This window comes from Argopecten irradians, chromosome 4 (genome assembly GCF_041381155.1).
Source record: "Argopecten irradians isolate NY chromosome 4, Ai_NY, whole genome shotgun sequence".
Classification (NCBI taxonomy): domain Eukaryota; kingdom Metazoa; phylum Mollusca; class Bivalvia; order Pectinida; family Pectinidae; genus Argopecten; species Argopecten irradians.
In genome coordinates this window covers 38,510,978-38,583,066 of record NC_091137.1, presented here as the reverse complement: position 1 = coordinate 38,583,066, position 72,089 = coordinate 38,510,978, and the positions used below count along the sequence as shown (strand labels likewise).

The window sequence follows — 72,089 nt, the reverse complement described above, 5'->3', positions numbered from 1 at the left end:
TCTATAGAGCCATCAAAGTAACAAACCCATGACATTAGGTAACACATTCCGTCAAGGACAACAACTTAATTTTGATACATTTACGTTACAAATAAACAAGTTTGTGATTAAGATGAATTGATCTGATGTGGAAATTTTAAAAATGATTTTGAACTAAACAGCTACAATAGTTAATAATGCTGCCACAACGCCCAGCTTCTACCAGTATTTTGTTGCTGTGCTTTCAAATTTATATTACATGGGCGAGCAAGTAGCGACAAATTGCAAAACACCTCTTTTCAAAATATCTGTCATGAAATCAATGCCACAATTAGGCATTTCAATCCTCCACGACAAGTGGCTGGCTCCCATGTTGACAATTTAAAGGCAGGGCCAAAGGAATGTACCAATCAATCAATACTACATGTGTTATTCATGGCTTCACCCACTGAAATATTCCAATGTCAAAATCCAGGAACTTCTCATGATCACACACCCAAGTATTCCGGTGTCAAAAACAATGGCTTCCCATACTCTAGTCTATCAGCATCACATCTTTAAGCAAATCTTTTGGCATCAACAACAAGAAAACTCCACACCCAAGGTTCTGATGTAAGGCTCCAACACCATCCACTGTTAACACTTTTAACAGTCAAAATGAACTCGGGAAGAAAAGAAACTGGGATATCAGCTAGGTCATTTGTTTATTTTAGCATTGGCTGCTCCAAAGAAACAGGAGACAAAGTAAAAAGCCAAAAGAACAACTCAAAAGAATATAAAGATATTTCTGCAGTCAAATGTTGGTCCGTTACTATACCTCCTCATTAGTTGTTGTCCCAATATTGCGGTGCCACACAAAAGAATCAGCCATTATTTGAGGCCTTCATATTAAAGTACAAGAACTCTTTTTTTGGAGGGGTGGACCAATTAAAATTGAATTTTTATCTGTATGTTTGATATGTAATGCTGACTGAAACCTTATAAACATCCAGGAATGGTGGGAATAAGTGAAATAGGCTGACAGTAAAGAGCACTGGATGTGTACAAGATCAATAAAGACTGAACTATGTGGAGGGATGAAGATACATGAGCACAGTGCCAGGAAATAAGGCAACAGAAAGGAAAGTCCCCAACCTAGGGTATGGAGTAAGGGTGGGGTGTGAGGATAGTGTCAAATATGGCACCAACCTGGAGTATGGTGATGGGGTGGGGTGTGAGATAGTGTCAATATGGCACCAACCTGGAGTATGATGATGGGGTGGGGTGTGAGGATAGTGTTGCTATGGCACCAACCTGGAGTATGGAGTGGGGGTGGGGTGTGAGGATAGTATTGATATGGCACCAACCTGGAGTATGGAGTGGAGGTGGTGGGTGAGGATAGTGTTGATATGGCACCAACCTGGAGTATGGAGTGGTGTTGGGGTGTGAGGATACTGTCGCTATTGCACCAACCTAGAGTATGGAGTGGGGTTGGGGTGTTAGGATACTGTCCAAATGGTACCAACCTGGAGTATGGAGTGGGGGTTGGGTGTGAGGATACTGTCGATATGGCACCAACCTGGAGTATGGAGTGGAGGTGGGGTGTGAGGATACTGTCCAAATGGCACCAACCTGGAGTATGGAGTGGGGGTTGGGTGTGAGGATACTGTCGATATGGCACCAACCTGGAGTATGGAGTGGGGGTGGGGTGTGAGGATACTGTCGAAATGGCACCAACCTGGAGTATTGAGTGGGGGTGGGGTGTGAGGATACTGTCAATATGGCACCAACCTGGAGTATGGAGTGGGGGTTGGGTGTGAGGATACTGTCGATATGGCACCAACCTGGAGTATGGAGTGGAGGTGGGGGGTGAGGATAGTGTTACTATGGCACCAACCTGGAGTATGGAGTGGAGGTGGGGGGTGAGGATAGTGTTGATATGGCACCAACCTGGAGTATGGAGTGGAGGTGGGGGATGAGGATAGTGTCTATATGGCACCAACCTGGAGTATGGAGTGGGGTTGGGGTGTGAGGATAGTGTTGCTATGGCACCAACCTGGAGTATGGAGTGGAGGTGGGGGGTGAGGATAGTGTTGATATGGCACCAACATGGAGTATGGAGTGGAGGTGGGGGATGAGGATAGTGTCTATATGGCACCAACCTGGAGTATGGAGTGGGGTTGGGGTGTGAGGATAGTGGTGTGTTTGATATGTAATGCTGACTGAAACCTTATAAACATCCAGGAATGGTGGGAATAAGTGAAATAGGCTGACAGTAAAGAGCACTGGATGTGTACAAGATCAATAAAGACTGAACTATGTGGAGGGATGAAGATACATGAGCACAGTGCCAGGAAATAAGGCAACAGAAAGGAAAGTCCCCAACCTAGGGTATGGAGTAAGGGTGGGGTGTGAGATAGTGTCAATATGGCACCAACCTGGAGTATGGTGATGGGGTGGGGTGTGAGATAGTGTCAATATGGCACCAACCTGGAGTATGGTGAATGGGGGTGGGGTGTGAGGATAGTATTGATATGGCACCAACCTGGAGTATGGAGTGGGGGTGGGGTGTGAGGATAGTGTTGATATGGCACCAACCTGGAGTATGGAGTGGAGGTGGGGTGTGAGGATAGTGTTACTATGGCACCAACCTGGAGTATGGAGTGGAGGTGGGGTGTGAGGATAGTGTTGATATGGCACCAACCTGGAGTATGGAGTGGGGTTGGGGTGTTAGGATACTGTCCAAATGGTACCAACCTGGAGTATGGAGTGGGGGTTGGGTGTGAGGATGCTGTCGATATGGCACCAACCTGGAGTATGGAGTGGAGGTGGGGTGTGAGGATAGTGTCAATATGTCACCAACCTGGAGTATGAAGTGGGGGTTGGGTGTGAGGATACTGTCGATATGGCACCAACCTGCAGTATGGAGTGGGGTTGGGGTGTTAGGATACTGTCGAAATGGCACCAACCTGGAGTATGGAGTGGGGTTGAGTGTGAGGATACTGTCAATATGGCACCAACCTGGAGTATGGAGTGGAGGTGGGGTGTGAGGATACTGTCGATATGGCACCGACCTGGAGTATGGAGTGGAGGTGGGGGGTGAGCATAGTGTTACTATGGCACCAACCTGGAGTATGGAGTGGAGGTGGGGGGTGAGGATAGTGTTGATATGGCACCAACATGGAGTATGGAGTGGAGGTGGGGGATGAGGATAGTGTCTATATGGCACCAACCTGGAGTATGGAGTGGGGGTGGGGTGTGAGGATAGTGTTACTATGGCACCAACCTGGAGTATGGAGTGGAGGTGGGGGGTGAGGATAGTGTTGATATGGCACCAACATGGAGTATGGAGTGGAGGTGGGGGATGAGGATAGTGTCTATATGGCACCAACCTGGAGTATGGAGTGGGGTTGGGGTGTGAGGATAGTGTTGCTATGGCACCAACCTGGAGTATGGAGTGGACGTGGGGGCGAGGATAGTGTTGATATGTCACCAACCTGGAGTATGGAGTAGGGGTGGGGTGTGAGGATAGTGTCATTATGGCACCAACCTGGAGTATGGAGTAGGGGTGGGGTGTGAGGATAGTGTCATTATGGCACCAACCTGGAGTATGGAGTTAGGGTGAGGTGTGCAGAAAAGTCAGAGCACCCAGAGAAAATCACCCAACCACAGTCAGAAACTGGTATCACCCCACATGGGATTCAAACACATGATTCAGAGATGGAGGACTTGTGGTGATGTGGTGAGACACCTTAAGCACTCGACCACCATGGCCCTGAACAAGTCAAACATCATCGATGGAATACAATTGATCACACCTGGGGGTATATTCTATAAGTTAAGAATTCAAATTATATTAAACTTTTATGGAAAGTATAGAAGTAACCTTTCAACTCAAATCCTGGGGGATTGGTACCTTCAAAGGGCTGTAATCTACATTCCTGAAATCACGAAAAGATGTAGAGATCACTTGCTTAGTAATTCAGATTTATTCCTGGAAATAGTCTCCCACAGAAAAACAGTTTCATCAAATTAAATTCTCTCCCTATGGCTGTAAAAGAAATTAAGTTTACATTATAAGACAGCAGTAATGTATGGAGATCTGTAATGGTTAAACTAAGCAATGCAAGACAACCACATGGGAAAAGTGGAAAGAATAATAAATATTAACAGATACTTTACAGAGAAATATCAACCTTAGGAAAAATGGCTTCAGTCAAGTTCAGTTTGGAAACTTCTAACTTTTTTTTTCACAACATACATATAATAATCAATAATGGATTCAGATCAACTGCAAATTTTATCATTCGCAAATTCTGATCATGCAATGTTATCATTAATTAAAAGTATATATGTACTTAAGTTAAAACACACTACGGCTCGTTCTAATTCAACTGAACCTTTATAATGAAGGACGGAGGGATACTCAATATTAATTATTCATTTTTTGAAACATGAGCTGATCAATCATTCCAATCAGCAGTATCAATGGTAGAAAATTTACTCCACAAGAAAAATTGATGATCCTGTTGCTGATTTAATTTACATCAAACAAAGCGAAGCTCCACAGGGTGCTAGCATACCGTAGGCCATCAAAAAGACAAACAGTCCCCCCTGGGAAATACACAGATGGTATTGAACACAAATTGACAAACATCAGATTCAGACTTTTAAGTGATTTTCTTTCCTACTTTCCAAGCATTCCATCACACATCTTTGTCGAAAAGATGGGGAAAGAAAACAGAGTTTTGATAAAAAAAAATAACAAAAGTCAGGAACAGAAAAAAAACAATATCGACAAAAGAAAGACACAAAAAAAAGACCAACATCAACCAGGCCTAATCATCCATTCTAAAAATTAAACCATAATTTATATATACATTTATAGAAAAGATGCTGATGGCAACCCTAACAAGTCAACCAATTTTCCCTACTATAAACACACATGTGCCTGTCTGGTCTGAATTCTCCCTGACAGATTTCCTTCCCCCACAAAGGGTACTGTAACGAGCTTGTGTGGTTAGAGCACTGCTAACAGTAGTCAGCTTCAATGTTATTGATCTGAGACGGGAGTAAAAGCCTAATAAAACATGTAATATTTTTGTATGCATCAAAGTCGGGGGTGGTGTTAGAGACATTGGTAGGATATGGTATATAGGAACAAAAAACGTCTGTAAAACATATTCGGCAGGCAACCCTTTCTCCATATGAGATTGGGATGCAACAAGGCTCTATGAGAGATTCTTCAATACAAATGTAACTCTACAATATATATGCCTTCTATTTCATGGAGAGGCCTATTTTATGGGGACCACAACAAATACATTAGATTTTATTTATTTGTTAGTGCTTTGAGTATTAAGATCAAGTCAGAATCTCCTTATAGTAGTTTCATGGTCGCTCTTTCCCACATGTCAACCACATAAGCATAGACTTGACCATTTCTTAGTTCAAAGCATTGAACAGACTACGGTTTTCCATTTAGACAAGCAACTATGACAGTTGAAAAATGTGAGAAAGATTGGGAAACTAGAGAAAGAGCAATTAGAATTGATATAGGCTATAGTTAATTAATGTTAAAGCAGTTTAGATGACCAGGACCACACATAGGGTCATTAGGACTCAAAGGGGTCAGGAGTGTGAAAAAGTGTCTGTGAGATGTCTATGGACAATAGTGGGAGGATGCCAGGTTCATTTAGAATAATTCAGTGTACATGTAATCTTGGTCCTGAGACAGGACAGTAGGGTCATCAAAAGACTTGTAAAGTGAAATGTAGCCACACCTCCTAAAGATGTAATTAACCAATAGAATTTGAGAATTTAGATAGATAGATTAATGACAGATATAATATGTAATGGATAATTTCCAAAAACCTGTCCATTATTAGATAGAATGGATAGTACCGAGCCTGCAGGGCGAGAGGATGGATAGTACCGAGCCCGCAGGGCTGTGATAATACAATCCATTCTCTCTAATAATGAACAGTTTGAGGAATTTATCCTACTTAAAACCCATCATACGGCCACTACTCACCACCTTGCGTACCCTGTTTGAGAAATGGGACATCCAATTTCATGAATTGCACAGGTGTTCATTCACCTGTGACAAATAATGGACAGTGTTGGGATGCATGCACAATCATTTAGTTTTACACCTTTGGAGGTACAACAGTGTTTTTGAACATATCGGATAGTGATATTACCTTACCCGGTCGTCATTTAGGGATGTACGCAGCTGTGATTCAGATGACATAACGTTCTAACTGGAGTAATTGTTTGCCTGTTTGAAGTGACCTATTTATTCACACTAGGACAGGTGCATTGTCTAACTTTACATCAAATTAATACATACAAGCAAGGTGAGTTTTCCCTACAATTTAAACATAACTGTTTTTCCTAAAAAAATCGACCATACGCATGTTATAGATATGATAAAACAAATCCATATCTGATTGCTATGATAGCATTGCACTGGTATACTGTGAAACCTGTCTAATCCGCACCATGTGGGAGCAACTGTTCAGGGTGTTCAGGGTGTAGGAAAGTCAGATATTGTTGTATACTATTGTTTGTAGAGAAAGCAGGTGTCAGATTAGACAGGTTTCGCTCTTAAGTGTATTATGTTTAACCATAATCATCAGATTATATGTTATAAGGATTGTGAGATATCTGAGCTAAAAGACTGCATATTATCCCAACTCGGTCAAGATCTAAAATTCCTATTCCTCGTCAGTTACAAGTTTTAAAAATATGTAACAACTAATAATGCAAGACTCTAATTATGTTTTTTTTTTTTTATTTTCAGAACAGTAACAGCTAGGAAGGGGAAGTAATAATTTCAATGGAGGAGTGAACATAAATGTAAAATTTTGGATAGTCAAATAAACATGTTTGGTTTTCCTTACAGCAGCGTTTTTTTTTCCTTTGTTCAAAATAGACTGTCCATTATTCTGGGGAATAATGGACAGTGGCCCTATAATAATGGACAGTGAGTTACATAATTGACTCAGAGGTGTCCATTATGTAATATAATGGTCATATACAACAAAGGAAACTTTACTAGCTGGGTTTTAAGAATAGGAAAGATTTAGACAGAGATAGAAGGTGATCAGAGAGAACATGTTGACAGGGGGAGAAGGTGGTCAGTGAGAACAGGTCAGGGAGAAGAGAGCAGAACATCAGGTCAGAATGACAGAGTGACAGAGACAATGGATAGTAAGATATAATTCCCCAGGTAGTGGTGATGATGAAGGAAGTAAACAAACGAGTATGGAGTTGAAGTATGAGATAACACCTGAACTGTAATAATGATATACCAACAAAAAGAAGAATAAAACTATTAGAACTGGATTTACAGACTCAGTGTCTTCCTCCCCAGTACAACAAATATATAATATCCATACAACCAAGATGACCATGATAATGCCAAGAACCGATCCGGTCATACAACCTTCCTAAGAATCAAACCTCAAACCATTGACAAGTAGAAGAGCAGGGGGGGGGGGGGGGGGGGGGGGGGGGGGGGGGGGGGGGGGGGGGAGTGTCAGTGGCGAGTAGACTTAAGGGGTATGGTATGCTGGGATTAAATCTACAGATCTAAGTGTTTGGAATTGACATTTGTATGCTGGGATTAATGTCAATGTGCAAGATAAGGTAACAGTTATAGTTTGGGATATATAACACACACAGAGTATATGGCAGTGAATATATTTTTATGCATAGTTACAACATTCTTCTTTTTCCTAATAAAGACTGGCCCATCATACCTATTCCAGAAGTGTGAATCAGTGATGGAATGATTAAGAGTGCTGTTCTATTTATAAACTGTATCAGCTGATATGTAACTGATCAATAGGTTCCAGCCCACCTGTTTGTTCAGGTGAGTACGTAATTAATATGGCGGTGGTATCAGTGATATATATAGATGCTGCTGGCAAAATCTAAACTTCATCATGTCGTTACTAAATAAAGTGAAAAGAAATGTTCACATCTAATGCTGCCGAGTACATGTACACAGGGGCTTGTAACTTGGGTTTTACAGACATCAGGAAGCTGGGTTAAGCCCTTGTCGTCCAGCAGCCATTATTGTGTGTATTCATCATAGCAACATATAATTGGTTCAAAGACATTCTTAAATTTTTTAGAATTGTTTAGATGGTTTTGTTGTACCTGTTGCTACCCATAACAACTGACATTAATGCTGCATTGATACAGAACATTAAGTATTGTTTTAGGAAGGCTAAGAGGCCAAGAGGCCCAATGGGCCATCAATTACTTGATTAAGGTTTTTGTGCAAGTGTTTAATGTTATTTTCCTAAACTACTGAATTAATTCTTGCATATATACAGAAATTAAAGCATCGCTTTGTAAAAGAACAGTAATTCTAAGGGAGAAACCAAGGACTTTGAGAATTTTTAGTGACCTGATAAGCCAATTGCATCACTAAAAGCACTGAATTGATATCTATAACCCCAACTAAATTTATCCATATTCAAATTTCATCTGAAAAATTCCTTTGGAGAATTTCTAAGTTAATGAATTTTGATGAAGATGGCCCCTGATAAAACAAGAATTCCACGGAAGTGCATGTGTCGCCTGCACAGCATCACAAAAAATAGTTATTTACAGTTGAAAATAATTGTTAATAATCCCATTATGCTTTCACCAAACTTTGCTAAAATATACATTAACATCCCTTATGAAAGGTTCTTCATTTGGTTTCTTTCCAATGAAGATAATTACGCCATAATCAATTAGTAAAGAATTCTTAAAATAGAACGGGTTGATTTGCATAGTTAAAAATACCTCGTGTATACGTATATGTTCGATACCCGGATATAGTAAACAAAAAACAATCGTGGCCCAGAGAGAGGGCAGTTTTGAGCAAACGGTGAGCAATACAATGTTCTTTAATTGTTTTAGCATATGATACATATTAGATTTCACAGATTATAAATGTGTCCTGTCAAAGGTTACATATAGTTTATATAAAGCTCAATACAAAATACGTATTAATCGAAAAATAGTGGATATAAATAGTGAAATGCATACATGGGGCACCATATGGGGTATTTTATCGTACATATATAAACACGTGGCCGTGTCAATTTTGGTGATGATCGGTTGATTTTCTTTCCTCTCCCGTGTAATAATTTGAGATAAATGCAGTATTAATCCAAAACTTATATATAGATAAATAAATACCATGATGCTACTATATATAATCTATTCATAATTTGAGAGTAAGGAGAACCCAGTATATCTAAATACTTAGAACATACGTAAAGAGGTGGACTAATAGCTTACTATATATTCTTTGGGTATTTTATAACGATATTCGTCTATGATAGTACATGCATGTACATATAGATGAAAGATCACTGGAATCGACGCTAGTCGAGATACATCAATCTGTATGTTGAGACATGTCTGTATTATATTACTTTGCTTATGATCAACACGGTTACTATATATAGTTATTTGTAAATATATGTATACATATCGTATATTACATCTATATACGTATATATCTATTCTCAGTATTCATGTACCCAACAGATATGTTAGGATCAAGTCTTAATTGACATATATATACCGTTGCTATTACCTCCTTTATTTTTTTTATCAATAATACATGTAAACATTTTCTGGTATATATTCCAACCGGGGAGGCTATATACCGATACCTGTCGAGATTTCATTTCTGTATAATTAACTGATTAAATGTTTTTCGATAACGTTTCGTGTATTTGGAAAAGGATCATTATATACATCAAGCAGTGATTACCAGGTGCATGAGTCTTAATTATCGTATCGGCATTTTTAAATATAGGCCTACAATTTTATGTACACGGAGCGAATTAAACTAATCAAAGACTCGCATTTATATTAGTACAAACGTCAGTATTAGAGTGAACTAAGGGGACATAAATATTATCAGACTATTGGAGTTTCATCACTAAAAAGACACAACATATATTATTTTGACCCTTGATACTACCTGGTGGACTATCATTTGCCGTCGGTACGTAATTCTTACATGTACGTAGTAAAAAGGAAAAGGGAATTGAAACTGAAATTTCTCTAATTTCACGAGTGTGCATTCCATTTTACGCTGAACGTGAATTATGTTTATTAGCATTCAGCCCATTTGTTTTTATAGGAAAAGTTCGATTTATGGAGCAAGTCTAAAAGTTTATGCGCTCAATAAATATGTGAGAAAAAATAAGTTCGTGATGCCTAGGACTTTACCAGATCTTATTTAAACGGATATTTTCCCCATTTTCTCTTCTTTTAATGAAGGACTGATCCAGGTTTTCTTTAGCTTTTTTGGTATACTTTTCAACCAGATCTTCTTCGCTTGATGAACTGTATAGAAATCATTAACGGACTGTTTTTATACTCCATTTTTTAATTAGTACTATTCAATCAAACCAAACTATTCTACATTTTGTACATGCATTCCTTTTGCTGTCCCGTGCATGCAATGGATTATGAGATAAAAATGAATCACATTGGCGTACATATGTGGTTCATGCACTGGTGTTTGGCTCTATAGACATTTTTTCTCTCTTTATATATTGACACAGTATTACATATACATTTGTACATGTATATATAGAAAAAAAAAGTCTATAGAGCCAAACACCTGTGGTTCATATCTTTACATTTACATGTAGCATAAACATATGTGTATATGTTTATACATGTAGTAATTACAAAGTTCATAATAATGATCTTATGCTACAATGTGGATTGTACTGAGTTAGTAATTCATGATCATGATCACTTGTCATTGATATATCCGATAATGCCGATATCGTCGTTGACCCTGTTGTCTCAAACACTGGTCAAAGTTTCATGTACATGCTCGCGATTGGTCTTCGATGGAGTAGAACATGTACATGTAGGCTTTCCAGACTTCGTATGTATGTATACATCGCTGTATTATTATAAAAAGAAACAAATGGTAATATTTATATAGCAGGTAACGACATGGTGTGTTTGTGTTTACTTTCAATTGTTTACGAGTTTGGCGAGTCATCCCGTGGGAGGCCTCATCAGGTAACACAAATGTACGTGTGTTCGGTATCGATGTACATAAACGTGTGTTTGGTTTCGATGTACATTTCAATAAAGCTAGATTAGACCCTATAGGCATCTGTAAAATCTTTATTACAAAATACATAAGATAAGCAAATACCATTGTAATTATAATTTTGTTCCATTCAAGAACAAACACATTTTGAATAGTTTTAGCCTAGTTTTATATAGAAACTACATGTAAATACATGCATGTACAACATGTATTTTTTTGTAGGTCCACGCGTGGAATTGCGTGCGTGGGATCGTAACGTGCAGTCGATCGCGATCGAGCAATGCAACTTGACCGCTAAATTATCGTTGTTTGAATGAACGACGGTGCTCGTGGTGAAGAACGGACCCATGTGTGTCCGCTGACACGTATTTGGCGAGTCTTCAGTGCGTTCGCCATGCACGATGTTGGAGTTTGTTAGGGAAATTCCACTTTTTTGTGCCTACGCATGCGTACTAGATTGTTTTGGCTCTGGGGCGGAGCTACGGATTTCCCCCTCTCCGAAGAGGGGTTTTCTATTGTTTTTCAAAAACATGGAAATGTTGGGCATTTTTTTATTAGCGGATATTTTCATAAGGGTATATGCTCTACTATTCAGCAAAATTTGGTACTTTATGACGATATTTTTTTCACCCCAAAACATAATGGGGCTTTAATAATTTAGGTGAAGAAATCAAGTTCCATAACTCTTGCAAATATTGATGGATTTTGAGAAGTATCAAACCCATCTAAGATCTCATTGATATAAAGAAATATACCAAATTTGGTTGAAATGGGACAATAAATACTAATGTTTTCAAGTGGAAGCCATGTTTCGACTATTTTTAAGGTCCCGTAACTCTTGCAAATATTGACAGATTTTGACCAGTATCAAACCCATCTAAGATCTCATTAATATAAAGCAACATACCAAATTTGGTTGAAATTGGACAATAAATATTTAAGTTCTCGAGCGGAAACCATGGATTTTTCTGTTTTGATGATTTTAAAGTCCCGCAACTCTTGAAAATATTGACGGATTTTGACCACTATTGAGCTCATCCAAGATCTCATTGATAGAAAACAATTTATGAAATTTGGTTGAAATTGGACGATAAATATTTAAGTTATCGAGCGGAAACCATTGATTTTTCTGTTTTGACGATTTTAAAGCTCTGTAACTCTTGCAAATATTGACAGATTTTGACCATTATCGAACTCATCCGAGAACTTATTAATATAAAAGATCCGAGATCTCATTGAAATAAAGCTATATACCGAATTTGGTTGAAATCAGACAATAAATACTTCAGTTATCGCACGGAAACCTTTTCCCGGACGCCGACGCCAACGACACCGACGACGCCGACGCCGAAATAGTGATACCTAAGTGTCGCCCTTGTATTGCAGGCGACACAAAAACATGTAGACATTTCTCAGTAGCTGGTATCAGGACAGAAATGCCAAGCCTCCACAGAAATCACGTCTTTTGGTGACAAGCCTACCGTCACAGAACAACAAATCCTGACGAAATAAGTCGGTCTGAAAGCCTGACATATTTGAAGAACTATAACCGTCTATTGCAGAACATCTGATGAGGATTTAATCATGAAAGTCTCATATGGAGGATAATATTCATTCCCTGAGAGCTCCACAATTATCACCTCTGTTAGTTTGGGTAAAATTTACACGAAAAACCCATTATCAGCCATTTTCCTTCGAACGTGGGGAATGTTGGACTACCAGAATTATCATGGATTTATCATCCAGTATTGTGTAACATTTGTGTATATTATAAGGTAGAGAAACAACATCATCTGAGCTGGCAAAATGTCAGCGAAATGAGCCAAAAGTCTCCACAGAAATCACAACAACCACTCCTGAATCACAGATACGAAACTGAAAGGACACAACATACCATCATTTATATGTTTCGAAAAAAAAATAATGTCTCGCTTTGAATTTGATATTGCATTATGGTTCAGTTTTATTACCTAGTATGTATATATATAATATATATCAAGTAAAACAAAATGTATACATAAGTTTTACTAGTAATAATGGTTTGCACAAACATTCTTTGTTCCATTAGTAGTAATAGGCACCAATTGTAGCTGCAAAGACGACACCATTATCTGCCAAAAAGTCTTTTGAGCTACAATATTGCAGCTAGGTATTAAGGTGTTTAAAATGCCACATTTATTATTCGCCCTTCGGTTCTTCTGTCTTCATCCCGATATGACCGAAACCACAGAAATAGTTGTTTAAGCTGACCATGAAAACAACATTCAAACAGTTTGAGATACCTGGATACCACCACATTTGCCGACCCCGCAAGCATGATAACGCACGTTAGGTTAGTATTTATAAGATGTCAGAAACAAGTAAAATCCAATAATTATCTTGGGTATCATATATTTACTTTATTAATTCATTGAAGAACGAGCGTGAAAAAATACATTCATGATTCTATGTCGACTCTAGATACAACTTTTTATCAGTGCGCAATGTAAACAAAGTAGATAATCAATATACAGTTAAATTTGAGCTTGCCTTTACATCCTAATGGACTTCAAGTAGTGGACTATGTCCAGTTAAGTTACTTTTACCCAGTAATTTGTACATATCTTGTCTCATCAATAGAAACAGTTGCTTTTTAGTTTTATCCTATAGTTATACGGCCATAACTTGATGAAAATTTTTACATGTTATTTTTTCTTCAGTAATATTTAGAAAACCACAATGAATATGCTTAGACAAAAATGTATAATGCCTTATAAACATTAGTTACCACAATGAACTTTTACTCTGTACAAGGTGCTGGTCTCATGCTTAATGTATGTTTAGATTAAAGGGACAATTCAGTTTAAGAGAACATTAAAATTTGTATATATATCAAATAAAACCAGTTCTAATGGAAATGAGATCAGTCGGTTTTACTGTGATATGCCTGAAAAGCCCATGATGGTGACATGCGTGTGAAATGGTCAAACTTGCTCGCTGTCCGCCATTACACACTGTGGTCGGGCTTCTTGTATGCCGAACCCTGTCCCTTGCTCGTAAAGTAATGCAACCTTTGGCTAGAACTGCTCAAATCGCTCTGACAGTAGTGTGTTTACCTTATTAGGTGAATTGTCTTGCCTAAAAATCATTTTATCACCTTCTCATTGGTTATGTAGGTCATTTGTTTAACGTGCGTGACTTTGGCTCGGGTATGGATACAGCGTACATATTGTACCTGCTTAATCGTATTGATCAACGATTTGCTATTTCAATGATATTAATTAAAATACTTAACGATGTCGTGGAATTTGTCAATGTTTTACGTTATATGTTTCATAAGAAATATAGAACAATACATTTATGATATATTTTGCTTCTTGGTTAGGTAAAAGAATTTGCCTGAGTGAATTGTCATATGAAAATCACGTTGTTGATCACTCGCTTCACTGCACTAGTAGACGTAAAATTGTTTTGGCATTACTGTCAAACTTCATTTTCAAAATGCTTTTAACCTTTGTTGGTGAACAACATAACCAGGTTTTCTTAATTAGTCAGTATTGAAGTTACTACACATATGTTTATAACTTTAGAATTTATCTGATTTCATTTTCAGACATTAATAAGATTTAATGAATACAGTTACGGAATGTCTATGGTCTAATATTTAAACCAGACAAATAATCCCTATTTTAAACATATAGTTCTAGATTGCAGACCACTATAGACTGAAACTGATTTTGATTCATATATTAAATTTTTGAGATTTATTGATTGCATTGTCATTTTAGGCCATATATAAATGTTATATCTAAATCAAGGAAAAGTTGAAGATTAGTGATGACATTTAAATTATGGTGAGTGTCAGAATTCATGTTGTCGAAATATTTTAATTGTTGATCATTTTAATAGTGTTTTTCACGTGCACACACACATACATGTATATATATATATAATGCAATAATTATCATATACAGATTGAATGTGTTTACTGTCATCCAGGAAATAATATTACACAGTGCACTTCACATCGTTACTAAGCTAGGTATACCCAATGTACAGACATGGTATACAAACTGGGGATACAGGTATATATCGATGCATCCAAAATGTCTTCTGTAGGCATATAGGTCTGTTGACATGGCTACCCGGACCTTTTTCTCCCTCCTTCCCCATCCCACCACTAAATTAAATGTGACACCTTACCCGAGAGGATGATCAGTCATGATCAGGCGTTATGACAGGTAGTTATACCTACTTCATTACCTATAATTCCCAAAGAGTTTATTTATAGCATTTAATTAAATTCACATCATGTTGTTACAGTCTCTGTATCTGTATAATCAAAATATAGGTACAGTTAAGTCTATCAGTCTACCTGTCCAATGTGGTTTCGTTTAAAATATCTCGACAACTATATTTTATAAAAATACACTTCATGTCATTTGAAAATATATGTATCGTTGTTAACGTATTTTGTTTCAAAATGAAGATACTTTCTACACATCACTACATATACAGTATGTGTATTTTAAACATTGCATGCATCAAGACAATACCCCCTGATCTCCCACCCATTCGTTATCCCCAACCCCCAATAATTACCTATATTATATATTCGAATGTGTGTTATTTTTCGTGATTTATACTCAGTAATTGTATGCCATTGATCGAAGACTTGCAAAAGTGCTAAAAGTCAATAGAAAAGCATTAGGTAAAATAACATACAAATATCCGTTATGTTATCGCTGTTCTTAGAGACGTCATAAAGTCATCTGTCTTTGGATCAACTAGAAATTCCTCATACGCATATACACGTCAATCAATCGTATTGTGATAATTGAATCTGGTCCGTTCTATCAGCGTTGTCCTGTTGATTCCTTTTCAGGCGACAAGGAAACAATTTAGAGACGAGGAGCTTCACACGTTCCCTGAATGATTTATACATAAATGAGTAAACAAAAACATTGGTGAAACTGTTACTATTGGCGAGCCACATGGTGGTGAACTTGACAGATGGAGGGATACCTTCGATATCAAATAAACTGATACTAACTACCTCGGACACGTACGGACCCCACGCGATGAAGTAGATGATTGAAGTAATGATTAGTAGTTTAACAGCTTTGATGTCGTTAGTGCGAGCTGCGGAGTAATTTAGACTCTGTCTACTGTTCCGGCGGGTCACGGAAATTACCTTCCGCATCACGCTAACATTTGTAAATATTAAAATAGTTCCCGACAGGACAGGAATGTAAACTGCTGTCACTACACAAAACCATTTATATTCCCAATATAGTCCACATATCATCTCTTCCTGGCTAAACTTGTAATATAAAAATGAATCCTTTGTTGGTAAAGGCAAGAAGAAAGTGGTTAAAGCAACAACCCATAGACACGATACTATGATGTAAGTTCTTTTCACCGTTAGCAACGATCTATACTTCAATGGCTTTTTGATCGCTAAATATCTATCAATACTGATCAATGATAAACTCCATATGGATATAGTGACAGAGGATCCATGTATTATTCCAGCAAGCTGGCACCACACCGGTCCGTACGGCCATCCTCCAATAGCGACCACCACAGAGCAAGGAAAACAGGAAACCAGTCCCACCAATAGGTCGCTAAAACTCAGGTTTAAGAAACATATACGGGTTATCCTTGGAATTTGTTTAGTACTGGAAACTACATATAGATTTAACAGGTTGGCAGCAATAATCATGACCGATATGAAGGCAACACAAAAAACTTTGGCATATTTACTAGGATCATCATTGAACGTGTAGGCTGTATCTGAAGGATCAGTGCTGTCTTTGGACACAGTTATATTCCATTGAGTGACTGTAAGATTGAGGTGATCGGTCATTTGAAACATTGTTCTTTTATCCTTTCGTTGCACATACCAAATTGACATCAAGGGCGTTCTATAAAACAGTAAGAAGAAAGATTTTATAAGAATGCAGTTTTGTTTTGGTTACATGTACATCAATTTTCTACATCGTATTTATCCTAAGGACATTTCCGTTTCAAAACAAATTATCCACATTGATCAATCGCTGTGATATAGGACACATGTTTCACCGTCTGATCAGGAAGGACTATTTGTCTTACGCACAAAACTATATTGATTGTACGAGCTTGCTTGGCAACCAAATGCTCTAAACCAAAACCGCGTTTCCAAAACCGCGTTTTGTTTGTTTTTTTTGTTTGTTTGTTTGTTTTTTTTTTTTTTTGAATTACGATAGGATGTGACACACACACGAATTACAAACATGCAACTATTTTCAATTTGATTACGGTGTTTTAATATCATATTTGATATTTAAAATTAGGCAATGCATAACGATGGATACTGGTATCTTTAACTGACAATTAGAATACTTTCTGAACGAGTACGTGATCAGCATGCTATTTCAATTATACGTCTAGAAAAGATCAATACACGTGGTTAGTGTGTCTGTTATCTTGCTCAATCAATTCTATCAAAGAAAACTGGACTACTCTCACACAGTATCGACATTACAGTAACATTACATCACTTTGTTTTTTACAGAATATGGGTTTGGCATATTCAAAGATCATAGAACCATTTGTATTTTAAAGTCTATATATACATATCACGTATAATCTAAAACATAAATGCTATGTAAAATATCAACATATATTTTCAATATGATATCATTGTAAACGAATGCTTGATACTTACATTGTGTCCAATAGTCCTATTGTTGTCTTCAGTGACACTCTGCTCTCTCCAGTCACCCGATAATGAATCCTTTGAGCGCCATCTATCGGCGTTTCAGGATTGAGAGATTACAACAGCTACTTCAAATCTCGTTGACTTGATAATATAGATTAGCAATAAATCGGTGCTTTCTACCGATAGGCCGTGATAGGGCTTACTATTTCAATCAAACTGACTATTACATAGCTCTGACCCCGTTGTTCTGTTGTCTTCATATCATCGTATAGTTACTCAGACAAATGTACCACTGTGTATATTGTCTAAATGAGATAAGGTTGGAATAGACAGGTGTCCAGATTAGACAAAGGCCGATTTTGACATGTAAAACTAATACAGAATTACATTAAAAATGCATCGTGCCATACACTCTAAGACATGGTGTTCAAAGAATTATAAAAATACATATATTAAAGTAAATAAAATGTCATCCTGCAAACTCAAAATATCACAGAAGGATATAATTCTTACAATCCTATACGAGGACAAATGTATATGTAAGAAGTCCAATCATTTTTATTGCACAAGACGGTCACGCTTTTCATGCAATGTGTCAATATATGTTTTATATCTGGGTACAAAATTGTACACATATTGGGTCAAAGAGGTGGATCTAAACCAAAATCGTTAGACCGATTGCCTATAGAGTAGTTGTGAGGTGAATTGACGTATACTGTAAAATCGTTGAATTTATATTAGAGTTAAATGTACATATGTATCTACATACAATGACATTTGTTGTTGAAATCAATAATATTGCAATTTGGCAAATTCTAAGCCAAACCAACAAAGATATTTTAAAAGAAACTAATAGGATTTAAGATATTTTAAATACTAGTGAGTGTTACATTATATTTCCAATCTGCTATAACATTTGGTATTAAATATTACAAAACGACATCTGTCTCGTGTCGCATTTTCTCAATCGTTTGCACATGCACATGGTTTATTTCTTTGTAAAATCAAGATCACGCTCCAATGTAAGCCGTTGCTAGGGAAATATATACACAACCACCAGCATGTCCCTTAGTTCTGGGCATTGTCGTGGTTCGTCAGTATGCATAATGATAACAATGAACCTGCCAGTCATAGGCTTAATAGGCCTTATATCTTACAGATGATAAGGTGAATTATTAGAAATACTCTGATCATTAACAGTTCCACATAATAACGCCGTCAACTCGTTGCTAAATGGTCATAATGTAATAACACTGTCGAACATTAGCTTCAAATCTTTTGCTTTTTTCTTTCTATTAACACCACGAAGCACGTTAGTACATTAGTGCCAAATTCGTACCCAAAAATCACCTAAAATATTTGTTTTGTATATGGGATTCAGTAAACATTTTTAGAAAGATCGATGTATGAACAAACATTGTTTTGTTAATCGATTTCGTAAGAAGAAAAATTCGTGTTTTCGTGAGAAATGTTCGTCCATTTATGAAATTCTAACAGTGATAATATACATATATTTGTATACAAATTGTCTTACGAGTAATTGTCCATTTTATTCGAGGATATTTAGTTCGTAGAAAATAGAAATAGTTTAAAGAAAAAAATTCCCCTCGAAGAAAATACTTATAAGATTCATTCAACTGTTTTTGCTTTCAATATGTACCAAAACTGAGGTAGATTTACCTGAATTTTATTCACAATAAGCTTTACTACATGTATACTGTGTAAACAATTATCAATTACAAAAATGTATTCGTAAGTTATATGTAATCCTCAAAGTGAGACAATACAAAAATAAGAAATACGATCGAGGTTTATATCAAATTGGTAACGAAAACATTTGATGAAAAATAATAGGCGAGTCAACGTCACTGGGCAGATAAGGATTGCAAAAGAAGCGACGGTAGGGCATTTCTTTACATAGCCAAAACTGTGTTAGTGCATCTGTCCCTAATTCCGAATCATCAGTCACACAGACAATGATTGTTAACAGATTGAAATGATGAAAACATAGATAAATTATGAGTGAAAAGATACCTTCAATTGTCTACCTGTATAAAGAAAAAAATATTAAGTACAACATGACCTTTTGGAAATTGAAACAATGACACAAAATATCTCCCTCCTCCTAGAATACAACTGTTATCAGTCAGATATATAATGTTGGAAATTATGGCGATAAAGTGCAGTGTATGAAAGCCAATAAGTAAGTGAATGTGCAGAAAATGCGTGACAGTTTTATTGTTTATAAATGGATATCAATTCGCTATATTGACGATAAGTATAATGTTTAATATCAATTACCTTCTATTTATAACTAGCGGTATACAAAACACGAAATTGCAAGTAAATAAAATAATTAACTTTACCGCACTTCTTATTTGTCTCATTAGCTTTTGTCAGAGCACAAGTGTATATCGATGCGATCAAATATGGAAATCAAATATATTGCACTGTTAATAGATCACTTATAATAATTGTAAGCGAAAAACTCAATACATTTAAAGCATTTATAAATTAAATTAAAAGTTTTGTTCAATAAATATGTCGAACATATTATGACTGAAAACAACAAACACTATCGATGCGATGTTGACATATCAATACCATAGTATGAATTCAATATCAGACAATCTCCTGGAAGCTATTTTGAGAATATAGATTTTACCGACATTTATTACAAAAGAAATGCGTCAATAAATCTATCGTCACACAAACGAGGGCACAAGGCCAAGAATGCAAGGTGATCTTTCGTTCACATCAGAACTGATAACTATATTTTAATATGGTGTCAATCATGATATAGAATATATGAAGTTACAGGAAAAAATGTGACCTATCTTAACGATCCAATTATCACCCAGAATGGTAACATCTGGAAATAATTATCACGTTCGAGCGGCTAAGCGAACATGACAGTCAGGGATCGTTCCGTATATGTCTTTATCCGCTAAATTGTCATCAGATTTGGAAATATTCGCGGTGGGACAATTTTCGCGCGGCGGATCATTAAAATAAAGATTTTCAATTTGCAATGGTTAATAAAAGCGAAAATTTTCATGCCACAAAAAATCACTTTATAGTGTATTCAAACTATAAGACTTACTCATTTCACAATCATTTCCAGTGTGTTTGTTTGTTTGTTTGATTGATAAATTCAACGGCCATGTTGCGTCTTTTGAAAGACGGTGTTATATTCTTATTGCACAAAAGTTTCCTCTACTGCAAAAATCCGACATCTGATTTAAGGGTTTACTCTAAACGACATCTGATTTAAGGTTATACACTAAACGACATCTGATTTAAGGTTATACACTAAACGACATCTGATTTAAGGTTATACACTAAACGACATCTGATTTAAGGTTATACACTAAACGACATCTGATTTAAGGTTATACACTAAACGACATCTGATTTAAGGTTATACACTAAACGACATCTGATTTAAGGTTATACACTAAACGACATCTGATGTAAGGTTATACACAAAACGACATCTGATTTAAGGTTATACACTAAACGACATCTGATAAGGTTATCACAAACGAATCTGATTTACACTAAACGACATCTGATTTAAGGTTATACACTAAACGACATCTGATTTAAGGTTATACACTAAAACGACATCTGATTTAAGGTTATACACTAAACGACATCTGATTTAAGGTTATATCACTAAACGACATCTGATTTAAGGTTATACACTAAACGACATCTGATTTAAGGTTATACACACTAAACGACATCTGATTTAAGGTTATACACAAAACGACATCTGATTTAAGGTTATACACAAAACGACATCTGATTTAAGGTTATACACTAAACGACATCTGATTTAAGGTTATACACTAAACGACATCTGATTTAAGGTTATACACAAAACGACATCTGATTTAAGGTTATACACTAAACGACATCTGATTTAAGGTTATACACTAAACGACATCTGATTTAAGGTTATACACTAAACGACATCTGATTTAAGGTTATACACTAAACGACATCTGATTTAAGGTTATACACTAAAACGACATCTGATTTAAGGTTATACACTAAACGACATCTGATTTAAGGTTATACACTAAACGACATCTGATTTAAGGTTATACACTAAACGACATCTGATTAAGTCGATTTATTAAGGTTATACACAAAACGACATCTGATTTAAGGTTATACACAAAACGACATCTGATTTAAGGTTATACACTAAACGACATCTGTTAAGGTATACTGATTTAAGGTTATACACTAAACGACATCTGATTTAAGGTTATACACAAACGACATCTGATTAAGGTTATACACTAAACGACATCTGATTTAAGGTTATACACTAAACGACATCTGATTTAAGGTTATACACTAAACGACATCTGATTTAAGGTTATACACTAAACGACTGATCTGATTTAAGGTTATACACTAAACGACATCTGATTTAAGGTTATACACAAACGACATCTGATTTAAGGTTATACACAAAACGACATCTGATTTAAGGTTATACACTAAACGACATCTGATTTAAGGTTATACACTAAACGACGTCTGATTTAAGGTTATACACAAAACGACATCTGATGTAAGGTTATACACTAAACGACATCTGATTTAAGGTTATACACTAAACGACATCTGATTTAAGGTTATACACTAAACGACATCTGATTTAAGGTTATACACTAAACGACATCTGATTTAAGGTTATACACTAAACGACATCTGATTTAAGGTTATACACAAAACGACATCTGATTTAAGGTTATACACAAAACGACATCTGATTTAAGGTTATACACAAAACGACATCTGATTTAAGGTTATACACTAAACGACGCATCTGATTTAAGGTTATACACAAAACGACATCTGATTTAAGGTTATACACAAAACGACATCTGATTGTTAAGGTTATACACTAAACGACATCTGATTTAAGGTTATACACTAAACGACATCTGATGTAAGGTTATACACTAAACGACATCTGATTTAAGGTTATACACTAAACGACATCTGATTTAAGGTTATACACAAACGACATCTGATTTAAGGTTATACACTAAACGACATCTGATTTAAGGTTATACACTAAACGACATCTGATTTAAGGTTATACACTAAACGACATCTGATTTAAGGTTATACACTAAACGACATCTGATTTAAGGTTATACACTAAACGACATCTGATTTAAGGTTATACACTAAACGACATCTGATTTAAGGTTATACACTAAACGACATCTGATGTAAGGTTATACACTAAACGACATCTGATTTAAGGTTATACACTAAACAACATCTGATGTAAGGTTATACACAAAACGACATCTGATTTAAGGTTATACACAAAACGACATCTGATTTAAGGTTATACACAAAACGACGTAAGATTTAAGGTTATACACTAAACGACATCTGATTTAAGGTTATACACTAAACGACATCTGATGTAAGGTTATACACTAAACGACATCTGATTTAAGGTTATACACTAAACGACATCTGATTTAAGGTTATACACTAAACGACATCTGATTTAAGGTTATACACAAAACGACATCTGATGTAAGGTTATACACTAAACGACATCTGATTTAAGGTTATACACAAAACGACATCTGATTTAAGGTTATACACAAAACGACATCTGATTTAAGGTTATACACTAAACGACATCTGATTTAAGGTTATACACTAAACGACGTCTGATTTAAGGTTATACACAAAACGACATCTGATTTAAGGTTATACACTAAACGACATCTGATTTAAGGTTATACACTAAACGACATCTGATTTAAGGTTATACACAAAACGACGTCTGATTTAAGGTTATACACTAAACGACATCTGATTTAAGGTTATACACTAAACGACATCTGATTTAAGGTTATACACTAAACGACATCTGATTTAAGGTTATACACTAAACGACATCTGATTTAAGGTTATACACTAAACGACATCTGATTTAAGGTTATACACAAAACGACATCTGATTTAAGGTTATACACTAAACGACATCTGATTTAAGGTTATACACTAAACGACATCTGATTTAAGGTTATACACTAAACGACATCTGATTTAAGGTTATACACTAAACGACATCTGATTTAAGGTTATACACTAAACGACATCTGATTTAAGGTTATACACTAAACGACTCTGATTTAAGGTTATACACTAAACGACATCTGATTAAGGTTATACACTAAACGACATCTGATTTAAGGTTATACACTAAACGACATCTGATTTAAGGTTATACACTAAACGACATCTGATTTAAGGTTATACACTAAACGACATCTGATTTAAGGTTATACACTAAACGACATCTGATGTAAGGTTATACACAAAACGACATCTGATTTAAGGTTATACACTAAACGACATCTGATTTAAGGTTATACACAAAACGACATCTGATTTAAGGTTATACACTAAACGACATCTGATTTAAGGTTATACACTAAACGACATCTGATTTAAGGTTATACACTAAACGACATCTGATTTAAAGTTATACACTAAACGATATCTGATTTAAAGTTATACACTAAAACGACATCTGATTTAAAGTTATACACTAAACGACATCTGATTTAAAGTTATACACTAAACGACATATGATTTAAAGTTATACATTAAACGACATATGATTTAAGGTATACACTAAACGACATCTGATTTAAAGTTATACACACTAAACGACATCTGATTTAAGGTTATACACTAAACGACATGTGATTTAAAGTTATACACTAAACGATATATATATTTAAGGGTATACACTAAACGAAATCTGATATGAGGTTATACACTAAACGACATCTGATTTAAAGTTATACACTAAACGAAATATGATATGAGGTTATACACTAAACGACATCTGATGACTTAAGGTATACACTAAACGACATCTGATATGAGGTTATAAACTAAACGACATCTGATTTAAAGTTATACACTAAACGAAATCTGATATGAGGTTATACAGTAAACGACATCTGATGTCTTTAGATATTAAAGATGCTCCACCGCCGACGAATGGTACTTTTTATCTATTAAAACAGGAGCAGATAAATAAGTATAATTCATCAGAATCAAACGTTACTTACTTTAAACTATTACCATCATTGAAAAGTTTGAACTTCATATTTTTCTTCAATATGACAGTATTTATAATGACTAATTGCATCCCGGAAAAATCCGTGACACTATGCCCTATATGAAATGAGTTACTGATTCCGTAGACAACAAAAGCAAAACAAATTAGTTTATATGCATTTTTTGTGTTAATTAACCATATATAAAATACGAATAAATATCAATTAATTGTCCAAATGACAAATAGTATTTTGCTCTGTTGGCGCTGGAGCATCTTTAAAATGAACAGAATATGTTAACCGTAAAAGCATTAAATCTCTGTGTCATCTATGCCATGTAAAGATTGCAATCCTTGATTGGTGTCTCCGTCGCTGCTATGGATTCAATGATAACCAATGTATCAGTCCAATGTTATGTCGTTGGTCTTACACGTTCACTAAAGAAAACGACACATAACTCTACATGAAACATTCGTTCTTAATGCCCATACAAGTACATGATCACACGGACAATTAACCCATATCTTTATTTCTGTGCAACAGAAAAAATGACATTTCTCGTATTATTAAAAGGTGTATAATGATATCAATTATCCTCATTTTCGCTGTGTCTATAAGATAACATTGGAAATACGTCGTTCTGTATCTCCATGTAATTAATGTAATTGTTATTTCTCTAGGTCACCATGGGAATAATAGTCTCTATTTCCTTTAGGTGAAACTACTATAAATTACTATAAATTATTTTCGCGGAATACAAGTTTTCGCGTCAAATCGCGATGAAGTTCAAAAGTTCCAAATGTTTCGAAACTTTGATCGCGAATGAATTATTAAATTGACGCGAAACATTGTACATGTATATGTGAAAATTTATTGGCTAACAGTTACCTCGTGGAAGAAGATACTGTTAATCGCTCAATGTCTCTCTTACTTTGTGCAACGTAATTGATATTGTCTTATGTCCCTACAGGTACGTCTGTACTCAATATTAGCATTGCTATCTGCCCCTATTGCTTCATTTTTTATAATTAACAATGGTCTATGTTATGTTGCTATGATTTTTTTATTAACATCGTTTTATGTCTCTATTGTTGTTTATGAAGCCACGTAACACTGACATTGATTGTTCTATCTGCCCGGTCACAAGGAATGGCTTGTGTGGAATTGATATTGAGGGATCCAAATTGATATTAAATTCAAATCAATATCAACTGATTTAAATCAAGGAACTGTATATATTGAACTGATATGAATCCATTATAAATTTCAACTTATAATTATCTGGCTATACCGTATCCACGTTTTAACTATAAACAAAAACATAGGTATACATATATATATTGAATAACATTAAATTCTCAGTGTAATATACTTAACATGCTTTTTTATACCTGCTCATTATTGATTGGAGTGTTATCATAGTATCACTTACAAGTGTATCCTAAATATATATTTAATTTCAATATTGTCTGTAAAATTACATATATTTGTAATTATATGATATTGAGATGTACATGTATGTATCCACAGGGAGAGGGCTTATATAGGCATAGCCTGCTGCCCAATCCCTATTAAATCAAATTATTTAATAAAAATATTTTGAAATGAAATTAAAAATCAGACATCGCTCGATACCAATTTCTTCTAGATGCAAGATAAAATTCATCGCCAGTTGACGGCCACATGTGCACGTCTTACTATTCCATGACATACATGTGCACGAAAAGGTCATCGGTTCATTTATGATTAGGTAAATCATAAACAAGTATCTCTGTGTTAATGCATGTTCATACAGAGACCGTATATGCTTCTATTTACCGGTCAATGACAGCAACACCTCACAATTGCTGTTTATAGTGGTTCGGAGGTGGTCATAGCTCCTTATCATGACCTATAGTGGTATCGACGCCTTTGTTTGTAATAACATTGCAATCAATACCGCTAATGTAGGCTATCGAGTAGAATGGATATCGTCGATATAGGCTGACCGATACTTTTAAACTGACCATCGTTGGCCAGCATGTTATTGAAATGGCCAAACAAGCCCACAGCTGCGTCAAGGCGAACGGACAATTATTACTAAGTCGGTACATACGATTGTTGCTAGTATCCGATAAGGACATATTTATAAATAGACTGAAATGACAAATATTTCAAAATTTTTATTTTATTTATTTATTTATTTTTTTATTGATTTATTTATTTTTTTTTTTTTTGAGATATGAACACTACCATATTTAGTTAACAGTTAAAGTTTGTTATAAAAAAAAGGTGTGGCGGGGGGGGGGGGGGGGTATTTCTATTTATCTGCATGCCTCCTAGATTGCATTTACATCACCAATAATTGCAATTGCAACCTTTCCATGGTTTTAGTTACTATATTTACATTTTCTTTTTATTTCACAGTAAAAATGTATTTTATGATGCCAATGAACACTTTGAATTTCCAACTTCAACTATTTCAACTGAACAGCCGTTGTAATAAAATAGTCTATATAAACCACTGTTTGCATACATTACTACATCAAGTCTAGGCTACATGCATTCACTCATGATATTAAGCATGATTATGCGAGTCCGGATGGGAGAATGCAAATATAATTGTGTATCATTATTCAAAGAAGCGATTCTATCGCCATTAGTATTTAGGTTCAAGATGCTCCGCCGCTGACAAATGCTTTTTTTCTCTATCAAAAACAGGAGCAGACGAATTAGTTAAAAAGTCACCTACTTTACACCATTACCACATTGGAAAGTTTTTAACTTAACAATATCTGATTTTTGAGAAATATAACATATGTGAAAAAAGAATAATAACAGTGATGTACTCTGTATGCAATGTGATATGTAAAGCGAATGTGTGAATATGTTTGTGTTGTGTCTCCTGGTATTTGCAAACATGCTGTTCATTGATACAGTGATATTTCACTGAAGCATACCACTAAAGACACCAGAAAGTCCCCCCCACCCCCACCCCAAACCACTCGGTCACATTAGCCTAGCGATGGACAAACCATCTGGCTGCCGACAAATAATATGGCGAGCCCTAAATAGAAGCACACAGGTTTAAGGATAAAAAGGCAAAAAGACAAAAGGAGTCAAAGTTCACAAGTTCACAGTTCATAGGTTAACAAGTTCCAAGGTCACAAGTTCAAGAGGGCACCGTATGATCTTACCCTGGATACTCAAGAGAGTGTCAGCAGTCAAACTTCAGTAGTTGATATCCTAAAATATTTGTCCCTGGGAACAGCGGACAATCAATCTAGACAAGTTGTAGTTGTGCGATGCGCTTAACGCCAAATGGTAAAGATATGCTAATTGCATATTAGTCATATCTTTACAACTGCCACACTAGTGTGGGGGAACACAACTACAGCCGTGACCCTAACCCTATCCTATTTTATTTTAATCCTTGAAAAACTGCCCCTCCCAGCACTACCTAATATGGTATTTAAAAACTGTTTCCTAACCTTGACACACGAGTATATTGCCTTGGCTTATCTTAATTTTATACACTACTCGGGAAATACTGGACCCCCTTCCCCCCGGGCAAAGTATTCCATAACCCCTTGCAAAGTATTAAGAAATATTTTGTTTCCTAACTCTGACAAGTGCACCTTATCCTGACACAAAAAGGCCTCTGTAGCTTTAATATCTGGGTATTTCAGATAAAAAACCCCTAAACCAAGAACATCCTTTACAACAGCACTATTTAACCTACACCTACAAGCTTCCATTGCAGATACAATATCAGAATATCTATACGACAAACGGGTTAGAATCTGTGAAAAATATAAATTTTGCACCTGGAAACTGGGAATATAATAACCTAATCACCCTACTGAATACTGATCGAAGCAAGGCCACCATAGCCCTGCCAGAAAATGTTGGCTCCCATTCTCTGCAATCCTATGTTAAGACCCCTTGTCTTGACCGTACTGCTATTCCCGCTCTTTTATTTATAGACGACCAAAGAAAATGGCAGAACCTTAATATCTGAGCTAGGATGGGTCCTGCAAAAGGTTACCTTGTATCTACCCTATGTTTTAACCTTTTCATCCCCTCAAGATCTTTACGTACTTAAAAGTTCTGTGTCGTATCACACTTCCCCAGTACTCTGCATTGGAATCAAATGCTAGAAATAAAAGAAGCGAGCCGTTGTGTCAGTTTACCCCCTAAGTGATAATGTGGCAACAAAACAAACTAAGACCGTTTTCTTTTATTCGGAACAACCGGTTCGACCGTTGGTTGAAGTCATTATTTCAAGTTTTTGATACAACCCTGTGGGGGCTTTGTCAAGGCTCGTCTGAAAACTATATAAAATCGTCAGGTCTTTAATTAATAAACGAACAACTAGGTCCAACCAGTCAGACGGTATAATTGAAAACGGGCTAAGTGTTCAACCATCGGGGGCCAGACATTTGGCAGCCTTTGACGCCCTGATTTTATCAAATGCTGACAATCATATACTTTATGACCTATGATTATTCCTAGAAATAGAGGCCCTCAATAACCTATCTACTTCATCCTTGATAACAGCAAACGGAATTTCTCTGGAATTTGAGCTGGATGAGCTTGAGCTTGAGGCGCCACCGACCGGAACCGCCTCCACTGCATACGAGAAATATACGAGTCTGCAATTACATTTTATAGACCAAGAACATGTTTTGCCTTGAAATAATGTTATACTTCAAAGTTCTAATACATTAACTACTACATTTTATATGCTGATCTGTTATTCTATTAAAGTTATTAAATTTCAATTTGTTTATCTATCCGTAAATCAAAAATAGACTATGAAAGCTTGAGTGAAAGTGATCTTTCTGTTTTTATGATAAATGTCTATGTTTATGGTATGAATGTGATGAGTCATCTAGTACATGTATGTAAGTGGTGTGCTGAAGGAGAGCCCTCCTGTGTGGGGACATTTGTTTATATTTTTGAAGGCCGACCCCAAGGCCCCAACCTTGGCAGCCTTCAGATGTATAACATGTCTGGGGTTTAAAATGTTTTTGTGATTACAAAATATTACCTTCTTATTCCCTAGATGATGCTTCCATATCAAGACTGCAAGGACTATTGGAATAAACTCCAAAAATGTGATATCCCGCATTCTGTCAGAGTCTGCCCATTTTTCAGGCCAAGGAAAGTAGACCAACTCCCCATGAAAGTAAACGCCACAACCCAAAGATGAATATAAACTGCATTATCTGTAAATAGTTGCAATACATCTGACCAGCACGAATCTGGGAAAAATAATGTCCCGTTGAACTTCTACTTCAATTGCAGCTACACCATAAGGTCTTCCCCTATTGCCCTACTAACCTTATCGAAATGATATACAAACGCCTCAAAATATGGCCTCCTTGATGAAAAAATAAGCCTCCATAACTCATTTAAGAATCTTCTGACAGTCCTGAGTGTCCAGCTCTTACCAGTAAATGTGACTAGTCTGACATCAAGATAATGTTTAGTCATCAGATAATGAGAGAGAGTGTTCACCCCAGGTTTATACTCGACAAGCCATTAAATGAAAGTTTAAAAAAAATCAAATATATTACAAGAAATGGCACATCCCCTAGGCAAGCATTTGTCTATGTAATAACCTCCCTCGAATTGAAAACCTAATAGGTCAAAATCGCTAGGATATATTGGTATTAGATGAAAAGCCGATTTAATATCAGCATTGCCCAAAACTGCACCTTGACCTAGTTTACTTATCATTTCAAATACAGAATCAATGGAAGCATAATTTTCCTGGACACAATTCTGGGTTAATGAAATCATTAATGCTCTCTGAAGGGGGGAATGATAAATGTGTAATTATTCGCCAACCCCCGTCTGACTTGGGAACGACCCCTATAGGTGAGATATGAAAGTTTGCCATAGGGTGACTTAAAAAGGGCCCAGAATTCTTCCCCATTCTATCTTGGAATCTAATTTCTTTTTTACCTCCCGTGGGTGTTGATTTGCTGATGTTAATTTTTTTGAAAAAAAACCCAGCTGCTCTAGGGCCTGTATACTAATTTGTGAAAACGTCCTTTAATTCTTTTGCTACTGTTCCTAATGGGTACTTATCTAAATATTCTGTGAGGGGGCCCACTTTAATTGGGGAATGGTCTAGGCACATATATCTTGGCTGGCGTACATTTTGGTTTGGGTTGCTAAACCTGGGATGGGTTGCTGTCTGGGCAAGTCCCTAGGATTTGGGGGGGGGGGGGCAAAATTAATTATAGGCAAAATGAATTATTCATTCCCATGGCCCCTTGAGATCTGCAGTTTATTTTACGATGACCCACTCCACATCTTGTACAAATGTGGGCATAATTGCAAGTTGTACGGGCACACAAACCTTTAAAGTTATAGTCAAAGCATTTTAAACTACTTCCAGGAGACTGTTTTTTCTCCGTGTTAAGTGTCGTGCGAATGCTTGGAGATAGGTATATGAGCCAAAGTTCAGCATCTACAGTAGCCCATGAGCTAAAAGGGTCTTGACTCCACCGTAAACGAAATTGCTCATCATAAGTCCTCCATGCCATGCCATGACATCTTCCCGTCCCCAGCCTAATTGCTTGTATATATTTAACATATATTAACAGTTCATGAACCTATTCAGGGTGAGCAGCTGAGTAAATACTGGTATAGATAATGAACGCATCAGTTCACTTAGCTATGTTGTTGATTCTCTTTGCGTTCTTATCCTTAGCTACTAATTGCCCACGTCCAAGTATAATGATTTGGAAACAGTGTCCTGTCTAGCAGACCACGAGTTATCTAACCAGATTCCGAAATCAATGCATTCTATATTCATAATTTTGCTCATATTTTTGCCGTAACATTCTCACCCAGAATACTATGGATTCTAGGTAATATTTCCTTCCTTATAATCATGCCTTTAATCAACATTTTTCTACATCAAGAAGAACACAGCACACTATCGTAATTCGGTTATAACAGTATAATGATCGACGTCATATGAAACATGTGAAACATTATGTGTCATTATCAAGGTAATTACAGAATGCTTCCGAAGAAATGTGATTATTTAATTACAGAAGTTTAGTTTTGGAAAAAATTACATCCATTTTCAAAAGCAACAGATCGGAAGTTTAAAACACAAAAAGCCATTAAAATGGCCACCGCTACGTATCAAGGGAGGCGTCAATCAATATATGAAATTATTTTTATTTTGTTTTAGTTTTTTTTTTATTTCTAAAATATTTAATCTCAAAAAATCATCCACTAGTCAGTTTTAACACCGGCAGGATTTTTCCATAATTTTCTTAAAAAAAGAATGGTTATGTCCAAATTATGACTTTGTTTTTGCGACATTTATCGCTATTGGCTGATTGGATGATAAATCAGTGAATTTCTTTTAGTTTTAATTCTTCGACCAATTTTCACAGTAGTAGTGGATAGGAAATGTCAAACTGAGGCTTGAAATGAGCACCTTTTTACGCTAATGACTATTATAAATATATGTAAGTGTGAAAAAGGAGGAGGAAATCTTTTCATTATCAGATACACAATATACAATGTAATATTTTTTTGCTTTTGGTGCATGCGAAATCAGTACTTCATGCCCTATAGCACAATAGGAGAACAAAATCAGCACCTCATGAGCACGATTGGAGTACAATATCCGCACTATGTGGGCACTGATAAGTTGGCACGGAGTAAGCAAACGACTTGAAATGCACAACGAATTTTGTTGAGGAAAATGTATCATTTTAAATCATAGAAATCGTTGATGCATAACTTTTGAAAATATTATGATAATGTTTAACGTTGTGATGGATGTAAAATAGATATTTGAATCGTAGACTTTTTTAGTGTTTCCAGAAAGGCAGTATATCAAAAAGAAAATATAATAACAACGTCTACAGAAGGCTATTTTGCAATAGTTAAAATGGTACTTCATTAGTTACTGATATATCAGCTACATGACTGTACCTATTACTTCGTCTCACCGACTAAAGTTAATGATCTGTCGGCGTGAGGGTTAAACCTCTGAATTTTAATATCTCGATACTTGAAAGAAATGAAATATTAACTGCAAAAACAACAAATGACCCAGAACAATATTATGTTAAACTCAGTTAAGATTTTTTATACTGAAAATTCGCATCAAAACAAACTTATACGTTACTATAGACAAAAAAAAAAAAACAAAACAAAAAAACACACAACAATTTTTAATAATTGCTTTACTATGTTTTAAAAATACATATCAAACAACTCATTCTCTGAACTCTTTTGTTTTGAAAGCTGTCAAACCTTAAAGTATAAATAAAATAAAAAACGAAAATGAATTCCATAAGCGTGTTTTTTTTTTGTTTTTTTTTTTGTTTTTTTTTTTTTCAATTCGACTTTGATTCAGACACTTATCACTATCAATTGTACTAATTAATTGACTAAATATTCAATATCTGCATTTCCCAAATAAAGTTCCCCATATGTTAAATATCAATTATTTTACTATATATGTTATTTTGTGCTGGGCTGAACAAATCGAAATATATCATCTGCAATGAACAACGCAATTTTCTCCGTTAAGCGGGTTTCAAGTCAAATGTTCTTCTTTCGCTATATGGCCGCATTCTGCATATACATGTGCGTAAAGGGAAGCAATCGCGCGAAGGAATATTGATCAACAAGACAAAATGATCATTTTATGGTATTGCTTCAGTTGTCGTCCTACCTTCTCATAAACCTATCCAATTGGTTTTGTAGCTAAGGTTATATTTTTGCCTTCTTGGTTCTTGGCACGCTCAGTATTGGTTATTTAAACAGGTCGTTGCTATTCATTTGGGTTATATTCAACACAAATAGTCATTCCTTGAAAAACACATTAGATTTTCGTTTCTATTCTTATTCTCGATGTTATTGTAATTAACAACCAGTTCATATACCTGCATTAAATGTTTGAGAATGAAGACAAGGCTACATACCACAACTTAGTATTTGTTGGATTGGTTATTATAACCCAAACATCTCATTTGTTCCTGAAATAAGCGATGTGTTAATGTGGTTGTGATGATGAGTGCCAATACAAAGACAAACAAGCTAGATAATTTTCTATAAATTTTTTCCACATAAATAATGACTTTTAATCATCAGTTTTCATAGTAATAGTGGATAGGATCTGTCATGTTAAGGCTTAAAACGCTCAAATTCTCTCCAGGTTAACTATTTCACAACCTAAGGTACACTTTACATTCTGTAACCCTGCCACTCCTCTTAAATTCTAATGTCCTATACATTCTTTACGTAAATGAATATTTTGAACATGTGATTGGGATTTTTGTCAACAAATAACACCTAATAAATTCTTGCTTTGTCTTAATCGTGTGTGAACTTGGGTTATTTCAACGGCCTATTTTCGAACTGGTTTGGAATCCCCACCTTAGTTTCTATTGGTATCAGATGTAATATATTAGAGTTGTTATAACGGACAATTTATCATATATAAAAATATATGATTGAATGTGACTGTACCTTCTATCGCCTTTTTCAATTAAAGAACGTTTGGCTAATTTATTTTGATTGAGCTGCAATTGAGGTATTTATTAGCTTTTCAATAGCACTGCACCTTGAAATCTGTACCAAACATTTACAGTTGAGTTGTGATTTTGTGCATTTGAAGAGAAACAGCCATGAAATTTGATTTTGTGGAATTGTAAGTAATGTTGCAGCGTGCATTGGCAACAAAACGCCCAAAGGCACTTTTTTTTCGAATCGATGTATAAGTACGAGATGAGCGTGCTTGTAGTGTTTCCCACAGCCCCGATTAGCATGGCGCCGCGCCGTGCCCTTTTTACCTGACGCCATGCCCATATGACCTAACGCCGTGCCCTGTTTGTCCCCAGTACACTTCTACTAAACTACCAAAATACCAGGTAGTGGCTTGATAATTAAGTAAACAAAAGAAGTGTGACCACTCCCTTACCCCCTGACCAACACCCCAGTGGCCCTAATTAGCAGCCTTGGGCTATATCCACCTTGGCTTGTGGTGTCACTTTCAGGTCTGTGTATTACGTAAGCTGAAGTCAAGCAGCCGATCGGCAGCCTAGAAAACAATCAGCTGGCCTTTCAATAAGTTTTATGACTACAGCTAGTGAGCATTACTTCAAAAACAAATACTGCTTACAACTGTAAATGATTTACTCACGATTTTAATGTTTAATAGGCCTATCTATATCGGATGGATGTCAAAAGATTTGCAATCGTAATAGCCGCCATTTTGGGTTTATTGTAATAGAAGATCCGGAGGTATTGAATTTCAGGATTTTACTAATATTCACGTTTTTAAAAATGAAAACGGTATTATATTTTTTTTAGAATTTCGGTGTGAATTTATTTTTAGAAAAGATATCTTAATAATAATAAAATTATTAATAGCAAAGTAATTAAAATAAATCAAATTAAAAAGAAATCAACTTTTTTCTCTATCAGATTAAATTGAAATATTTTGCATACTACTCTAACACTTATCTGTATTTTTCTTAATTTAGTGCTTGTAAATTTAGAACATTATTTTAATTAATTGTCCATTATTATGAAACATGTTATCTTATTCAAATCAATACAGTATTTTTAATATTTAAAAAAGATATATATTAAAATAAAGGTAATTGGATTGAAATAAAGGAATACATTTTGAATTTTCCCATTCTTTTAATTAATATAAATGAAATTTAGATCTTTATTGTGAATCAATTATAGTCATGATCATATATGATCTGCAGATTCAATTTTCAAAATCATTTTTTTCACTCAGAATAATTAAATAGATGTCCTGATATTACTTAGCAACTCAGAGAGTTTAAAGCATTTAAATGATATTAAGTTGAACCAGAATTAAATAAACAACAAGACAGTTTTAAAGATTTCCCCTTGTATTGGAAGTTGTCAATATAACCTTTGTGCCCCTCTGATGGTTATTTATCGCGGTCAAGGTGCCCTTTTCATAACCCAGCACCATGCCCTTTTTTTTCCTGTGGGAAACACTAGCTTGTGAATAGTAAGTCAATGAAATATTTTGTCAAATAAAATAGTGACTTTCATTTGATTTCTTAATCGATATAACAGAGCAAAATTAAAGAATATGTTTGTTATTAGTAACCATTTGGCACATTAGCTCCCTTTGTAGCCCAAGACAATACATAATGATTATTGAAAGGCGTCATATTGATACGAAACTTACTTGATAAAATCAAATTGAATTCGAATTTTAAAACATAAAATGCAAGTGTAAAATACAAAAACAAACAGAAAATTTAATTCAATTTTATTTCGTTTTCGTTGATCTTTCCTCACTTGAATTATTCGTTTTAAGTAGTTGTTTTAGATTTTGAACATAGCCTTTGAACCGGAAATGCAACTTATTAATTATAAATAGACATTCACGAGGGATAAAATACACGGCTGGACAACTGCAAAAGTAAGTAAGTACTTCAATTATTAATCGCATCATTATGCATTTTATCGGAATTAAGAACCGATAAAAAGTGACAAAGAATCGGAAGAAAGACCTTAAGATCATTTTAAATCATTGTTTAATGAATCATTATCATGTTTAGTGAATGTCAATATCATATCTACCATATCAGATACATACTTATAAAATTATTAAGAAATGCCTTTGCTAAATTTGCTGATAAGCATCTTATAAGCAATAAGTTGAAATACCATTTTAGATAATATTACGAAGCGTCGTCAAATATTGTCAATATTGTAAGTACAATGCATGTATATTTCTTTTAAATGGAGCTATATAGATAAAACCGGATGTTACGATGTCACTAAACATATCATTCTAAATATATAAATTGAAAAATACCGTTTCAAAGCTCAAACGAAAAAACTAATCTTTTATGAACTTAACAAAAAGGGAAAAAAATAAAGAGAAAGGGAGAAACGAACATTATTTCCTCGTCAGACTTACCAAATGGTGTGTTGTTCCATGGTTATGTTCCAAAATAAAACACTGGAATGTTTTACTGTCAACGTACTTGATAATGTAACTGTACATATGTGCTGGTTTTGTTTCTAAATAAATAATACAAACGTTTTGCCTTTTGTACATATATTTCATCAACGTGCATGCTGTAACAAATGTTGAATGAATGTGACATATAAACAACGAATTTGGTAAAAAAAAATCCAAATAGTTTTCATGTTTGATACAAATAATCACAGGTAAAATAAATATATGAATGATCGTCGAAATATATCATAGAAATAAAAAAGGTAAATATTCTAACAAAATAAGTTAGATAATATTTAGTGATCACGTTAAGTAAGAAATCAAACGAATGCTCGTGAGAATACTGCGGGAAGAAATGCGCGCTTTACCTACACTTGGTTACTAATATAAGAATGTTCCTACATTTGATTGGTGCATCAACCACAAAAGATTCTATTCATAGTATATAAACATTATATTATACATTATTATACAGCAGGGTAGTTTTCCTTCTATGTCCTTCACCTTGGTATTCTTGTTGTCATGCCATAACAGTACCATGTACTGTTTTTGTCACATGATCAATGTAACAATACTAGAGGGACCAGCGGAATAAAAAAAAAACATTTGCATATTCAAAGACGCAACTGTTTCCAGATACTAGATATGCTATTGGTTTATATCAAGGTAGTTTTCCAACAAGTAGAGTTACGTTACGGAAAATAACATATCCTTGATCTTTACTATCGTTATATTCTAACTCTGTCATGTTACTATGTACATGTACTATTTTTATACTTCGACATAAGATTGATTTTACAATATTAAATGATACCAATGAGGTATTCTATGTGTTAATTTGCATATTGCTCCAATTATTTAAATAACTGCAGGGAACTCATTATACCATTGACTTACATGATGTTTGTTTTATTTTTGTATCTCATCACAATTTAGCATTTGAATGAAATAATACAAGGAAGATGCAATGAAAAACGACAAAGAACAGAGACATGAATTACTTCAGACGTTAATCTACAAATATGGTGACATTAAAGCATTTTTTAAAATTGAATATAGCAATTTAACATCTAAATATTAAGTTTTTGTATGATTGTTAATGAAACATGTTGGATATTGCATTGTCTTTATAATAACACTTCATAGTAGACTTACCATATAACTGGTATTCAAATAGTATTATCCATTTAAACATTCATTGGAAATATTAAGGTAACCCCGATGAAAGTTTTACAATTAGGCTAATAAAACAGTATATATTAATGTAAAATATTTTCAAAGAGCTTCCAGTATACCCTTTTACAAATATGAAATCAATGTAATTAGAATAACACAGGATAGCAGAAATGGAACGGGCAGTCATCTGTAGTGTGGGCACTATATGTTCCAATACTGGACTATGATACTCGTACCGACGGTACACTGTAGTAAAATGATTGGTGGATCAATTACAAAAGGTTCTATTTATGAATGGTAGTCAATCGCTCATACTTAGGTAAAATATACCTATAGTTCCATATTTATGTATACTATCGTGATGGAATATTACAAAATCCTTCACCTTGCTTTTAAAAATAATGTTTGAACTATGAAGTAAGATAATAAAGCCTAATATGTTTTTTCTCTTGTCCAAATCTATGCCAAAATTGTAGTCTTTGTTCTAATTGGGATATTGATACCTCTTTGTCTTTGTGTAGATTACTGTCAGCTAATGTGCTTTGTAATTTAACACAGGGCTGTATGAAGTTATAACAATATAATAGGCCATGGGCTAGGAGGGTCCCACATGCACACACCCCCCTCAACCTCCGAGCCAATATTTTTCTGAACCCTCATGACCCACTGATCACAAATCAAAATGTCAACATTGCATAGGTTGGGATGAACTTCCGGTTATGACGTCATCAAGATGGCCGCCATCTCCAATTTCACTAAAAATTGAAAAATAGTCATAACATTAACATTTTTTAACCGAAGTAGACAAATGAGGTATCAAAATGACCACAATAGAAAAACAAATACATATCACAACCAAAAAGTCCAATATATGTAGTGATTTCTACGCAGGAAATGAAAGAATCTGATTTTAAGCTCAAAAATGGTGATTTTTTCAGCAAATTTTTCATATTTGGCTTGACGCAGCAAAAATGTTTCCCAACAGCAAACTGTTATTTCTAATAAGTTTTTTGACCTCTTATCAATCAGTTTAAGCAACAAAAACAACAAAAACCAATGTTAACATTGTATAAGTTCCGGTTATGACGTCATCAAGATGGCCACAATCTCGAATTTCACTGAAAAATGAAAAATAGTCATAACATTGACATTTTTCAACTGAACTAGACAAATGAGGTATCAAAATGACCACAATAGACCAAGAAATACATGTCAGGACCAAATAATCCAATATATGTAGTGATTTGAACGCACAAAATGAAAAAATACGATTTTAAGCTCAAAAATGGTAATTTTTCAGCATTTTTTTCATATTTGGCTTGACGCAGCAAAATTGTTTCCCAAGAACAAATTATTATTCGTAATCAGTTATTTGACCTCTTATCAATCGGTTACAACAACAACAACAACAAAAATATATAGAAATGCAAATGAGAATTGTTGTTATACCATCATTTGGTTAACAAAACATCACCGGATGCGGCATATGATTGTTATTGTTTTCCAAACCGCTGACACTACAGTTTCCTGGTGTCTTGGAATTTCCTGAACTCCGTTAATACCATGACATTTTTCGAAACGTGTTGCGTCTTTTAGAATGAGCACATTCATTGTTTATTTCCTGTGTATAACGTAAGGAAACATAAGATGTCACATATTTCTTTCACTAGTTCTTAATGATAATAATTTTCGTTGTGCCTGCTTTCTCGCCATAGTGTCGTCTTCGACCTCGATGACCTGGTCACATTACACTACCGGGTTACCATCGTGGTTCTTACTTGTCAACCGTCCATGGTCAGAGTTAACATCAGAAACATTGGATTCAGGGATGTGGGAGCCCTTCCTGTTTCCAACATAGTTTCACATAGATTCACATATCATATATGATGTTCCAGACTTCTCCGGCATGATGGAAAAGACTCCAGATTCACATTCTGCGGAGGGTTGAGTTGGTTCTCCTTAATTCGTATGAAGCACAATTCATCATTGTTACGAACCTCAGTGACCATAGGTGGCACAGGTGGATTCTTTGAGGTCATAAAGGAGGTCTGCAGTGAAGTTTCACTCTTTGCCAAGTCTGGAAAGCACTGTAGAGAACTCTTTACTGGAGAGTCTTCAGTGGTCTTTTTATGCATACACCAGATGTGACACAGCCAGCTCCTTCAAGAGAATGGGAAAAGTCAGACCAGTGAAAAGCATTTAACATTTATGGCCTTATTAATGACCTCGATGTTATCACCTGTGCCATTTATGGTTGCACGAGGATCCACCAGATTGATGAAAAGTACTTCATACGAATTATGGAGCTATGTGCTAGGGAGAACCAATTCCACCATTGGAAACATGTGGATCTGGTGTAATTTCCATTATGCCGGAGAAGTCTGAAACAGCATATACGTCCGATATGTTAGAATCTAAAAGAGATTCCAATTCCTGAACCTGTCGTTCCTGATATGAACTCTGGCCATGGATGGGTCATAAAAGATGACAGGCTAGAACAACACTGGTAATGTAGTGTCACATCAGCTCATCGACATCGGAGACGACGCTCTGACTTTCGACGAATTGGATACTGATATCTCGATTACTCTGATTCGGACTGCATGTACCAGCTACCAGATATGCCGAGTCTCTTCAGTTGATAGTGCAGTGAGGCGGGAAAGCATGAACAATGATAATGATTATAAATGAGAACCAGTGAAAGACATATGTGACATTGTAGTAACCATCTGACATTTTGCTTAAGCTATGCATAGGAAATAAACAATGAATCTGCTCATTTTCAAAGACACAAACGTTTTGGAAACTGTTAATGATATTAACGGAAACACAGGCTTAGCTAAGGTTACATTTGTTACGCTATCAGTAGGTGTTGTGCTGTAATAATTCAGAGAGGCTGCTAATCTACAAAATTGAGGGTTTAACAATAATTCTTTTTTGCATTTCTATATATTTTTGTTGTTGTTGTTGTTGTTGTTTTACTGATTGATAGGATTTTAAATAACTGATTACGGTTAGTAATTTGTTGATGGGAAACATTTTTGCTGCGTCAAGCCAAGTACGAAAAATTTGCTGAAAAATCACCAATTTTGAGCTTAAACTTTTATTTTTTCATTTCTTGCGTACAAATCTCTACATTTATTGGATTATTTAGTCCTGATATGTATTTATCGTTCTATTGTGGTCATTTTGATACCTTATTTGTCTACTTTAGTTGAAAAATATTAAATGACTATTTTTAGTGAAATTCGAGATGGTGGCCATCTTAATGACGTCATAACCGGAACTTATACAATGTTAACAATATTTTTGTTGTTTTTGTTGTTTAAACTGATTGATAAGTGGTCAGAAAACTTATTAGAAATAATAGCTTGCTGTCGGGAAACATTTTTTGCTGCGCCAAGCCAAATATGAAAAATTTGCATATGTGTGGGGACCCTCCTAGCCCATGGCCTATAAATGACTAATGTATGTAACTTGTATCTACTGTCATCACGGAATATTGGCAGTATACGCATACAATGTACAATGTAGTTATTTTCAAACACGTTTAGTACTGTAAAACAAGACATTTTAGCTATATTTTGTTTATTTTTAATGCAGTTCCCTATCTGTTGAAAGCTCTATCTTTATTATTTTTATTATTTATCACTTTCCTGTACGTTCTTTGATTTCAAAATATAAATAAGCTCCAGTTCATGTTTTAGCGTACATGTATCTAACATGTGTTTCCCTCATACCTACGGCTGTAACAGCGGTTTACCTCCATGCAACACAACTAATGGCGACGGATGTCCATCAATGAAACAACTATTAATTACAAATTACATGTATTTGTAAAATAAGACATCACATGTCTGAAGATGGTTTTTCTATAAAGAATATAAACAACGGGGTTTACCTTAAAAATACCACCCAGTTTTTATGTATGAAGAAATTATTTGCAGTTGCGGTGTTCTTCGAACTATTTTCAAAATATCGGAGTATCATTATTGTAATAAAAATGTCAAGTTATGAGAGAAAACTACTCTCTTTCATAGATAAACATTAAGAATGGGTAGAATATCCATAGCCTTCTTCATATCAACATATGAAATGATCTTATAATTTTATGTTCTGTTCGCATGGTATGACGAAAACAGATTAATCCTTAGTTTCTGTTCGTTACAGAATCACTAAATGGAGAGACTTTCCAATGTAGAAGGTGTTATTGAGTTTGACGCATATGCCGAGGACCTAGTAGGTGTCTTCAAGGAGAGAAACCAATATATTAGTACATGTATTTGTTAAAAACTTGTTGGTGTAACGTTAAATAACCAAATACTAGATGGTGTCTATATTGAAATTTTTATCTAGATACTCGTATTATTTCAATTAAAAATCGCGAAACATATCCATATCATGATGTGCATATATCTTTTTCGGGTTTCAAAGTTCTCGAGTTTTCATAATAAAATTATTGCATTTTTGTAATATAATATTTTTGTACCAGTTTTAAATACAACTGATGTTATAACAAATGCACTAAATGTTTTAAGTGATGATGTATCTTTTGTCTTCAGTGTCAGCTTATGAAATATGCCGAACGCCGATCCATTGATCTGTTAAAAAGCGCCGCCATCAGACTGCCAGTCTGGTATCTTGTGTTTCAAAACATCATATACATGATCATACTAGGAATAAAACATCTAGACATGCCATTCCTGGTATATCCACTCCTTAATGAAGAAGGGGTAAGTCTTATATTCGCATATAAATTAAAAAAAAAAAATTCAAACTTCATCGATTGTTATGAGGGTTTTTAATTGCCATCCGATTAAATGTTGCATTCTTCAATGAAAGCTATAATTAACTACATTTTGTAGTGTTAGATGTTTGCAATGCATTGTCTACAAAAGTAATGAATAGAATTATAAAGTAAGAATAAGATTATAAGAGTTCTCGTCAGATTAATAAGCCAATGATATTATAAAGCAGCATCCGACAATACAGGACAGAAAAAATGATAAATACGTTACCCAAGAATATATGATTCTTTGTTTTTTTTTTATTTTCAGAACCAGCTCCATAATACAGTTCGCGATCGTCTCTACATTATAGATTTTGTGATCGTAACTGTCCTTTTCAAGGGCGAACCGCCGGAGAACATTTTACCCTACATAGAAGACATGCTACCATCTTAAAGGGACAATTCAGTGAGGCTAATTCGTTATATAACCACGAAGCAAAATATGACATAAATGTATTGTTCTACATTCCTTATGAAACATATGACAAAATAGTGACAAATTCCACAACCTTGTTTAGTAATTTGATAATACTATTGAAATTCCAAATCGTTGATCAATACGATTAAGCAGGTACAACATGTAAGCTGTACCCTTACCCGAGTCAAAGTCACGCACGTTAAACAAATGCAATACATAACCATTGAGGAGTTGATGAAATTATTTTTAGACAAGAACATACATATTATAATGTTAACACAGCTGTAAGGCGTTTTGAATAGTTCTAGTCAAAACATTCTTTATTACACAGGCAAGGGTCAGGGTTCTGCATACAAGGCTATGTGTAATGGCGATTGAACATTTCACATACAATTGACAACCATGGGCTTTCTGGCATATCATAGTAAAACCAACTAATCTAATTTCCATTAGAACTGGTTTGTTTCCGAAATATGTGCAAGTTTTTAATGTACTCCTAGACCGAATTGTCTCTTTAACACAAAATAATAAATTTAATAAATAAATAAAAATCAATTCAATGTTATTTGGAGAATATGGAGCTGCGAGACTCACAAGTGAATGATAAAAATGGCAACAGAGTGTTTATCGATAATTTGTATTATGAATAAATAAACATATTCATTGTGAGTATTATCGTTTGTTTTATAACTTGATATACATAATGGTTGAATCCTTATCGTATAAACCATTCTAGAGCTTGAAACATTGATGTTATGACAACATAGGTAATACAATTCAACAAGACCGGTCATTTAACTCATTCCACCCTGATGACACATTTAGATTATTCTGGAACAAAGTCTGGAATAGTCCATTTTTTAATTTCAGGGAGAATGATTTAATGTGTCTAGTATCACTGTTCTTTTCGACGTGGTTGTTGCTTTTTTTTCTCTAAATTGCTGTACAATAAATGAGTGAAAATCCTATGGAGAAGTTCACGTTTAGGAACCAAATTGTAATCAATACAATTTACCTCTAGTAATATCAAATTACATATGTAATTAAGATAATGATCATTGGATCCCCTACCGGTGCTATATCGTTACCTAATCAAACGATCTGTTTTGTATGCCTGTCATACTCTGTTAATAGAGGCCATATTAGTCTATGTAATGATTATCTGCAAATAACCTTGTATTGTATACGTGAACAAATGGTTAATTTCGAGTTAATGCAATACACATACTTGGCCAAGATCATGAGACGATTGATTTGTGCACGCATAGCTAGACTGTTCAATATCAATTATCAACAAAAAATAAATATATGAAATGAGGTCGGTTTATGAACATATTTTGCACCACAAAATTAATCTGGCAGAAGAAACATGAAATTGTACAGAGCACATGCATTTTATAATTATAAATTTGAATTTGAAAACGTTACAAATGATCAGCCAGCAATGAAACAATACGTAGTTAATAATTGTCTACTTTAGTAATTATTGTAAATAAGAAAAATATTTATATGAATTTAAGAATAATAACGTGATTTGCAAGTATAGATATATGTTAAAAATATTAAAATATCCCAAATACCTTATGTATTTATGTTATTAAGACATAGATGGACTTTGCTGTAAATTATATATGTTAGTTTTCGATTTGAAAAATATTCTTGAATATCCTCAAACACATTCAAGAGAGTCTATTCCAACGTAAAGTATGAATTTTAACCATCCTATATATATATAATCTACATGTAATTAAATCTTCCACGCACAAAAGATTCAATCATCGAAGCATGTGATATGAACAATGAATTTTCATGAACAATTATATTTACTTCATTGTTATTGTTTGCTTACACATTCATATTCATGCAATACATATTTCTATGTAAAGACTTCCTCATAGAGCTATTTTCTATAGAGAAGTAACATAACAAGCTCTGCAAGGATTTTGTCTGTCATCTCCAGGCGAAATAGATAACCTTGTAGTAGTCTCCATTATTAACCTTTGCACAGTAGTCAGCTATCTCAGCAAGACTACAAGTCGTGGGAAATAAAGTGTGTATTATACGTGTGTCGTACTGTCAATATTTTTATTGCTAATCTAATACATATATGTAATCAGACAGATATACACAACACTAGATAAATTAATAACAACACTCGACAAATGAATAAGTTTTAACATGGTTTTATTAATATTTTCTGTGTCACTCACAACAGAGATGCTGACAACACTTGCTAAATGTTTTACATACAGTGAAATGCGTTTAAGCGTCGTCACGAATGGGCTTTCGGATCCTTCAAATCACAAATCAAGTGAATATTTTCACCCATTTGCATGCGTGTTTAACAGCTCGGGAATAATCTTAGTGTCAGTCTAACTGTGGGTGGAGTTTGGTTGACATTGATACTCTAAATGAGGACGGAATTTACATGTTTTGGCTGTTACACATTCAAAAATGTAGGTTCACTTGTAATTCCAATCATTCTATTTCAGACGGTTATAGACGGTTATTCAACAGATCAGATAAATTTGTATAAATGCCTTGTAGCTATAGGAATCATGACCAAGTCATCAGGTTTCGATATACACTATTACTTATGTAGAAGCGTGTTCGTGACAAGAAGTGGTCAGATTACTTAAGTAGGATATGTACTCTGACATTTATTATAAAAATGATTGATGTTGAATGTCCATGTGTATCTATATAAACTAAGGTTTTGAAAGTTAACGGAGTCACTCTTAAGGACTCCACGAATAAACACCAGAAGCTACCAACCCGTGTTTGAGTCCTACATATCAACACCACAACAGAACATACAACAAAACATACAGAACTTCTACATTTCACTACCTAAATTTTTTTGGACCTATATTCGTCAGTCCATGTAGACTATTCCAATTGTCAAAATATGTAGAAAAACAAATACTACCAAGGGTAAAAATAAAAGAAAACATCAAAAAATTACTATTACAATTAGCATTGCATTTTAGAGGTAAAGTATACGCCTCCGAATTGGCTTTATCTCCCCACCTTCCCAACATCTACATACAGCCATTCACAGGTAGCGTTTTACGAAGCTGTCAGCCAATATCTTGACAACGTGTTGATTTGTCTTTCAATGGACATGTGACGATGGGTGACTTAAAACGAGATTTCCAATCTTTATATCCACAGGTGTATGCTAACAAATCAATGGTACAAAGGTGTGACGAAATCAATTCAGTAGATCCCTTTGAAGAAGTGAACATTGTTTGCGCAACACCACACCAGGAGTCTTGGCAATCGAAGAGTTTTCATTGGCTGTCGTTACATGATGCTAAGTGACCAATCGGAATGGGTGGAAAGACTTCCATCTAAAATCATAGAATAAACAGTTATTTGTACCTTTGTCGCGGTTACTTCAAAGGTACATGGTGATTGGTACTTTAATCTGAACTGAAGGACACGAGCGTTTCCACTGTGGTGCAATTTGCAAACATATAAATGTATTTAATATTTGATTATTTTACTAGAAAACAAATTTGAATATAACAATCAATATATATCAACTGTCATCCTCGATATTTCAGGGGTTACTATCACTATTGCCATATTTACCCGTACAACATATAAAAAAAACTCTGAAAGCTCCATATGTGACAACTGATAAGCAAGTTGTTTGGCCCTTTAATGTACATAAATATCGAATACTTGCTGTCTTTGTAAAGTCTCTGCAGATCTGTGATTGGTCAGTTATTATCTCCTGGAACACCTTCGGTCTCACTATCAGATAGTCAAGGGGTGGATATAACGATAGTGAAAGTAACCACTTAAGTATTGAGGATGTGTTTTTGTCTTCTGTCTACAAATAATTGGTTCTATTTTTTTTTGTTACAGCAGATACTATAAAGAAATAACATCGATCAAACAAAGTGAACTAGATTACACCGTTTACGTAGCAAAGCGTTTGTTTTTAGTTGAGAATGTTCTTAAATATATAAGAAAACGTTTGTAAAAGCCATTTCAAGAATATCTCAGGTAAGCACATAATTAGTCTGCGAATTGAGAATTATGAATTGTAAAGTTGTATAGAAGTATTGTGACAGAGAGGCAAGGGCATGTTTACCATTCCGCAGTAGCTATATAGCTCTATTACACTTGTTATTTCCGCATGTCTCTCTGAACATTAATATGATATGGATACTGGTCACTTGTCGATTGGAATACTCAATGTAGCAAATTTTCATATTATTACAAAAGATTCAAAACAAACAAATATCTGTGAAAATTAAATAGGCAGTATGTGCTATTCATGTCCTCCGTGGTCAACGATACGACCATCCTTCCAGTACTGTGTGTCAGGGCAACAGCAGTGTGACGCTAGCCAGGCTCGAACCCGCCACCCGACTTACTGGTCCGCCGCCCTGGACACTCACTTCAGTTCCTTTATATCCTAACTTCTGTAGTTCATTACAAGATCTGATAGGCAAACAGGTTGCATTCTTGGATTTTGAACAAATTAAAGTTGCTTCCGATGTTTTTCAGAAATAACTAAAGGAACATCAATGCTATTTCAACTGCAGATTACTTTTGATTTTGAGTTGTACATATAATGTTTCAATATGCACCTATTTTGAATGTATAATAAGGAATTCTTCTTGAAGTAAGGAAGACTCTGGCAGGCAGATGGTCATCACAGATTTGACATAAAATGGTTGCTACAGTGTAACCTTTTCTAGGTGTGGATATCAGATATAACTGAAGCAAACTTTGTCACATGATGAAATGTATCTGCAGACCGCTTGTCGTCCTAACATTTGTCTATACTAATTTAAAGGAAGCGAGCTCATAAGTATGCTTCTCATGGGTGTCAATTGTTGGTATTTTGAGTTCAGATCAATTGGAAACAAAATTACTGACATGAAGCTACGTGCAGCTACGTGTTGTTGTCTTATCTTACTAAATATCGAAAGATATTTTTGCTGATTGCACACTTGAATGACGACTTACTGATGAAGTCCAATCGAAGTGTAATGGTGTCGGAATCCTAAAAAATGCCGATCTGTAGCGTTAAATACTCTTCTCCTATGAGGGCCTTTCAATTGTTTAACGAATCTAAGCTGGAATGGCTGGAGGTAGCTGGCATTTGTTATTTACCAGACAATTTGCGATATAATGATATGGGATACAGCGTACAGTGTTTTGTTTTTGCATACTTAGTATGTCAATAGTAAAACGTAGTATAACATTTATTTATCTTTATGTTGAATTTTCTTAGAAATTGTTGTATTTGTGTGATCCAAATGGGGGCCGCGGTGGCCGAGTGGTTAAGATGTCCCGACATATTACCACAAGCCCTCCACCTCTGGGATGCGGGTTCGAATCCTATGTGGGGCAGTTGCCAGGTACTGACCGCTGGCCGGTGGTTTTTCTCCGGGTACTCCGGCTTTCCTCCACCAACAAACCTGGCACGTCCTTACATGACCCTGGCTGTTAATAGGACGTAAAACTAAACAAACCAAACCAAGTGATCCAAATATCTTAAATTGGTGTGCATTGAAATTCGTCTTAAAGGTTTGATAATTTGCTCGTCATGGCTCACAAAAATAAAACCATCTTTGAGCCGTTTCATAAATTTTCATTTGAAATGAATTTAAGATCAATTCATGAATATGTATACAGTATGCACTTAAAAGCAATCTTGTATATTCTAAGCAAATGTTATTTGATTATTTTTCTTTAAGATTGTGCCAAGAAAAGACCACTGTAACTAGTATCAATAGAAGATCTGTTATTTTATTTTTCTGCTAAGGAAACATATTTGGATAAGTTAACACAACTTGTTTCTGGATTAAGTCATTCGGTTGAAATTATATAATTGTTTATAGTCTGTAGCAAATAACACATTGATTAAATTTTTTACGGGACAAATAGAATCTTACATGGGTCTGTGAATTGGACAGGGGCTTGCCGAGGGTTGACGGCCAAAATTTTTCACTCGGGTTGAGATATCCCTGTCCACTTCACAGACCCATGTAAGATTCTTTCTCTCCCATAATAGTTGAAAAAATGATGAAATTCCACTAGGTTTCGAACTTTTTTCATCGCCCTGTTATCGCAGAAACGTCGTTATGCGTCAAAATTGATGACGTCATCTACAATACGCTCCGCAGTTACGCCGCATGTATTGATGACGTCACATTATTGTCTAGCGTGTGTGAGCTGTCTTACACCCCCCTGTGTAAGACTGGGGTATATTTTTCCTAGCAACCACGGGATATCCCTGTGAAGTATGGGAGAATAAATATAATCTCACATGGGTCTGTTAAGTGGACAGGGATATCAACCCGAGTGAAAGATTTTGGCTGATCAACCCGAGGCCATTGTGAAAATGCAGTTTAAAAAAAAAACATTTCCAAAGCGCTGCCATCATAGGAACGTCGCAGTAAGTCAAAATTAATGACGACGTCGACAATAGACACCGCTTGTATTGATGACGTCACGTCATTGTCTAGAGCATGTGAGCTGTCTTTTCCCTATCCCGGTAAAACACAGGGTTATCTTTTTCCTAGCACCGAGGTGTAACCCTGCCAAGTATGGGAGAATTGCATTTCTGTAACATTCGTTAATGATTCCATTCGTAATAGGCATTATAAGAGGTGTAGTCATCCTTCTGACATTTATTGATGTTTAGAATTTTATCACTTCCCTGTTGTCCAAACGAATATTAAGTAATTTATGTAAGTGTACACGGGATAGATTTTCAAAATTACATGTGCCGTAATTTTCATACTACTAATAAAGAATTCTGTGTTGTTGCAAATTCTAATAAAATTTCATCTTTGCATCTGAATGATTTGCACAGTTTAATTTATCAAAACATATTGTTTAAATATATTATTGCAGAAAAAAATAGCATGTCAATTTTTTTGCCCATTTATGACACATATAAAGTTAAAGCCAAGCAGTGTAATAGTTGCCAAGAATATGTCCTTGAATCTATGGAAAAATACCCAGATTGTCTCACATCTGAACCAATCAAAATAAAGGATTTGCGTGATCGATTACTTTATATACCAGTGAGCCTACATTATAACTCCTTTCGGACTTTCAAGATTGGATTGCATCGGACTTGATATATATATGCAAAAGGTTAAGTATATATTTTGTACGCTTGTTACAGTATGTCATGCCATTTACAGTACATTCAAATATTGCAATGTAACGAGTTAATGCCTGACGCTTTGACTGTCTTGATGAGCATACCATTGCTGTATAGTGAATGAGTAGTCGAGACTTTGTAATTGTGTCAGGACCACAGCCTGACCAGGAGAGCGTGGAAGCGCGAGTTTGTGCAAGTTCTACGATATACCTGACAATATCACAGTAATAGTTTCATCAACTCATAAACTTTTACATTTTTGCATACGAACGGAAATCCATGCATTCCTATCAAACGGATATAAAATGGAATGTTGAAGAATCTGTATGAATTTCTTTACATCACCTTTCTGCACAAGAAAATGAAAAATCTTGTAGTTATAAGCTATACAAAAAATCCTAAAAAGTAGCTCTGTCTCTCCATCATATTAAAATTATGTATATCAAACTTCTTCACACTGATATTTAAAATCGCTTTTACTCAATTGTTTCCGTCTTTAGAAGCTATGTGCACACGTGTTTATCAAATCATATACTATCTTTGTCTTTTCTCGAAATATAAAACCTTTGATGATTTTTAATTGTTTAATAATCAGACTTTTTTTGCAAATTAAATATTTTTTTGCCGCCACACGTTTGTTTATTGTCTGACCATTGCCTATCGGTTGTCACTGATTGCGTTATCCCCTCTCTCCAAACACTCTGTAACATGATGTATTCGTTGTGCAGAAACTTGCTTTGTATTCGATGGCGCTTTATAATAACAAATATAAAAACTAGAAAAGCTGTTTATACATTATTGAATATTTGATCGGACAACCACGGATGTATCTACACACGAAATACTTTTTAACCTCCTAACTACAAAAGTAAATAGCCAAGAACATTTTATGTTCTGCAACAGTGCTGATTTATGTTTGTGCAATTGAGCTTTTAATTAGTTTTTGTCTGAAAATTTTGAGACAAGTGATTAGGCTGTACCATTCTCTAAAATATTAACATATCGCTAAAATTTGGTTTGATATTTGTCTCTCAGCAAATGTTTCTAAATGGGCCACAAATCAGTAATATATTAATATTTTCCCCAGCATATAGCTTGATATTTGTGTTTCTGCGAAACGTTTTAAATGTGCTACTAATATGTTAATTATCAAAAAAATCATGAAAATATGGCTTGATATTTGTGTCTCTGCGAAATGTTTTAAATGGGCCACCGATCTGTAAAATATAAAGAATTCATTAAAACTTGGCTTAATATTTGTGTCTCTGCGAAATGTTTCTTAGTGAGCTACCAATCTATGAAATATTAAAAACTGCACTTTAATCATTGAAATCACTATTTTTCAATTTCATCGGGGTATGAAAGAAATTATGTTTGCAAACTAAATTTCTTTTATAACCCGATGGAATTAAAAAATAGTGTCTCCAATGCTTATAATTAATTTTCCATGCTAATTTATAAAATGAAATACGTTAACACGGACGATTCCATTGTTTTTTCCTAATCAATACGCAACGTCAATGTTTCTATTGTGATGCCACGATAACGTCGGGTTTCCGCGCCATTCTCGGATTTGTTTTCATCGTGGAATGAAAAAAATGAATGGACCAATCAGAAAGCAAGAAATATAGTATCATCAAAATATGGCTTGATATTTGTATCTAGAATCTAGATCTGGTATTCTGCTGAAAAAATCAAATCAAGAATTTCTAGTGGCCAGTCTTAACGATGATACACTCACAAAACACACCATATCATTACACTCTACTTTCTGTACACAAACACACACGAAAATAAAGTTGCATCTACACAAACACACAAGAAAATAAAATTGCATCTACAAAAACACACACGAAAATAAAATTGCATCTACACAAACACACACGAAAATAAAATTGCATCTACACAAACACACACGAAAATAAAATTGCATCTACACAAACACACACGAAAATAAAATTGCATCTACACAAACACACACGAAAATAAAGTTGCATCTACACAAACACACACGAAAATTAAATTGCATCTACACAAACACACAAGAAAATTAAATTGCATGTACACAAACACACACGAAAATAGAAATTGCATCTACACAAACACACACGAAAATGAAATTGCATCTACACAAACACACACGAAAATGAAATTGCATCTACACAAACACACACGAAAATAAAATTGCATCTACACAAACATACACGAAAATAAAAATGCATCTACACAAACATACACGAAAATAAAAATGCATCTACACAAACACACACGAAAATAAAATTGCATCTACACAAACACACACGAAAATAAAATTGCATCTACACAAACACACACGAAAATAAAATTGCATCTACACAAACACACACGAAAATAAAATTGCAATTACACAAACTCACACGAAAATAAAATTTCATCTACAAAACACACACGAATATAAAATTGCATCTACACAAACACACACGAAAATAAAATTGCATCTACACAAACACACACGAAAATAAAGTTGCATCTACACAAACACACACGAAAACAAAGTTTCATCTACATAAACACACACGAATTTAAAATTGCATCTACAAAACACACACGAATATAAAATTGCATCTACACAAACACACACGAAAATAAAATTGCAATTACACAAACACACACGAAAATAAAATTTCATCTACAAAACACACACGACTATAAAATTGCATCTACAAAACACACACGAATATAAAATTGCTTCTACACAAACACAAACGAAATAAAATTGCATCTACATAAACACACACGAAAATAAAGTTAAAGCCAAGCAGTGTAATAGCTGCCGATAATTTGTCCTTGAATCTATGGAAAAATACCCAGATTGTCTCAAATCTGAACCAATCAAAATAAAGGATTTGCGTGATCGATTACTGTATATACCAGTGAGCCTGCATTATAACTCCTTTCGGACGTTCAACATTGGATTGCATCGGACTTGATATATATATGCAAAAGGTTAAGTATATATTTTGTACGCTTGTTACAGTATGTCATGCCATTTACAGTACATTCAAATATTGCAATGTAACGAGTTAATGCCTGACGCTTTGACTGTCTTGATGAGATAACCATTGCTGTATAGTGAATGAGTAGTCGAGACTTTGTAATTGTGTCAGGACCACAGCCTGACCAGGAGAGCGTGGAAGCGCGAGTTTATGCAAGTTCTACGATATACCTGACATTATCACAATAATAGTTTCATCAACTCCTAAACTTTTACATTTTTGCATACGAACGGAAATCTATGCATTCCTATCAAACGGATATAAAATGGAATGTTGAAGAATCTGTATGAATTTCTTTACATCACCTTTCTGCACAAGAAAATGAAAAATCTTGTAGTTATAAGCTATACAAAAAATCCTAAAAAGTAGCTCTGTCTCTCCATCATATTAAAATTATGTACATTAAACTTCTACACACTGATATTTAAAATCGCTTTTACTCAATTGTTTCCGTCTTTAGAAGCTATGTGCACACGTGTTAATCAAATCATATACTATCTTTGTCTTTTCTCGAAATATAAAACCTTTGATGATTTTTAATTGTTTAATAATCAGACTTTTTTTGCAAATTAAATATTTTTTTTTGCCACCACACGTTTGTTTATTGTCTGACCATTGCCTATCGGTTGTCACTGATTGCGTTATCCCCTCTCTCCAAACACTGTGTAATATGATGTATTCCGTTGTGCAGAAACTTGCTTTGTATTCGATGGCGCTTTATAATAACAAATATAAAAACTAGGAAAGCTGTTTATACATTATTTGATATTTGATCGGACAACCACGGATGTATCTACACACGAAATACTTTTTAACCTCCTAACTACAAAAGTAAATAGCCAAGAACATTTTATGTTCTGCAACAGTGCTGATTTATGTTTGTGCAATTGAGCTTTTAATTAGTTTTTTGTCTGAAAATTTTGAGACAAGTGATTAGGCTGTTCCATTCTCTAAAATATTAACATATCGCTAAAATTTGGTTTGATATTTGTCTCTCAGCAAATGTTTCCAAATGGCCACAAATCTGTAATATATTCATATTTTCTCCAGCATATAGCTTGATATTTGTGTTTCTGCGAAACGTTTTAAATGTGCTACTAATATGTTAATTATTAAAAAAATCATGAAAATATGGCTTGATATTTGTATCTCTGCGAAATGTTTTAAATGGGCCACCGATCTGTAAAATATTAAAGAATTCATTAAAATTTGGCTTAATATTTGTGTCTCTGCGAAATGTTTCTTACTGAGCTACCAATCTATGAAATATTAAAAACTTCACTTTAAGCATTGAAATCATTATTTTTCAATTTCATCGGGGTATGAAAGAAATTATGTTTACAAACAAAATTTCTTTTATAACCCGATGCATCTACACAAACACTTGCAACAAAATGAAATTACATAAAAATACGAAAGCATACAATAAAATGAAATCGCATCTGCACAAATTCACAATAAAATGAAGTTGCACTTACACAAAACACACAATAAAATAAAACTGCATTCACAGCGCACAGCAAATTAAATTGTATCTTCACTCTATACAAACAAATAATAAAATATAAAAATGCAATTACGCAAACACTCAATAAATGAATGCAACAAAGAAATTAAAAAGAAAAGCTGCTATACATCTCCGGTAATTTTGTACAATCTGGACATTACTTTCATAATGATAACTAAATTGTTTTGAGTGTGTCTTTCAGTCCAAATGGATTCCATTATTCTACATTAGAATTTTAGTCGTATAAATCTTTTCAGAAAATTTTCCAGTGTTTTCTGTTAACAATATCCTCTAAGTCTACAAACTAATGTAAACACCAGACCAATATCTAAAACATCGTTTTTAAAATCAAAGCTATCATTTTGTCGGATTTATATTTAAATGTAAGTTCACCTTCGAGAAAAACAACAACTAGGTTCGTAGTCATTACGAGGTTTAATGACAGAAGACACCCGGTAAAGAGTAATAGCATATGTCATCCCCTTTGAAGTGAGACTGAAGAATCTTAACCGAAGATGAAATATAGTCTTAAGTTGTCAAACACAAGGAATTTGCCGAATGTTGAACAGCTAAAATAGTTTAATCTAGGGTTGATATCTCCTGTCTCACACCGAACGAGGGTAAAAAAATGTATATAAATCTGACAACGGTTAAATTGAAGATATTCTTGTCCGGGTAATTGGGAACATTCAATGTGTAGCATATATATGTACCTTGTACCTACATGAATATATCCATATACTATCGTTCTTTGTTGGTTTGTATTTGAAATATATGATTGGTGTTTTAAATCTCCTGCTATACTGACGCCATGTCATTACTAATCAATAGGTTATAATCATTGTACGTCATCATACCATTGTGTCCCAAGCTACATTGGTCCCGCATAATTGTTTTTCTATTGAACATAATATGTAGACCGTAATACACCATAAAAAGATACTGGTAAGTAAGCAATTACCTGACAAATTTTCAAAAGAATATTGGCACTTAAAATGCCAATGTATGTTACTCATACACAGTACTCGACATGTATATATATAAAAGGCTATGACTATTCAATGCGTTATAACTCAATTAGTAAATTAGTTCAGGAGTTTGTTATATACATTGCTTTCTGTAAATATTTTTGTTATTATCTCTACACATAACAGTCATATTTTCTCCTTTCTGATGGTTAAATTGCAGATATTCTTGTCCGGGTAATTGAAACACATTCAATGTGTAGCATATATATGTACCTTGTACCTACATGAATATATCCATATACTTTCGTTCTTTGTTGGTTTGTATTTGAAATACATGATTGGTGTTTTAATCCCCTGCTATACTGACGCCATGTCATTACTAATCAATAGGTTATAATCATTGTACGTCATACATACCATTGTGTCCCAAGCTAAATTGGTCCGCACAATAATGTTTTTCTATTGAACATAATATGTAGACCGTAATACATCATAAAAAGATACTGGTAAGTAAGCAATTACCTGACAAAATTTTCAAAAGAATATTGGCACTTAAAATGCCAATGTATGTTACTCATACACAGTACTCGACATGTATATATATAAAAGGCTATGACTATTCAATGCGTTATATTTCAATTAGTAAATTAGTTCAGGAGTTTGTTATATACATTTTTTTTCTGTAAATATTTTTGTTATTATATCTACACATAACAGTTATATTTTCTCCTTTCTGACTTCCCAATAATGTCTCTGCCAAATATATGTAAACAAACTATAATCTTATGTCTAATACCGCTACAGCAACTTTAGAAAATATGATATCATGAATTCATTTCACGTCATAACATCTGTACGGTAACATTTATCGTGCAAATAAAATGTTTATTGTTGTTTTGTGTGAGTTTAAATATAATTCTAGAAAATATATAATGTAATTAGTGTTATTTTGTCCGACATCTCCAGATAATTGTCTATATACACTGCGGCCAGTTTTGTGTTTCTCTGTGTATTGTTTCATTGAATAGATATGGAATTCAATGAAAATAATATTTATTCCTTGATCCCATAGTCTTCGTTATCAATTGTGATGCTGTGATGAGATAGATTAAATCCATTATACATGTGTTTAAGTATTGATACCACTATTTCAATAGAGGTGTGAAACCAATTTAAAGTGTTAAGACTGTTTATGCTTTTGAACTTTTCAGACTGCTTGATAAAGTAAAATACGTCTCAAAGTACGACCATTAAATATAAACTTAAAAATATCGAACAAATATTTCTTTGGAAATATATTTTATTTTTGAACAAATATTAGACTTAATGAACAGATATTTAGTTTTTGACCATACATTTTGTTTTTGAACATACAATATTTTAAATTAAATGTCTTATATATTTTTAAATTATCTACTAATATTTATGTTTAACGTCATCTAATTAAAAAGATACCTTCTATGTCGCTCCCCGTAGACCCAGTCGATATTTGATGTTTCTGATGAAATGTTATCTCATCTAAATCAATTATGTTTTTTATGACTAGTAGTGGTTTACAAATTATCTTTATGTCCTCTATTTGTCTTTCCTTTTCTTGGGAATGTTTCTGAATTAACTTTGTTAAATATTTGCAGTACCGAAATGTACGACGAACACACTGATGAAGGAAGAACGCCTTGTCAGGACACAGGTTCATCGGCGTATGGGGCTAGGTAAACTAAAACATTATATTTTTTCCAGCTTTATTCTAGATAGCTCTATGCAGTCTTTTATGAAGCAATTCATAAATTAAATCATTTGTATGATATACATGGTATAAACGTTAATACTGATGTGACTCAGTTAATGTTGATAACACAAAATTCAGTCAGATTGCGCATCTTCACAAATGAAAGTTTGTAATGCTAGTTTACGTACAGTAATAGTATATACTATAGATATATTAAAATATTAAATGTTGCAAATACTTCATTGAAAGATGTAACTGGTACATAGATGACGGCTTACAAAACAATAGGACTTTATCTCTTATCAATATAAATATATAAAATGTTATTTTTAAGATACAACTTTGACTGCTTAAATGTGATTTGTTGTGTCAGATCTTAGCTTCTTATATTAATATATGTGTGCATGACTCCTCTTCTAGAGTTTAATAAAAGATGACATAGCTCTTTGTTCAATTTCAATATACATGTAATATTATATGTTTGATTTCATTGTTGCTTTTTGTCAGCCAAATGAACCAAATATATTTTCTGAAATATAAGCACTTACAAGAGCTTTCCCCTCAGAAAACAAGTGAAGATTTTTTTAAAATTGATTTTTAAGACATCTTAGCAGTTGACTCATTTTTTCCCCTATATAGTTTCGATTTCGGGAGCTGTTAGTCATAGAATAAATACATAAGTAAATAAATAAAATATATCTGAATTTGATTTAAACACATAAAATGAAAATACAACATTATAAAATTACATGAAAACTAAATATGTTAATTTTTTAAATATTTACATAATCTAAACTAAATGAAGTTATACGTATTTTCTAAAACAACCTTCTATTTCTAGAACTATTTTAACATATTCAATTCAATATTCAATCCCAATAAAATGTATAAAATTAAATTTCAAAATAATTACTTATCCAGTGATTTGATTCATCCGAATCTTCAGATGAAATCAAACATTGTAGTCCTACCGTCACTGGTAATTTCCCAAATATATATTGCACTGTTACAATGTACAATCTAATTTGTCCTGGTAGCTTAAGCATAGTAATTCTGTCGATTATACACACATGTGTACTGTGCCTATAACGTATGCAATAAATATAAGAGAGAGCCATTGTTGTATAGTTTATGTATTGAACGGTATCCTATTTATAATTAACTATTGCATCATAGTCATTTAATCACGTATCGAAGTGAAATAGATATACACAGCATATACGAAACCATCAACACAAAATACAAGTAAATATTTATTTAACATATTTAATTTCGCCACGATAAATATGTTAAATTTGTTTGTAACCCTTGATACGAAATCTCTTTCGGGCTTCACGACAAAATCTATTTCTGGTGATGATGTATTCAGTTGAAAATAAATATGACGAATCATACTTTTTAGAAGGTTTAAATAATAATTAGAACTGTTAATTGATTTGTGCCTGAATCTCTTTGAAATATCGGTGATATATCATCTCAATATGGCTGAATCAACTACGAAGCAATTAGATTTACACAACTTTTGAATGTTTTCTTGATATTTATGATTCTTATTATCTAACACAAACGTTGACCTTAAAAGGTATTATATATAGCTTATCTTAATCTTTTCATTTAAATGTTCAAATTACGCTTTTGAAGAAAGAAAAAAAAATAGTACGCATCAAAAATGACCTTTTATATCCAAGTTTGTCAGATATGTCACAAGTGTAATATAACCAGTAAAGTTTTTCATTGAATTAACATTCATCATGACATGACGTCATTAAACCATTGCGTGGCGTCAAGATAAGAAGACGTCGGACAAAAATGAGTGACCTTAGCTGGAATTTTGAAAAAAAGTTTTGACGTTGAAATTCTTTTAGATGTAAATTGTTACAATTATATCATAAAACGTGTGTTCATTTCATATAAAATAAGTCTCGAAGTTTTCATTATTGTTTGCTCGATATATTTCGTCATTGTCGATGCATACATGGTTTGTACTCGTAGTTTTAGAAATATTATGATTCATTTTACATGCTATAAGATTAAAAAAAACATTTTCTGTCTTTTTTAAGGACTAGATATAACGTAACGACCCAGCATATCATTTTGACGTATGTAAGTATGAATTCAACAACAATTTGCTTATCTCTGATATAAATTTCTATATTGATGACCTGCCATTTTGATTATACGCATAATTTAAAATTTGGCTATACTTCTCCTCGATATCCCAGAGGTTAATATCACTTTCGTTGTGTTCACCCCTGGGATATTTCATAGCAAACTGAAGGCTCTGTGTGCGATCCCATATGAGAACCTAGTTTGGTCCTTAACGCATATTAAAATATTTGGATAACGGTTCACTGAGGTTGACTGTGTGGCTTTGCAGTTGTGTGTCACTGTCTCTGTAAACTTCAAAGGAAATATCAGCAAGCCTTAATGAAGAAGGGGTAAGTCTTATATTCGCATATAGATTAAAAAAAAACACAAAAAGATTCAAACTCCATCCATAGTTATGTGGGTTTACAATTGCCATCCGATTAAATGTTGCATTCTTCCATGTCAGCCATAATTAACTACATTTTGTAGTGTTAGATGTTTGCAATGCATTGTCTACAAAAGTAATGAATAGAATTATAAAGTAAGAATAAGATTATAAGAGTTCTCGTCAGATTAATAAGCCAATGATATTATAAAGCAGCATCCGACAATACAGGACAGAAAAAATGATAAATACGTTACCCAAGAATATATGATTCTTTGTTTTTTTTTATTTTCAGAACCAGCTCCACAATACAGTTCGCGATCGTCTCTACATTATAGATTTTGTGATCGTAACTGTCCTTTTCAAGGGCGAACCGCCGGAGAACATTTTACCCTACATAGAAGACATGCTACCATCTTAACACAAAAACTAAATTTAATATATAAATAAGAATCAATTCAATGTTATTTGGATAATATGGAGCTGCGAGACTCACAAGTGAATGATAAAAATGGCAACAGAGTATTTATCGATAATTTGTATTATGAATAAATAAACATATTCATTGTGAGTATTATCGTTTGTTTTATAACTTGATATACATAATGGTTGAATCCTTATCATATAAACCATTCTAGAGCTTGAAACATTGATGTTATGACAACATAGGTATTACAATTCAACAAGACCGGTCATTTAACTCATTCCACCCTGATGACACATTTAGATTATTCTGGAACAAAGTCTGGAATAGTCCATTTTTTAATTTCAGGGAGAATGAGTTAATGTGTCTAGTATCACTGTTCTTTTCGACGTGGTTGTTGCTTTTTTTTTCTCTAAATTGCTGTACAATAAATGAGTGAAAATCCTATGGAGAAGTTCACGTTTAGGAACCAAATTGTAATCAATACAATTTACCTCTAGTAATATCAAATTACATATGTAATTAAGATAATGATCATTGGATCCCCTACCGGTGCTATATCGTTACCTAATCAAACGATCTGTTTTGTATGCCTGTCATACTCTGTTAATAGAGGCCATATTAGTCTATGTAATGATTATCTGCAAATAACCTTGTATTGTATACGTGAACAAATGGTTAATTTCGAGTTAATGCAATACACATACTTGGCCAAGATCATGAGACGATTGATTTGTGCACGCATAGCTAGACTGTTCAATATCAATTATCAACAAACAATAAATATATGAAATGAGGTCGGTTTATGAACATATTTTGGACCACAAAATTAATCTGGCAGTAGAAACATGAAATTGTACAGTGCACATGCATTTTATGATTATAAATTTGAATTTGAAAACGTTACAAATGATCAGCCAGCAATGAAGCAATACGTAGTTAATAATGGTCTACTTTTGTAATTATTGTAAATAAGAAAAATATTTATATAGATTTAAGAATAATAACGTGATTTGCAAGTACAAATATATGTTTAAAATATTAAAATGTTCCCAAATACCGTATGTATTTATGTTATTAAGACATAGATGGATTTTGCTGTAAATTATATATGTTAGTTTTCGATTTGAAAAAATATTCTTGAATATCCTCAAACACACTCAAGAGAGTCTATTCCAACGTAAAGTAAGAATTTTAACCATCCTATATATATATATATAATCTACATGTAATTAAACCTTCCACGCACAAAAGATTCAATCATCGAAGCATGTGATATGAACAATGATTTTTCATGAACAATTATATTTACTTCATTGTTATTGTTTGCTTACACATTCATATTCATGCAATACATATTTCTATGTAAAGACTTCCTGATAGAGCTATTTTCTATAGAGAAGTAACATAACAAGCTCTGCAAGGATTTTGTCTGTCATTACCAGGCGAAATAGATAACCTTGTAGTAGTCTCCATTATTAACCTTTGCACAGTAGTCAGCTATCTCAGCAAGACTACAAGTCGTGGGAAATAAAGTGTGTATTATACGTGTGTCGTACTGTCAATATTTTTATTGCTAATCTAATACATATATGTAATCAGACAGATATACACAACACTAGATAAATTAATAACAACACTCGACAAATGAATAAGTTTTAACATGGTTTTATTAATATTTTCTGTGTCACTCACAACAGAGATGCTGACAACACTTGCTAAATGTTTTACATACAGTGAAATGCGTTTAAGCGTCGTCACGAATGGGCTTTCGGATCCTTCAAATCACAAATCAAGTGAATATTTTCACCCATTTGTATGCGTGTTTATCAGCTCGGGAATAATATAAGTGTCAGTCTAACTGTTGGTGGAGTTTGGTTGACATTGATACTCTAAATGTTGACGGGATTTACATGTTTTGGCTGTTACACATTCAAAAACGTAGGTTCACTTGTAATTCCAATCATTCTATTTCAGACGGTTATAGACGGTTATTCGACAGATCAGAAAGTTTTGTATAAATGCCTTGTAGCTATAGAAATCATGACCAAGTCATCAGGTTTCGATATACACTATTACTTATGTAGAAGCGTGTTCGTGACAAGAAGTGGTCAGATTACTTAAGTAGGATATGTACTCTGACATTTATTATAAAAATGATTGATGTTGAATGTCCATGTGTATCTATATAAACTAAGGTTTTGAAAGTTAACGGAGTCACTCTTAAGGACTCCACGAATAAACACCAGAAGCTACCAACCCGTGTTTGAGTCCTACATATCAACACCACAACAGAACATACAACAAAACATACAGAACTTCTACATTTCACGACCTAAATTTTTGGACCTATATTCGTCAGTCCATGTAGACTATTCCAATTGTCAAAACATGTAGAAAAACAAATACTACCAAAGGTAAAAATACAAGAAAACATCAAATTAGCATTGCATTTTAGAGGTTAAGTATACGCCTCCGAATTGGCTTTATCTCCCCACCTTCCCAACATCTACATACAGCCATTCACAGGTAGCGTTTTACGAAGCTGTCAGCCAATATCTTGACAACGTGTTGCTTTGTCTTTCAATGGACATGTGACGATGGGTGACTTAAAACGAGATTTCCAATCTTTATATCCACATGTATATCTAACAAATCAATGGTACAAAGGTGTGACGAAATCAATTCAGTAGATCCCTTTGAAGAAGTGAACATTGTTTGCGCAACACCACACCAGGAGTCTTGGCAATCGAAGAGTTGTCATTGGCTGTCGTTACATGATGCTAAGTGACCAATCGGAATGGGTGGAAAGACTTCCATCTAAAATCATAGAATAAACAGTTATTTGTACCTTTGTCGCGGTTACTTCAAAGGCACATGGTGATTGGTACTTTAATCTGAACTGAAGGACACGAGCGTTTCCACTGTGGTGCAATTTGCAAACATATAAATGTATTTAATATTTGATTATTTTACTAGAAAACAAATTTGAATATAACAATCAATATATATCAACTGTCATCCTCGATATTTCAGGGGTTACTATCACTATTGCCATATATACCCATACAACATATAAAAAAAACCGAAAGCTCCATATGTGACAACTGATAAGCAAGTTGTTTGGCCCTTTAATGTACATAAATATCGAATACTTGCTGTCTCTGTAAAGTCTCTGCAGATCTGTGATTGGTCAGTTATTATCTCCTGGAACACCTTCGGTCTCACTATCAGATAGTCAAGGGGTGGATATAACGATAGTGAAAGTGACCACTTAAGTATTGAGGATGTGTTTTTTTTTTGTCTTCTGTCTACAAATGATTGGTTCTATTTTTTTGTTACAGCAGATACTATAAAGTAATAACATCGATCAAACAAAGTGAACTAGATTACGCCGTTTACGTAGCAAAGCGTTTGTTTTTAGTTGAGAATGTTCTTAAATATATAAGAAAACGTTTGTAAAAGCCATTTTAAGAATATCTTAGGTAAGCACATAATTAGTCTGCGAATTAAGAATTATGAATTGTAAAGTTGTATAGAAGTATTGTGACAGAGAGGCAAGGGCATGTTTACCATTCCGCAGTAGCTATATAGCTCTATTACACTTGTTATTTCCGCATGTCTCTCTGAACATTAATATGATATGGATACTGGTCACTTGTCGATTGGAATACTCAATGTAGCAAATTTTCATATTATTACAAAAGATTCAAAACAAACAAATATCTGTGAAAATTAAATAGGCAGTATGTGCTATTCATGTCCTCCGTGGTCAACGATACGACCATCCTTCCAGTACTGTGTGTCAGGGCGACAGCAGTGTGACGCTAGCCAGGCTCGAACCCGCCACCCGACTTACTGGTCCGCCGCCCTGGACACTCACTTCAGTTCCTTTATATCCTAACTTCTGTAGTTCATTACAAGATCTGATAGGCAAACAGGTTGCATTCTTGGATTTTGAACAAATTAAAGTTGCTTCCGATGTTTTTCAGAAATAACTAAAGGAACATCAATGCTATTTCAACTGCAGATTACTTTTGATTTTGAGTTGTACATATAATGTTTCAATATGCACCTATTTTGAATGTATAATAAGGAATTCTTCTTGAAGTAAGGAAGACTCTGGCAGGCAGATGGTCATCACAGATTTGACATAAAATGGTTGCTACAGTGTGACCTTTTCTAGGTGTGGATATCAGATATAACTGAAGCAAACTTTGTCACATGATGAAATGTATCTGCAGACCGCTTGTCGTCCTAACATTTGTCTATACTAATTTAAAGGAAGCGAGCTCATAAGTATGCTTCTCATGGGTGTCAATTGTTGGTATTTTGAGTTCAGATCAATTGGAAACAAAATTACTGACATGAAGCTACGTGCAGCTACGTGTTGTTGTCTTATCTTACTAAATATCGAAAGATATTTTTGCTGATTGCACACTTGAATGACGACTTACTGATGAAGTCCAATCGAAGTGTAATGGTGTCGGAATCCTAAAAAATGCCGATCTGTAGCGTTAAATACTCTTCTCCTATGAGAGCCTTTCAATTGTTTCAAATGGCTGGAGGTAGCTGGCATTTGTTATTTACCAGACAATTTGCGATATAATGATATGGGATACAGCGTACAGTGTTTTGTTTTTGCATACTTAGTATGTCAATAGTAAAACGTAGTATAACATTTATTTATCTTTATGTTGAATTTTCTTAGACATTGTTGTATTTGTGTAATCCAAATATCTTAAATTGGTGTGCATTGAAATTCGTCTTAAAGGTTTGATAATTTGCTCGTCATGGCTCACAAAAATAAAACCATCTTTGAGCCGTTTCATAAATTTTCATTTGAAATGAATTTAAGATCAATTCATGAATATGTATACAGTATGCACTTAAAAGCAATCTTGTATATTCTAAGCAAATGTTATTTGATTATTTTTCTTTAAGATTGTGCCAAGAAAAGACCACTGTAACTAGTATCAATAGAAGATCTGTTATTTTATTTTTCTGCTAAGGAAACATATTTGGATAAGTTAACACAACTTGTTTCTGGATTAAGTCATTCGGTTGAAATTATATAATTGTTTATAGTCTGTAGCAAATAACACATTGATTAAATTTTTTACGGGACAAATAGAATCTTACATGGGTCTGTGAATTGGACAGGGGCTTGCCGAGGGTTGACGGCCAAAATTTTTCACTCGGGTTGAGATATCCCTGTCCACTTCACAGACCCATATAAGATTCTTTTTCTCCCATAATAGTTGAAAAAATGATGAAATTCCACTAGGTTTCGAACTTTTTTCATCGCCCTGTTATCGCAGAAACGTCGTTATGCGTCAAAATTGATGACGTCATCTACAATACGCTCCGCACTTACGCCGCATGTATTGATGACGTCACATTATTGTCTAGCGTGTGTGAGCTGTCTTACACCCCCCTGTGTAAGACTGGGGTATATTTTTCCTAGCAACCACGGGATATCCCTGTGAAGTATGGGAGAATAAATATAATCTCACATGGGTCTGTTAAGTGGACAGGGATATCAACCCGAGTGAAAGATTTTGGCTGATCAACCCGAGGCCATTGTGAAAATGCAGTTTAAAAAAAAAACATTTCCAAAGCGCTGCCATCATAGGAACGTCGCAGTAAGTCAAAATTAATGACGACGTCGACAATAGACACCGCTTGTATTGATGACGTCACGTCATTGTCTAGAGCATGTGAGCTGTCTTTTCCCTATCCCGGTAAAACACAGGGTTATCTTTTTCCTAGCACCGAGGTGTAACCCTGCCAAGTATGGGAGAATTGCATTTCTGTAACATTCGTTAATGATTCCATTCGTAATAGGCATTATAAGAGGTGTAGTCATCCTTCTGACATTTATTGATGTTTAGAATTTTATCACTTCCCTGTTGTCCAAACGAATATTAAGTAATTTATGTAAGTGTACACGGGATAGATTTTCAAAATTACATGTGCAGTAATTTTCATACTACTAATAAAGAATTCTGTGTTGTTGCAAATTCTAATAAAATTTCATCTTTGCATCTGAATGATTTGCACAGTTTAATTTATCAAAACATATTGTTTAAATATATTATTGCAGAAAAAAATAGCATGTCAAGTTTTTTGCCCATTTATGACACATATAAAGTTAAAGCCAAGCAGTGTAATAGTTGCCAAGAATATGTCCTTGAATCTATGGAAAAATACCCAGATTGTCTCACATCTGAACCAATCAAAATAAAGGATTTGCGTGATCGATTACTTTATATACCAGTGAGCCTACATTATAACTCCTTTCGGACTTTCAAGATTGGATTGCATCGGACTTGATATATATATGCAAAAGGTTAAGTATATATTTTGTACGCTTGTTACAGTATGTCATGCCATTTACAGTACATTCAAATATTGCAATGTAACGAGTTAATGCCTGACGCTTTGACTGTCTTGATGAGATAACCATTGCTGTATAGTGAATGAGTAGTCGAGACTTTGTAATTGTGTCAGGACCACAGCCTGACCAGGAGAGCGTGGAAGCGCGAGTTTGTGCAAGTTCTACGATATACCTGACATTATCACAATAATAGTTTCATCAACTCCTAAACTTTTACATTTTTGCATACGAACGGAAATCTATGCATTCCTATCAAACGGATATAAAATGGAATGTTGAAGAATCTGTATGAATTTCTTTACATCACCTTTCTGCACAAGAAAATGAAAAATCTTGTAGTTATAAGCTATACAAAAAAATCCTAAAAAGTAGCTCTGTCTCTCCATCATATTAAAATTATGTACATTAAACTTCTACACACTGATATTTAAAATCGCTTTTACTCAATTGTTTCCGTCTTTAGAAGCTATGTGCACACGTGTTAATCAAATCATATACTATCTTTGTCTTTTCTCGAAATATAAAACCTTTGATGATTTTTAATTGTTTAAATAGTTTTTTGCCACCACACGTTTCTTTATTGTCTGACCATTGCCTATCGGTTGTCACTGATTGTGTTATCCCCTCTCTCCAAACACTGTGTAACATGATGTATTCGTTGTGCAGAAACTTGCTTTTGTAAAATTGCATCTACAAAACACACACGAATATAAAATTGCATCTACAAAACACACACGAAAATAAAATTGCATCTACACAAACACACACGAAAATAAAATTGCATCTACACAAACACACACGAAAATAAAATTGCATCTACACAAACACACACGAAAATAAAATTGCATCTACACAAACACACACGAAAATAAAATTGCATCTACACAAACACACACGAAAATGAAATTGCATCTACACAAACACACACGAAAATAAAATTGCAATTACACAAACACACACGAAAATAAAATTGCATCTACACAAACACACACGAAAATAAAATTGCATCTACACAAACACACACGAAAATAAAATTGCATCTACACAAACACACACGAAAATAAAATTGCATCTACACAAACACACACACAAAAATAAAATTGCATCTACACAAACACACACAAAAATAAAATTGCATCTACACAAACACACACGAAAATAAAATTGCATCTACACAAACACACACGAAAATAAAATTGCATCTACACAAACATACACGAAAATAAAGTTGCATCTACACAAACACACACGAAAATAAAATTGCATCTACACAAACACACACGAAAATAAAATTGCATCTACACAAACAACACACGAAAACTAACACAAACACACACACGAAAATAAAATTGCATCTACACAAACACACACGAAAATAAAATTGCATCTACACAAACACACACGAAAATAAAATTGCATCTACACAAACACACACGAAAATAAAAATGCATCTACACAAACACACACGAAAATAAAATTGCATCTACAAAACACACACGAATATAAAATTGCATCTACACAAACACACACGAAAATAAAATTGCATCTACACAAACACACACGAAAATAAAATTGCATCTACACAAACACACACGAAAATAAAATTGCATCTACACAAACACACACGAAAATAAAATTGCATCTACACAAACACACACGAAAATAAAATTGCATCTACACAAACACACACGAAAATAAAATTGCATTTACACAAACACACACGGATATAAAATTGCATCTACACAAACACACACAAAAATAAAATTGCATCTACAAAAACACACACGAAAATAAAATTGCATCTACACAAAAATACACGAAAATAAAGTTGCATCTACACAAACACACACGAAAATAAAGTTGCATCTACACAAACGCACACGAAAACAAAGTTGCATCTACATAAACACACACGAATTTAAAATTGCATCTACAAAACATACACGAATATAAAATTGCATCTACACAAACACACACGAAAATAAAATTGCATCTACACAAACACACACGAAAATAAAGTTGCATCTACACAAACACACACGAAAACAAAGTTTCATCTACATAAACACACACGAATTTAAAATTGCATCTGCAAAACACACACGAATATAAAATTGCATCTACACAAACACACACGAAAATAAAATTGCAATTACACAAACACACACGAAAATAAAATTTCATCTACAAAACACACACGACTATAAAATTGCATCTACAAAACACACACGAATATAAAATTGCTTCTACACAAACACAAACGAAATAAAATTGCATCTACATAAACACACACGAAAATAAAGTTAAAGCCAAGCAGTGTAATAGCTGCCGATAATTTGTCCTTGAATCTATGGAAAAATACACAGATTGTCTCAAATCTGAACCAATCAAAATAAAGGATTTGCGTGATCGATTACTGTATATACCAGTGAGCCTGCATTATAACTCCTTTCGGACTTTCAAGATTGGATTGCATCGGACTTGATATATATATGCAAAAGGTTAAGTATATACTTTGTACACTTGTTACAGTATGTCATGCCATTTACAGTACATTCAAATATTGCAATGTAACGAGTTAATGCCTGACGCTTTGACTGTCTTGATGAGATAACCATTGCTGTATAGTGAATGAGTAGTCGAGACTTTGTAATTGTGTCAGGACCACAGCCTGACCAGGAGAGCGTGGAAGCGCGAGTTTGTGCAAGTTCTACGATATACCTGACATTATCACAATAATAGTTTCATCAACTCCTAAACTTTTACATTTTTGCATACGAACGGAAATCCATGCATTCCTATCAAACGGATATAAAATGGAATGTTGAAGAATCTGTATGAATTTCTTTACATCACCTTTCTGCACAAGAAAATGAAAAATCTTGTAGTTATAAACTATACAAAAAATCCTAAAAAGTAGCTCTGTCTCTCCATCATATTAAAATTATGTACATTAAACTTCTTCACACTGATATTTAAAATCGCTTTTACTCAATTGTTTACGTGTTTAGAAGCTATGTGCACACGTGTTTATCAAATCATATGCTATCTTTGTTTTTTCTCGAAATACAAAAACCTTTGATGATTTTTAATTGTTTAATAATCAGATTTTTATTGCAAATTAAATATTGTTTTTGCCACCACACGTTTGTTTATTGTCTGACCATTGCCTATCGGTTGTCACTGATTGCGTTATCCCCTCTCTCCAAACACTGTGTAATATGATGTATTCGTTGTGCAGAAACTTGCTTTGTATTCGATGGCGCTTTATAATAACAAATATAAAAACTAGGAAAGCTGTTTATACATTATTTGATATTTGATCGGACAACCACGGATGTATCTACACACGAAATACTTTTTAACCTCCTAACTACAAAAGTAAATAGCCAAGAACATTTTATGTTCTGCAACAGTGCTGATTTATGTTTGTGCAATTGAGCTTTTAATTAGTTTTTTGTCTGAAAATTTTGAGACAAGTGATTAGGCTGTTCCATTCTCTAAAATATTAACATATCGCTAAAATTTGGTTTGATATTTGTCTCTCAGCAAATGTTTCCAAATGGGCCACAAATCTGTAATATATTAATATTTTCTCCAGCATATAGCTTGATATTTGTGTTTCTGTGAAACGTTTTAAATGTGCTACTAATATGTTAATTATTAAAATAATCATGAAAATATGGCTTGATATTTGTGTCTCTGCGAAATGTTTTAAATGGGCCACCGATCTGTAAAATATTAAAGAACTCCTTAAAATTTGGCTTAATATTTGTGTCTCTGCGAAATGTTTCTTAGTGAGCTACCAATCTATGAAATATTATAAACTTCACTTTAAGCATTGAAATCATTATTTTTCAATTTCATCGGGGTATGAAAGAAATTATGTTTGCTAACAAAATTTCTTTTATAGCCCGATGGAATTAAAAAATGGTGTCTCCAATGGTTATAATTAATTTTCCATGCTAATTTATAAAATGAAATACGTTAACACGGACGATTCCATTGATTTTTTTCCAAATCAATACGCAACGTCAATGTTTCTATTGTGACGCCACGATAACGTCGGGTTTCCGCGCCATTCTCGGATTTGTTTTCATCGTGGAATGAAAAAAAATGAATGGACCAATCAGAAAGCCAGAAAAATATTATTATCAAAATATGGCTTGATATTTGTATCTAGAATCTAGAAGTGATATTCTGCTGAAAAAATCAAATCAAGAATTTCTAGTGGCCAGTCTTAACGATGATACACTCACAAAACACACCATATCATTACACTCTACTTTCTGTGCACAAACACACACGAAAATAAAATTGCATCTACACAAACATACACGAATATAAAATTGCATCTACACAAACACATACGAAAATAAAATCGCATCTACACAAAAATACACGAAAATAAAGTTGCATCTACACAAACACACACGAAAATAAAATTGCAATCTACAAAACACACACGAAAATAAAATTGCATTACACAAACACACACGAAAATAAAATTGCATCTACACAACAAACACACAAAAAATAAAATTGCATCTACACAAACACACACGAAAATAAAATTGCATCTACACAAACACACACGAAAATAAATGCATTACACAAAACACACGAAAATGAAATTGCATCTACACAAACACACACGAAAATAAAATTGCATCTACACAAACACACACGAAAATGAAATTGCATCTACACAAACACACACGAAAAATAAAATTGCATCTACACAAACACACACGAAAATAAAATTGCATCTACACAAACACACACCATCTACACAAACACACAGAAAATAAAATTGCATCTACACAAACACACACACGAAAATAAAATTGCATCTACACAAACACACACGAAAATAAAATTGCATCTACACAAAACACACACAAAAATAAATTGCATCTACACAAACACACACGAAAATAAAATTGCATCTACACAAACACACACGAAAATAAATTGCATCTACACAAACACACACACGAAAATAAAGTTGCATCTACACAAACACACACAAAAATAAGATTGCATCTACACAAACACACACAAAAATGAAATTGCATCTACACAAACACACACAAAAATAAAATTGCATCTACACAAACACACACGAAAATTAAATTGCATCTACACAAACACACACAAAATGAAATTGCATCT

The 72,089-nt window shown here is 34.1% G+C and overlaps 2 protein-coding genes across 3 annotated transcripts; one reads left to right on the top strand and one right to left on the bottom strand.

The window, feature by feature from the left end:
* Positions 1-15,631: 15,631 nt before the first annotated feature.
* LOC138322503 (neuropeptide FF receptor 2-like) lies at positions 15,632-16,935 on the bottom strand. Its single transcript, XM_069266526.1, has one exon. It carries the CDS (start codon positions 16,911-16,913, stop codon positions 15,855-15,857), a length of 1,059 nt encoding a protein of 352 aa, XP_069122627.1. The 5' UTR covers positions 16,914-16,935; the 3' UTR covers positions 15,632-15,854.
* Positions 16,936-42,097: 25,162 nt separating this feature from the next.
* LOC138322502 (uncharacterized) lies at positions 42,098-60,600 on the top strand. Of its 2 annotated transcripts, none has more exons than XM_069266524.1 (3): positions 42,098-42,269; positions 42,593-42,763; positions 60,386-60,600. In XM_069266524.1, the coding sequence occupies exons 1-3, from the start codon at positions 42,210-42,212 to the stop codon at positions 60,509-60,511; spliced, it is 357 nt and encodes a 118-aa protein (XP_069122625.1). In that variant the 5' UTR covers positions 42,098-42,209; the 3' UTR covers positions 60,512-60,600. The 2 variants fall into 2 exon arrangements, with proteins under 2 accessions (XP_069122625.1, XP_069122624.1); XM_069266523.1 differs by lacking the exon at positions 60,386-60,600 and adding an exon at positions 43,088-43,639.
* The last annotated feature ends 11,489 nt before the right edge of the window (positions 60,601-72,089 follow it).

What these genes read in the sequence shown, in the direction of transcription:
- LOC138322503 (XM_069266526.1), bottom strand. Translation starts at nt 16,913, where the DNA reads ATGTTTCAAATGACCGATCACCTCAATCTTACAGTCACTCAATGGAAT.
- LOC138322502 (XM_069266524.1), top strand. Translation starts at nt 42,210, where the DNA reads ATGGAGAGACTTTCCAATGTAGAAGGTGTTATTGAGTTTGACGCATAT. An exon ending in ACGCATATGCCGAGGACCTA is followed by an intron (nt 42,270 to 42,592) that starts GTAGGTGTCTTC and finishes TTTTGTCTTCAG; the next exon opens with TGTCAGCTTATGAAATATGC. An exon ending in CACTCCTTAATGAAGAAGGG is followed by an intron (nt 42,764 to 60,385) that starts GTAAGTCTTATA and finishes TTTTATTTTCAG; the next exon opens with AACCAGCTCCACAATACAGT.